The sequence below is a fragment of the Camellia sinensis genome, chromosome 3, assembly GCF_055761805.1.
Source record: "Camellia sinensis isolate YWXY chromosome 3, ASM5576180v1, whole genome shotgun sequence".
In the NCBI taxonomy this organism is placed as follows: Eukaryota; Viridiplantae; Streptophyta; class Magnoliopsida; order Ericales; family Theaceae; genus Camellia; species Camellia sinensis.
Window position 1 is genome coordinate 27591728 of NC_138963.1, and position 63273 is coordinate 27655000.

At 37.4% G+C, this 63273-nt stretch overlaps 3 protein-coding genes and 1 pseudogene across 8 annotated transcripts; 2 read left to right on the top strand and 2 right to left on the bottom strand.

The window, feature by feature from the left end:
- The first annotated feature begins 5486 nt into the window (after positions 1–5486).
- Positions 5487–11636, top strand: LOC114304037 (membrane magnesium transporter). Its single transcript, XM_028249220.2, has 4 exons — positions 5487–5746; positions 5838–5890; positions 6028–6128; positions 11310–11636. Exons 1-4 carry the CDS (start codon positions 5674–5676, stop codon positions 11398–11400), a joined length of 318 nt encoding a protein of 105 aa, XP_028105021.1. The 5' UTR covers positions 5487–5673; the 3' UTR covers positions 11401–11636.
- Positions 11637–14842: 3206 nt separating this feature from the next.
- Positions 14843–22959, bottom strand: LOC114304031 (transcription initiation factor TFIID subunit 8). Of its 6 annotated transcripts, none has more exons than XM_082919378.1 (4): positions 22635–22943; positions 21163–22498; positions 15645–15978; positions 14843–15306 (listed from the first exon to the last, which is right to left on the bottom strand). In XM_082919378.1, the coding sequence occupies exon 2, from the start codon at positions 22432–22434 to the stop codon at positions 21325–21327; it is 1110 nt and encodes a 369-aa protein (XP_082775504.1). In that variant the 5' UTR covers positions 22435–22498; positions 22635–22943; the 3' UTR covers positions 14843–15306; positions 15645–15978; positions 21163–21324. The 6 variants fall into 6 exon arrangements, with proteins under 6 accessions (XP_082775504.1, XP_082775506.1, XP_082775503.1 ...); XM_082919380.1 differs by having other exon boundaries at positions 15645–15743; positions 22635–22942; XM_082919377.1 differs by having other exon boundaries at positions 15645–16031; positions 22635–22942.
- On the top strand, positions 14962–15339 carry LOC114304046 (auxin-induced protein X15). Its single transcript, XM_028249227.2, has one exon. The coding sequence runs from the start codon at positions 14962–14964 to the stop codon at positions 15337–15339; it is 378 nt and encodes a 125-aa protein (XP_028105028.2).
- Positions 22960–45960: 23001 nt separating the features above from the next.
- On the bottom strand, positions 45961–47373 carry LOC114304045 (serine/arginine-rich splicing factor SC35-like; annotated as a pseudogene).
- Positions 47374–63273: the final 15900 nt, after the last annotated feature.

Sequence of the window (63273 nt, forward strand, 5' to 3'; positions counted from 1 at the left end):
TGCGGCAGCCATCCCCATCAACTTTTGAACCTCTTTTACTGAACGAGGGGAGCCGAGCTCCAGGATTGCTGTGATTTGCCTTGGGTTGGCTTCGATTCCTCTGTGGTTGACAATGTAGCCCAAGAATTTGCCAGAGCCGATACCAAACGCACATTTGGAAGCGTTCAACTTCATTCCATATTTGCGTAGAATGCCGAATGTCTCTTCCAGATCGGCTATATGATTCTGCTCTTCTTTGGATTTAACCACCATATCGTCAATGTACACTTCCATAGTTTTGCCGAGTTTCTCCTTGAACATAGTGGTGACCAGTCTCTGGTAAGTTGCCCCTGCATTCTTCAACCCAAAAGGCATTACCTCATAGCAATATGTTCCTCTTGGGGTGAGGAATGCAATTTTCTCTTGATCCTCCGGATGCATAGCAATTTGATGATAACCTCTATAGGCATCAAGGAAGCTCATACGCTGATGGCGCGCCGTAGCATCTACAAGCTGGTCTATTCTGGGAAGAGGAAAACAATCCTTTGGGCAGGCATTGTTTAGGTCCGTGAAGTCGACGCACACTCGCCAAGTCCCATTTTTCTTCTTCACCACCACTGTATTAGAGAGCCATGTAGGGTAGGTCACCTCCCTAACTGCTCCGGCATCAAACAGCCTGTCAACCTCCTTAACAACGGTGGTAGTGTGCTCTGCGGCTGACCGCCGGCTTTTCTGGATGATCGGCTTGTACTTAGGATCGACATTCAAATGGTGCTGTGAAACTGACAGATCTATACTCGGCATCTCGTACGGAGTCCATACAAAGACATCGAGGTTGCTGAGCAGGAAAGATACTAGCTAGTGTTTGTCAGCCTGATTCAAGGAGGCGCTGACCATGAAGAACTTGTCTGGGCTTCCATCAATTTGAACTCGTTCCAAGTCTTCCGTTGCCTTTTTATTTGGGAGTCGCCCGACATCGTTGAGGCTTTCTCGATCCGGCAGCTCAATGGAATTCACCTGTAGTTCCTTTGGCGTTTTCTCAACAAAGAGATAACATGCTTGTGCTGATTTCTGGGAGCCACGAATTTGCTCAATACCGCGTTCTGTAGGGAAGTGGAGCAGCTGATGATAGGTGTTGGGCACGGCTCACATAGTATGCAACCAGGATCGCCCCATGATGAGATTATACGGCGACGGCAGCTTGACGACCAAGAATCCACATCCACTGTTTGGGAGCCTGCTCGAACGGGAAGTCTGATTTTTCCCAACGGGTACTCTGGATTGGCATTAAAGCCGAATAGTGGATAAGGGGCCGGAGAGAGATCTGATTCGGAGAAGCCGAGTTTGATGAATGTCTTGTAGTACATAATCTCCGATGTGCTCCCCGAATCGATGAGTACGCGCTCAACTGTGAATCGGTTTACGCGTAACTCAATTACCAAGGGATCAATGTGGGGCAGTGTTACTCTAGCCAAATCCGAATCATCAAAAGTGATAACCTCGGCTTTATGGGGCCGTTTAGCCAGAATGAGTTGCTCTTGAGGGTTAGACCTCGACTGAATCGCATGCACCGCTGATGACATTGGCAGACTGTATATCATGTAGATCACGCGGAGCGCATATGAATCCTGTGTCAAGGCTATTGCTTTGGTTGGGTTGCCTTTTCGGACGTACCGTTGTAGCCGGCCATCTTGTGCCAATTTACCGTCGTACAAGGTGAATGACGGTGCTTTGAATTTCTTAGGTAGCACTGCCTTTGTAATTCGTCGTACAAAAGGATCGTGTTGATCGTTATCCGAGCTGTTTCTTCTTCGCTTATGCCTTGTACGGGGACTCTCTTCAGAAGAATTGAAAATTTCAGATCGTCCCTTCTTCTTGGGCTCCGAGGATAATGAGTCAGAGTTGCTATCAGTATCTTGTTGTCGGGCTCAAGAACGTCGACTAGCTGCCCTCACGGGTCGTCCCGGGCCTTGGTATGCAGATTGTTTGGACTTCGCCAATCTTTGTTCGTTTTGTTTTGCTTGTTGCAAGATCGCTTGCATTGCTTCGTGCTCCGAAGTCTAGGGTGAGGCAAAATTCAAGGCACGCCTTGCGGCGGTAGTCTTTGTTCCAAGCATGTTTGTTAGAGTGGTTTCATCTTGCGGTATAGGATCGACAGTGACTGTCGGAGGATCTTTTGTCACGCTCGCTATGGATGTGCTTGAGTATTTCCACAGACGGCGCCAATTGTGGAGAAGTGGTTTGGAAATACTCTTCTGATCCTGGAGAACGCTCGTGATCCTCTTCTAGTCACCTGAAAAGAAATAAACACTCCGATTGAGGGTGCCAGAATTAGCACTCCGACAGACAAGTCAGAATCCACACTCAAGAATGCTTGTATTCTAAGTTAAGCACCATAATTCTCACATACCTCTTTCTGGTTGATGTTCTTCTATTTATATTTTTTCTTCCATGGGCCTCGGGATTCGGTCCATTTCCAACTCATATTCGGCGTATTTTTTAATAGATCGACCTTCATTCGGCCCCTTGCCTAATCGGTTATTTGGTCGAATAGGGTTGGATTTGAGCTTGCGAGCGAATTGCCGAGTGCTTCAAATCTCGACTCTCCGAGACTCGGCTATCCGGAATCTCTACGACTCCCTCTTCTCGGCCCCCACAAGTGCAATGTTCCTTTTTTTCTCACACAATCTCTATGTCTCCTATTGTGACACTTTCTTTCCTCTCCATCTATAATGAAACCAAAAATCTATCTACAAACTCCAAAATCTTCAAACGTCTGCCACTATCACCACCATCCAACGTATCCACCTCTCTCATTCATTACACCATTTCTCATCCCCCTCATCCACCACCACTTTACACCTACTTTGTTACCCATTCTAGTAAAAGCAGCCTCTGCCTTTGTCAATATCGTCCAGCTCCACATCCATTGCTTCTCGGTCAGAATGTCACTGTTGATTGGAAAGTCTCTGATATTTCGACTCTCTATTCCATCAATTCTTAGTTAACGCTCAACTACTCGTAATTCATTTAATGTATTGCATATAGATAAATGCATTAATATAGATGTGTACATACGTGTATTTGTATATAATCTCTTCTCATTTCTCTCAACATAGTAACTTATCTTTCCCTTCCCTTTCTTCACTTCGATCCTAAAGGTAATCTGCAATGGTGAAGTGATAGATAATCCTATAAAGGTGTTTATCATGCAAGAAATAATTGATAATCCAAAAGAATTAAAATATTAGTGAACTTGATAATCTAGCATAATGTCATATGATTGCACCTCTGAACAAAGGAGGGTGAGAGAGTGTGACAAGCGGTGATGAGGTTGGGTGAGAGAGGAGTGGTTGGCAATTGAAAAAAGTAGAGAATGGATAATTGACAACTTATGAAAATAGAAAAGGAACGGAATAGAGAAAAATTCATTAAAATTCGTTAGAATGTCACTATTTCATTATTAATATGTTTTAAGGGATTTTTTTAATTTTTAAAATACATTTAAGATTTATTTAATTTATCACAAATGAGTTTTAATTAGCTTGTTTGGTTTTGTTTTCCAGAAAATGCTTTTCAAAAGATTATACTTTTTTTTATTTTTAATAATTTTTTTAATATTTTAAGTAATTTTTTTTAAAAAAATTTAGATACGCCTAACATAAATATATTTAAAAAGTATAATATTTGTGAAAAAAAATTACAAAAATTCACTAAATACCATAAGTACAAAAAAATACAAAAATTCAATATATTTTTCATATTTTTATGTATTTATTAATTTTTAAAAATATTTTTCCACAAATATTTTACTATCTATATATATTTAAGTAAGGTGCATTTAAAAAAATAACTTAAAATTTTAAAATTATTCACTAAAAATTAAAAAAAACGCAAAAAAACAAAAAATCTAATTTTAAAAAAAACTAAATTTGGAAAACTCAAACTAAATTTTTCAAAAAACTTATTTATCCATCTAAAAAGTGCAAGTTATAGCTTATAGGCCCTGTTTGGTAAAACTTAAAACCAGCTTATTTCAGCTTTTAACTTAATTTAAGCTATTTGGTTGTGTTTGGTGCAACTTAATTGATTAAATTATAGCTTAAATGAAGCTATTATTCAACTTATTTGAAAAGTGGCTGAGGGGATGCTTATAGTTTTAGCTTAAGCGGGAAGCTGCACGGTGGGTGGTAAAATGACTTAAATGCCCTTTCAAAAATTGAAAAATGACCAAACTGCCAATATATAAACTTCACAATCAAACACTGTTCACGTCCGCGGAGAGAGAGAGAGAGCGTGAGGCGATTTCCGGCGGCCTGAGAGGCGATTTTCGACGATGATTTCTGGCGATTTTCGATGATTTCTCTCTCTCTCTCTCTCTCTCTATCTTTCTCTCTCTTTCTCCGGCGAAGCTCTGTTATCTCTCTGTCTAAACCATCGCCATCTCTTAATGCCGTCGTCGCCATCGCGATCGCAAAGTTCTGCTTGATGCTCTGTCTGAACCATCGCGAAGCCTTAGTTCATCGTGATCTCTCAACGCCGTCGTCGATCTGAACCATCACGATCTCTCAACGCCGTCGTTGCCATCGCGATCGCGAAGCTCTGCCTGAAGCTCTGTCTGAACCATTGCGAAGCCCATCGCAATCTGTCAACGCCGTCGTCGATCTGTGCTACCGGAGATAGGGTTTTCAAACCCTAGAAAATAAATTGAAAATAAAAGAAAAAAATCAATATTAATGTTAATTAAAAAAGAAAAAATTACTTTTCAGAATTAATATATACTTTTCAAAATAAAATGAAAAACAATTTATTTCAAAAAAAAATTAATTGTAATGATTTTTTTTAATAAAAACAGAATTAATTTAAATTGATATTACAACATTACACAAAATTAATACAAAATTAAACAGAATTAATTGAAATAAAATAATATGTAATGACATCACAACATTAATTGAAATAAATTGATACAACATTACAGAATTAATTGAAATAAATTGATATTACAACATTAATTAAAATAGTATGTAATGACATCACAGATTTAATTGTAATAAAATATAATCACATCACAACATTAATTGAAATAATTGATTCTATTAATGAAAGGATTTGTCAAATGAATAAATGAATTACTAAAAATAAAAAAATGAAATATTACTAAAAATAATTAAAATGAATAATAATAATACGAATAATAATAATAATAATAATAATAATAATAATAATAATAATTAATGAAGAAAAAAATAAAATAAGGTGAAAAAGATAAGAAGAGAAGAAAAAAATTAATAATTTTGATAATGAATATATGAAAGATAATATGTAATGAAATCACAACATTAATATAAATTAAAACATGAATATTAATTTTAATGAATTAATAAATTAAAAAAATTAACAAAGAAAGAAGAGAAGAAAAAAAAAATTAAAAAAAAAAGTGAAAATGAAAAGAAAAGAAAAGAAAAGAAAAAATTATAAATAAAATCACAAATTTTATATCTTATAAAAACAAAAATGATAATTATAAAAAAAAAAAAAAAAAAAATTATTTTACAAACCTTACCAGTTTATCTTCCCAATCTATAATCATTTAGCCACATGGCCAGTAGCAAGTTATAACATCATCATCTCCTTCTTCTTTTCCGCCGTCGATCAAACCGATTCCCGGAGATCTCGCCGGCCGTCTGAGAAATGGGATTGGGCTTCGTCGTCGGCGTCCTCGGAGTCCTGATCCTCTCCCACGCAGCCTACTCTACCATCCAGTGTACCCCCTCACTCTCTAAACCAAAAAAATCAAAATTAGGGTTTCCCTGTCTTGATATCTTCTCAATTTGTCTATTTTGGTTTGATTTCAGATAGATCTCTGCTCAAGATCACCGAGGAGGAGTTCTCCGGCCCACCTATGAACGTAATTTTCAGTATTTAGATAGCTATACACATAATTATATCTAAAGAATTCATATATAATAAAGTTGTGTACTTTGTTGGGTTTGTTTTGATTTTGCATAAGCATATGGTTTTTTTTTTTTTTTTTGGGCAATGCAGGTGGTTGTTGAGTTGATTTTAGGGTTGGGTTTCTGTATGTGGGCGGCGCTCACTGTTCCTGGCAAATTTCGATCGATAGTCCCGTATTCCGATGACAACAGGTAATGTTTATTTGTTTCTTGAATAGGGTATGAAAAATTATAGCTTGTTATTGTTACAAGTGATGATCAAGTATAGAAATAAGGTGGGCTTGTGCTGTTAGAGTAATTGAGGCACTTAGTAGCAATTCTTTTTATGAAACATAAGATTGCTGTTGATTTGAATTCAAAATTATAGCTTGTTATGGGTACAAGTGATGATCAAGTATAGAAATAAGGCGGGCTTGTGCTGTTAGAGTAATTGAGGCACTTAGTAGCAATTCTTTTTATGAAACATAAGATTGCTGTTGATTTTAATTCGATAGATCATATTTTGTTGTTGAGAATGTAATGAACTGGTTGGGAGGTTATTGTGTGCAATAATGATGTATATAAGGTTATAAAAGGAACATAATTTGTATTTTAAGACTAAAGAGAAATATGCTTATATCATTGTCGTTTGCAACTATTTGAATTTGATGGTCATAGAAGCAGTTAATCATTTTAATTTATTTTGGAAATTATCACAATGTTATAGTTGAGTTTCTGAAACTACAGAGAGTGAGGTCTACTACTTGTGCCTGACTTATTTTTATCTATTTTAAAGTTTTTAACTGTTCTACTTAAATTGACAGTTCAAGCTAGCAATCAACATATTCAAACTAATTCGACAGCTACATGGAACTTTTTTTATTGTTCATTTCACTTCATATCCAAGGGCTATTACTTAGTGTAGTAAAACACAGTTTTGAATTTGACTACAGTCACTTTAAGCAAATTATGATAAAAGTAAATGGCAGCGTGTTTTTATTTTATTTTATTTTTTATTTTTTTAAATCAGAAAAACATTATCCAGAATCTGCTCTAGAACACAAATAAATAATCATAAAGGTAAAGATAATGGTCCCTCACCCGGTGATCCAGATGTCTCGCATCCAATGATATTTACCTTGCCTGCTCTATTTTTTTCTGTGAAAATTTTGATGGCAACAATTTGATGTCTCTTGTCTTATATTATATAAGCCTCTCAAAAGCAGGAGTTTGCATGTAGGTGGGATACTAAGGGTCTGTATCTTTTAGTTGTGTGAATCAAATGAACTTATCTTTCTATTTACAAACACACACGCACACATATATATTTTATTCTTTAAATAATTATTTCTTAAATAGATAATTTTAGACTTCCACTAAATGCAATAATGTCCATCAACATATTACAACTAAAACCGACCCCAAGGGGTTGACCTGGTGGCAAGGCCTTAGGTCTTGGGGGTATGCTCCCTTCACGGTTCAGGGATTGAAATCTCTTAAGCGCTAACAATTCCTTGAGGCCATCGGACTGGGGAAAAACTCTTGAATTAACCATGGTGCATTTGCGGGAAACTCTTTGCCGAGGGCCTATGCATCTCTGGGGATTAGTCGGGTTTTGATTCGAACGCTCGGGTGCCAATCAACCAAAAAAAAAAAAAAAAAACACATTGCAACTAAAACCCCCTTAAAGTAGAGAATTACAAGTGAGACCTTTTCTTCCAATTTACATTAATATCCTTCAGCGAAAACTATATTTCACATGAACTTATTGGTATGGATAAATTATTGTAGTCAAATCCCTTGCTCATGTAATAAAAAATTCTTAATTTTCAGTTTTTAATTATACCCTAAAGATAATTTTTGAAAACCTTTAATAGCATACTATATTAATTTTACAAATATAAAACATTTTAAAAAGGTTGCTGGCCGGTTTGCTTTGGGTGTAATATTAATGTGAAAATTACATGAATATACTATCTCTTTCTTAGAAAATAGTGGATTTCATGTTGAGCACCTATATATTTTAATTTCCATACACATAACCCAAGGTATCTGTTTATAGCCTTTAAATTTGTCATCACTAATTGACAATGTCAAAGTTATATGAATAGTGAATTAATTTATTCAAAGTCACTCAAATCTAAGGACAATAAATGAATTGTAATGGAACTAGCCTTCCAAACTAATCGTGATTACTCCATAGGGTGTTCTCAAACTGGATCATATTCAATACACGTACTTATTACATTGCACCTACTTGTTTGCCTAAGGTCACTACCTCCATGATGGTAATCATTCTATCATATAGAAGCAAAACAAGTATAGGCCATAATAGTGTGACGCCCAATCTGCATTCATAGCCTAGAACAGTTTCAAGTATGCCAGGTATTGAAAAATCATAACTCCCAGCCTTAGTTCATTAACCATTGGCATGACTTTTCTATAATGTTACCAAAGGGACCTTATGTTCACATTATATGTGACATCATAAAATATTACCCATAAATAATGATATATAAACTAAAATGCCAAAATAAGCCAAATTATTAAATCCAAGATTTAGGATTTTGAAGGCATAAACCATTCTACTCATAGCACCCTCAATTGTCATAGCCCAATAGTTATCAATGGCCTTTACTCGTGTCATCCCTACTACATAACTTTATGAGTTATTTGCTCTTGTCTTTTGTCATAGTTTCAAGTTCCATACTTTGCACTTTCCTCCAATTTTGTTTCTTAAAATCCTCTACTCATAGCACCCTCAATTGTTATAGCCCAATAGTTATCAATGGCCTTTACTTGTGTCTTCCCTACTATATAACTTTATGAGTTATTTGCGCTTGTCTTTTGTCATAGGCTCGAGTCCCATCCTTTGCACTTTCCTCCTATTTTGTTTCTTAAATTCCTCTAGTCATGATGACTTGATCGTTTTATCCAAAGTTTGACCTTCTATTTCTTGCAATTTTGAAGGCGTATCTTAATTGATGCAAGAATGTTTTAAGAAAAACTTGATTATTTTCGTCACATGTAGGGGATTGTTCTCACTTTTCAGCACCACATCACTATAAAAAAAGTTTGACCACCTATTTCTGGCAATTTTGAAGGCGTATCTTAATTGATGCGAGAATGTTTTATGAAAACTTGATTATTTTCGTCACATGTAAGGGATTGTTCTCACTTATCAGCGCCACATCACTCTAAGAAAAATGTTACTTTGCCAATTGAATGAGGCAACTTTTCCTGTTTTAAGCTCATATTCATCCATTTACTAAAAGTATTTTGCTTAATAGGTTTAATTGAGTTTTACGGCTCCATTACTCTCATATGAGTAGAATTAGTGAGAATTTCAATAAATAAGGTGGTGGTATTCTTATATTCTCCAAATGATATTGTAGATATAGCTGTGTATCGCTTTATATGTGTTGTGAACTTGTGACAAAATTCTCTGGTTTATACAAAAGTTCTGATTTATGTCAATATTAATATCAGAATATCTACTCCAAATTTATTCTGAAATTCATAAGAATGACAAATTTTCCACCCCTTTTAAATGCTCTTTGATTTTCCAATGCCGATTTTTTTGTTTTGTTTTGTTTTTTCTTTTAGCAAATTCACTCACTCTTCCCCAAAAATTTTAATTTTTTCGTCGTGCATAATATGTCTAAATCATTATATGGTCTGATGATTGCATCTTCTTCTTGTTTTTTCATTTATTTTTAAAGAGGTTTACAGATTCATGATAAATTTATGTCAAAGTAGAAAATAACCGTCATTGGCAAACACCTTTGCAATAAGGAAAGTGATGCAGGACGAATAAGGACAGCGCTGTAAGGGATGTTCTAGGGCTGTGAAAGTGTTGAAATTAAGGGAAAAAAAAGAAAAAGAAAGGAGAAGAAGAAGATAGGTCTAGAAATCACTCCTAGAATATCTTAGGCATCACGCCTAAGATTTGGTTGCATCATACAATCCATAAAGAAGCTTCAAAGCTCTCAATTTTATTATAAAATATCAATTCTATTGAATTATAAGTATTACATGGCTTTATGTAAAATCGGGAGACTTCTTAAACCAACTATAACAAAAAAAAAAGAAACTATTATAAGATCTTTGATTTCTAAAACTAATTTAAGACTAAATAAGAAGCATAAATAAAAACTTAATTAAATAACTTGACCTACAAGATGACCCGTGGGCGACCCCTACAATCCATAACAACAATAATGAAAATTACCAAAATACCCTTGACTTAAAAATCCTACAAAACATTAAAATAATCATAAAATAATACTCTAATAATACTAGAAATATAATTATATAAAATTCCTATCAGTTTCTCTATGAAATCATGCTAATGCATCATAAAGTGTCTTGCTGGTTGCCAGAGCACTAACCTACTTCTTAGGGCTGTTTGTGTCAGAAAATGTGTAAAAGGTGAATGAAAATATATAAAAATGTTTTGGGATATGCGAAGAGTGTATTGGACTTATAAATATTTTAGCATTTTGTGGATCTTATTGACAGACCTATGGGCTGTCATTAGCAGGACCCATGGTTGTGTTGAACTATGCTTATTTGCTACAATATTGCTAAAGGTTGGTTTTATAAATGTTGATCACAATGAAATTTTCCTAATAATGAGGCTTCTGATAGTCTTTCTTGTCACCGCAATATCTGAAGTGATGAAAATTCAACAGCACTATCAATATCAGTTCCATTGTGTGTGTGTGTGTGTGTGTGTGTGTGTCTAAGCCACTGAACTGCTTTATGAGATGGTCAAATCATTCTGCATGATAATAAACAACAGTTATAGGCTTACCAATGCTAATGAAATAATTAATGATGGGATTCTACAACAAACAATTGTTTAAGCAGAAAACCATTTAGGAACACCATGGAGAGTTTGGAATTGCTATCCACCCAAAAAAAAGAAGTTTGGAATTGCATCTAACTGCAAATGACTCAATTTTTTTTTTGATTTATTTTTTTCCCATTTTCTTTCTTCTTTTCATGTTTTCTCTTTCTCCTGGCCTCCTTGACACTCTCAAGTTTATTAGCTTTTCTTCTTCTTCTTTTTATTCATTATTAGTATTTAGTTTCTTTCTTTTTCTTACTTTTTTACATGAATAATCTACTCTATTAGAATCCAAAAGTTAAACCAAGCCTTGCTGCATTGTGTAAAAGCTGATGCACAGTCTTTAGATAAGTGGCCAACCTTGTTAAGCTATGTAATATTGAGAAATTGCTTATTCTCAGCCTTACTTTTATATTTTGTTTAATGATTTGACTTTAGAAATAGTTTGTGAAATGGTACCCAACATGACTATATTTGCTTTGCTGTTCATATGTAAATGTTTGGATAATTTATGTCAGCCTTTTCTGTCTTCTTGAGTGCAGGGTAGTCTCTTTACCTGCGAATATGGATTTCATGATCTTCAATCATCGTGGAAAAGCATTTCCTTTAGATGTTGACATGAAGTTGAAGTAAAAGGAAATAGAAGAAGAAAATTGTCTAGTATTTTGAAAGTTTGATATGCTTTTATACATAATCAGATTAATGTTTTGTGTTATTGTAGTTGTTGAATCACCCACAAGGAGCTAAGTAGGGTGCTTGTGGATTTTAATGGACTAGGACAGAAAAAGGACTGGCCCTTTACATTGTGGTTGTTTGACCATGAAATTTTCGTACTTTTTTATGAATCTAATTTAAATTTTGATACGAAAGCCGACATTCACGATAGGTTCGTCTACTTTCTAAGGAAAAAATGGAAGCATGGGAAGGTGATTTTTATGTTTGGGATATTTGTGATTTTCTTTAAATTTACAGCTTCTTATCTTGAATAAAAATTGGCTTTGCCCAAATTCCATCTTCTCAACGGTAAGAACTGAACCTCAGATCTGCGACTGATGCTTCTTATCGCCTCTCTAGAATGGCTATTTTTTTTTGGGGGGGGGGGGGTGGCGGCGGGAAAGAAGTGTCCGAGGTTATAGTAGTGATTTACTTTATTTTGCTTCTGCTGTTTTAATTTCGGAATACTAACGAAATTTCACATGGTTGTTGCTGCTATTTTGCATTACCTTGCCAACATTTTTATTGAAACAGATTTAAAGGATAGCTAATCTGAGTATAGCTTACTTTCCCTTTCATCAAACCCATTCTATCATAGTTTCTTGAGAGAATTTTACAGAATGAAAGTCATTTCGATCACCTCTTCTATTTCGGAACCCTCCCTTCACTTGTTTGAAACTTTTTTGGCTGTTCACGGATTTGCTTTCACTGAAATTGGTTCCAAGATTGTCAAATAGTTCTCTCAATTATTTATATATGTGCGGGTATGATGTGATCAATTTATTTATATATGGGAGAATATGAGAGTTTCTCCCTGACTCGAATTTTATCTGAATTTTAATTAGGAAGTTTTTTTCATTATAGCCTTAGAATATTATGATTTTTTTTTGGTAGTCTCGGTAGCAAGCTACCCTTGAGAGCAATAAATGAATTCAAATTACTCGTATTGACGTTCTATTTGTTTGACTAGAAAATATAATTTTATATTTTTTAAGCATTTGGTATAATAGAAAATAAGTCAATTTGTGTAGATGGAAAACATTTGTACGAATAAGATCTTACCATTGTCATCAAACTACCACCACTGTCACCCCACCACCTCCATCTCTATCTGCTGCCACCATCATTACTAATACAACTATTAGTGCATTGCATTCATTTTGAGAGTACAACTAAATATAATAAACTATTTTCTTTAGAATATTTGTTTGAAAAAGTTCTTCGTCAAAATAAACAGAACGTTAATTTTTTCGTAAATCCATAATGGTGAGCATGATTTGGATAGGTTCGGTTTAGGTGTAAACTACAACCAATCCACTACTTTGGAACCAAACTAATCCAAATTAAACCACTAAATCACAAATGGTTCGGAACCGCGAATTTTAAAAATATTATCATTATTCACAATAAGATCATAAAATATTATTTACAACATAAGAATTGTTTACATAATTGTTTAAAACTAGTTCTATCATTATACAAAAATATACTTATAATAGTAGAGAGTTATAATATATATGTATATGATACTAATAAAATATTTGAGTATTTACATTAAGTAACAAATTTTATATAATCTAAAAGGTTCAGTTCGGTTCCAACTAAATTTGTAGCTATAAAATCACGGATCAAACCATAAAATATGATTCATCTATTTAAAAAATCAGAATCGAACTGTGTATTAAGAAAATCAAACCAAATAGTGCGGTTTGATTTGGATTGAACCGGTTTACGATTTTTTCAGTTTTTATGCTCAGCCCTATAGATCCATAATCGCTCAAATGACCTTTTAATTTTTGGTCATATCTCCCAATCTTTTTGACTTGCTCCCCTCTTTGTCCATCACTGAGTTTCAACTAGGGTTTTGATTGATCAAAAAGAAGATATGTTGCATCATATGTGAAACCCTTAAAAAGCAAAAAATTCAACCTAGAAACAATTTCCACTAGAAAATTAGATTAGGAAACAAAGAAATAGAACATAAATATCAACTAGGATGATTGCAACTTTCCATGAAAATATCTTTCATACAATTCATGCACCATTGCAGCACACTGCTCCTCATACATGCATCTTTCCAACTTCTTGTTTCCACTCAAAAACCTATAAAACCAACCAAAAATTTCCTCCACAGCTCCCTACCAATCAACACTCCTTTTCCCTCTCCTATCCTCGCAGCCAAACTTCTATGGTTGAAGTATTGTACACGAATACCAAACAATGTGAGGTTGTATCGATCGGCAATTCTATACACAAAATTGGGGTACAAGCATGTAGTTTTTTTGTAGGACTTCCTACATTTTGGAAAAATTCAAACAATTGTGGATGAAAAATACTATTTTAGTTTCTCAATATGGATAAGATTGTTCAAACCTGAGCCAACTTTCACTTGTGAAATCCCTTTCAATGCAATGGTGTTTTTCTTAAGGGGCGGGCCAAAGTTTTTGTGTCCCCTTTAAAAAGAACCAGTCATGGTTGACAATAAATGAGAGTTGAGGCTATGAGACAAGCATAGTTATTTAATCAAGGCTTTGGTTAACGAGTGTTTTAAAAGTATTCATTAATAATATTTAATTTGATTGTACATTATTTATTGCACGCATTCTCATGCATCATGTACAAATATTTCAAACTTTTGATCAAATGTCCTAAAAGCACTCATTAACAAAACTCAATTATTAAACCTATGTCACTTTTAAATAAAGGGTATTTACACTGATCTCCTTTAAAATTTTGAGAAAATATAATAAACTTAATAGTTTTAACATAATTACATCAATCTCCCTTTTAGTAAGACCAAAGAGATCAAAACAAATATAAATAGTATAAAAACACAAGGATAAACAAGGAAAAATATGTAATTTATTTGTATAACTATTATGTGAATTAGAATCTTATTAGAGCCCAATATAATTATGCCAAACCTATGGAAGTTGCTATATTTTCTTCAAAAACCTGAAGGGAGGTTAACATAATTTGCCTTTCAATAAAATTTTAAAATATGAATTGTTTTGAACTTACTTTTCAAACTCAAAGTTATTTTTCACTTGTTTTCGAAAAACGACTTTTGGCTGACTAGCTTGGAATTGTCTTTTGAAAACATGACTTCAAAGAACTAACTTCATTAAGAAAATAAGTCAAAAAACAACTTTGCAGTTGGAAAATCTAGTTCAACATGACATGGGTATAGTTACTAAGGGATATTTTGAAAAGTGGATTAAAAGTCATTTTTAGCTTTTAATTCACTTCTTCTCTCACAAAAAAAAAGTCAAAAAGTAAAAAAAAAATCAACTTTTAACCATCTTTCTAAAATACCCCTTAAAGACAACCACATACACCACTTTCAGATATAAATGCACAGTTCAACAACTTCTGTTTCTATATATATATATATATATATCCAGAAACATCTTCCCATTACAAAACATCAAAAAGAGCATAGATTTTGGATTTGGTGATAAAAAAAAACCTTCAAAGCACATGGGTCAGTCTAGATTGCAAAAAAACTTCAAAAGCAGTGGATGCTTTGTTTGGGTTAAGTATGCAGTGAAGCAATTGCAGAAGGGTTTCCACTGCCTTCTAAAACAGGAAACCGGGGACTGCAACATTACCAAGAAGAACATCGATGAAGCGAACCGCATGGAAGGACACTTCCCGGTGCTAGCCATCTGCAATGGTGAAGAAGCAAAGAAGTTCTTGGTTGCATTAAGTTACCTTGCATATCCTCCCTTTGTCAAGTTGTTGGAAGCAGCCGAGCAAGAATTTGGATTTGATCAACCGGGCGTTTTGGTCGTACCATGCAAGGCAAATGAGCTCCAAAGAATTCTGTTGAGAGCGAAAGAAATGAAGAAACCATGAGAAACAAGCTTGAAAATAAGAGTTCAGTCTGGTCTTTCTTCATATTCTGAGGTGAGCAAAATATCTTTAGTGTGTTGAGAGAGAAAAATATGGATATAAACTATATTTGGTCAGCGTTATGTCTCTTTCAAATGTTATTTCTTTTAAAATGCCAATAAAAAGCACACATAAATGCCAAAAAAAAAAAAAAAGAAGAAAAAAGAGAAGAAAAGAAAAAGAAAAAGAAACTTTTATGATCATTCTAATAGTAGTGAGAAACATGAGCTACTGCAAGTATTTAGAGGATGCCACCAAATATGAGCTACCTTCAATTTCCTCCGCATCCCACCAAACATGTTCAGATAAATAACATCATATCCTTAAAGAAAGTCCATCATTTAAGCAAATGTTGCCTTCATTGCTCCCTGCAATGTGAAAGCCCCTTGTTGATAATTCATGCCACCATAATAGCAGACTGACACCTCCAGCCAAACAAACTAAAAGTACAATAACCCCAAAGCTGCCAACAGATCAAATCAAACAAAACAAAGAGGCACTCTCCATTGGAATGAATATGAAGTCCTTGCCTTCGCCTCCTTCAGCTACAATCCAAGGGCAAACAACAGTTTTTCCAAACAAGAACACCAAAATCCAACAAACCTGGAGAAGGATGAAATGCTTCTCAATGGTCTGCTCCTCTGGCCAAAATATCACTAGAAAAGCTTGGGCAATCACATAAAATGGCAGCAGGAAAGACTATTGATGAATGGCATAATTATATAAAAAAGAAGACAAGGAGATTTGATTTGACCCAATCTCTTTGCCCACAAATATAGAGAGGGAGTGTATATGAACTCCACATTTCCGTCAACGAGCAACCACCAGAGTTGACTCCACATTTCTGAGAGAGCAACCACCAGAGTTGACTTTAAGAAAGCCCTGAAAAAGGGAATCGCCCTCGTTTGGGATGAGTTAATTTTAGCCTGGCGAAAAAAATTGTGTTTGAGATAAGTTTTGACCTTTTTTATTTTTATTTTTATATTAGTTGATTTTATGTTTGTAAGAGAAAAAATAAATAATTATAATTTAAATGTGACATTTTGTTTTATTGGCTAAATTAGCCTGTTTTGTCTTTATTGGCTAATTTAGCCAAAATAGCTCATGCCAAATGAGGCCGAAATACAAGTGCCAAAAAAGACTGCTCAACACTAGGTAAATGTGATGTGTACATAGAAAGTTGGAAAAAAACTAACTACTAGCCATTCACTAATGAGGTGGACTAGATGGAAAGACAAACATCATTACTTACATTAAAAGATGGTGAAACTGCTTAGATTTAAATTTGATAAAACTGCACAAAATTCAAATACATCCAATGGCTGCAATCCCAGAAGGAAAAAGTTTGCAACAAGAGTTGAGAAAAAGCATTGGATAGAGTTGCTAGTTGCATTAAGAAGTTCAGAAAAAAGAAAGTTAAGATAAGAAACAAAACTTAAACGGGTGGTAACAACAACCAAGAATTACCACTATTCAAGATGAAACAAAATTTCCCATACATTACTGTAGATCACCATTTCACTTTAATAGAAAACTGTGAATAATCATCCGAAAACTCTCATTTAGGTGCTTCCCATCTTGACCTAGATTATTTTTATTATTCTTTCCGCAAGTATCTTGACCAGATAATTATGTGTTCAGCCTCTTTGGGAAGTCTCCATAACCATTTTGCACAAGGAGATTCCCATAAACGACTTTGCAAACACCTCAACTACTGAGAAATTCATTAAAACAAAGCATCCAACTAAACTATTCTGTCAATTTAACTTTTCAGGGGTATAATGCCATCTCTGAGATTCGCTTTTGAGGTGAGCGCCAAGGCTGTTTCACATGCAATTAGAAGGGAACTCACCAATGACGTACCAATTGCTCCCCATGTTTCTTATCCATACCCTAGCTAATATACCGCATGGATGCTTAGTGCACAAAAAATGATTAATGTAAAGCACATAGAAAAACTTCAAATGATTTGTAGTATCAAACCAACCAAAAATAGAGAAGAATAAGAAGTTATGCTTTCCAACCAAGCACCAAGTCAACATCGATTTTTTACTTTATGAAAATTGTTTGATCAACTCACTGACTATTGGGATCAATTGAATCTGGATTTGGCGTTCATTTTTTAGTAATTAGTACTCAGCACATTAATGTACATTTGTTGCTGTAAGTTGGAATTTATTCCAGAACTTGTGAAAAATTTTAAATCATTTAAACAATTCAATCAACACAATCATGTTCATGCTAAAAATTCTAAAGTTTTGTGTCTTTTATTCTTGCTGTTCTCATACTTTTTTAATAATTAAAATTTTATTAGAACGATTTAGTAGTTTTTTCATAACTGGTGTACTTAATTATACTATTAAAAAGTGAATAATTGTGTTAAAACCTATCACCTACTTCACCCACTTAAACCTACTCCACTAAACCTAACCCACTACACCACTACCACCTCACCTACTCCACTAAACCTAACCAACTACACCACTACCACCTCCACTTCACCTACTCCTTACCTACTACACACTCACCCTCTTCTATATATAGGAATCATGAATCATTGTAATAAATATCAATCAATATTACATCAATAATACAATTCTCTATTTCTCTTTATACATTCAATTTCAACATGGTATCAGAGCAGGTTTAGAACCTAATATTTTCGCTTCACCGGCGGGCGGCAACCTCACCTTAGCCGTGCCCGCCGGACCTCAACCTAGTCTGCTAAAATTTTCTACACGTACCTTGAAATTTCCTTTCTTCAACCTGCTGAGTGCACAAACCACAGACAGCACACCGTATTTTGCTTTTTCTGACTTGGTTGGGTTCAGCGTTTGGTACCTGGTTGAGGAGGGAGGTTGCGCCGCCGTCAATTGGGGGGGACGATGGCGTCCTGTTAGTGTCGCTGTGTGTGTCTAATAGTAATACCAGCTGCAGCTACAAATACGCCTCCGATATTTCCATTGTCGTCGATTCTCGATCTGAGAGGAAGTACAGGAAGAAGAAGAAGATTTTCGGGCATTTCTTCCACAAGCCCTAGCTTTAGCTTCAGGGGAAGACAAAGACAATGCCTCCTCTTCAACAGAAATTCTGAGTCCACTTGTACTACTAGTGGTCCCTTTCATCGATGCAACTCTCAACTGGGCGGAGACCTTGCCCCTGCTACCTCTGCAGCCTACGGAGTGCTTCTCCTTGTTGGTGGTCTTTTTGCCTATACAAGAACAGGAAGCAAAGGATCGCTTCTAGGAGGCCTTACTGGTGGATCTCTAATGGCTGCAGCTTACTTTCTTATGCAAGCATCAGAGATGAAGGAAATAGGGGATGCCCTTGCGTTTGGATCCACCTTCCTCTTTGCGTCTGTATTTGGTATAAGATTGGCAGCTACTCGCAAAATAATGCCCGCAGGGCCTTTGTTAGGTCTTTCCATCTGTGCGTTGGCTGTGTCTCTTAAGGAGCATAAAGAAGAAAAAAGAAAACCAAACAGGGGGGGCTCTCTCTATCTTTCTGATTTTTGGTGAGACCAAACCCACGGTCTCTCTCTCTCAAACAACAAAGTCACACGCTGTTCTTTCTTTTCTTTCTTTATTTATTTCTTTCTTTTCATTCCTTTATTACATCTATACCCATATCCATCATCACACTCTTTCTTTATTTATTTCTTTTAATCACCTTTTGCACCTCCCTCACCGACTCCCTCACCACAAAATAGAATTATTTATTTATTTATCTTATCTTTTTTATGTTCCATTTTTCACAATAAAAATAAAAAATAAAAATAATAATATAGCTTTGCACACCAAACCATATTTTATTCATCTCAGGGATCAACCCCGATAAAAAAAAAAAAAAAAAAAAAAAAAAAACCACACACAATCAATCAAAACAAAACACCCAAAGATTTGTTTTCTTTTCTGCAGCCGGCCACCCATCGACCTCACTTCTTCGCCTATTCCGCCGGTCTTTTCTTCTTGCCTCCGTCCTGGGCGGCCCTTGACGGTGTTGCCTCTATGTTTCCCACTCCACTGGGCACGATCACTCCACCCTGCTCCTCCACTACAGTATATGGCGGACCTCCAAATCGGAACATCACGGTGGCCTTCCGCTTCAGCTCCTTGTTTTCCGCCTTTAGCACACTTATCTCTGCTCGCGCATCCTTATACATGCGCTGGAGCAGAGCCAGTTGGGCGTTTAAATGCTGCACCTCATTTGTCCTACTCTGCAGCTGGTGCGATAGGTTTGTGACCGCAGTCATGGTTTCCACACATGACTTCAATGTATACTGATTGGCTTCAATGTCAGTTTGCACTGCCATTTTTTGCTCCACAGACCGCATAGGAAAGTTCAACGGAGCAAACCTTGGGGCGCTTGGTTGAGGTTCACTGGCCCCCGCACCAGTTATCTCTCTTGTTGACTCGTTAAGGTCTGGAAAAAGAGTGAGCAGACCACGGGAAGACGAAGCCATTTTCTGGACAACAGAGTGTTACAGAGTGTCTCTCTCAGAAATCTCTCTCAGAAAACAGAGTGTTACAGCGTATCTCTCTCAGAAAACAGAGACACCAGAGTGTTACAGAGTATCTCTCTCAGAAATCTCTCTCAGAGAACGAAGAGGTTTCCACTGGTTAGTTATGCTTTCAAGCCTCAGCCTCCGCTTCGGTTTATAAAGACCATGATGAAGAGGCAGACACGCGCATCGCGCGCCACTTGACGCCAGACGACAAAACGGGCGCGCAAGCCAATGTGGTCACGCGTCTCACCATCATGTCCGGCACACCTTTTTATGGAATGGGCGCGCCTTTTGATGGCCCGTCTTTTGATGGCACGTTTTTTGATAGATTGGGCACACCTTTTGAGGGTGCGACTTTTTAAGGGTCCGACAAGACTCTGTAAACTGTCCCGACATTGATTCCGGTTAGCTCCTTTATAGGTCCGACAAGACTCTGTAAACTGTCCCGATATTGATTCCGGTTAGCTCCTTCATGGGTCCGACAAGACTCTGTAAACTGTCCCGACATTGATTTCGGTTAGTTTCTACAAGGGTCCAGCAAGACTCCGTAAACTGTCACAACAACTATCACAACATTGTCTGCTACAACGGTCCGACATGACCCCATAAACTGTCTTCTACATCGGTCTGACACAACCATCCAGTGTCCTCTACAACGTTATGACACCACCATACAGTGTCTTCACCATCGGTCTGACACGACCATACAGTGTCTCCTATCCTCTTTTCTTTTATGTATTCGTCTATTTTCTTGTTTTGTTACTCTCTCCAAACTCAAGTTGGCTAGTTCCTATCCCCCTTGAGTTTGCGGGGGGCTGTTAAAACCTATCACCTACTTCACCCACTTAAACCTACTCCACTAAACCTAACCCACTACACCACTACCACCTCACCTACTCCACTAAACCTAACCAACTACACCACTACCACCTCCACTTCACCTACTCCTTACCTACTACACACTCACCCTCTTCTATATATAGGAATCATGAATCATTGTAATAAATATCAATCAATATTACATCAATAATACAATTCTCTATTTCTCTTTATACATTCAATTTCAACAAATTGTTTAATGTACATAATACTAATACTTGTTTGTACTATCAGTTCAACTGGCTTTGGGCTAAATGTAGAAAAGAAAAGAAAAGAAAAGAAAAGAAAGCATAGTACAACATTAGTTCAATCAAGCATGCATTCAACATCTGAGAGTGGAATAAAAAGGATAAACTTCATTTATCAAAACAATTTCTCCAGAATAAAGCTTTTCATTAGCATACCTTAAAAAATTGTTTTCAGCTGGGACTACAAGGGTCTCCACCTGAATGCTCATAACAAGCACTGCATTACAATATGCTTTTAACATTTCAGCTCCCTTGGTACATTGCTAACTTTCTGAAGAATACAATGACTTCCATCAAGCAAGCCATCCAATAAATTAGTTACAACTGAGTGAGCTCCTGTGAGTTTTCCATAGATTGTCTAAGAATTAACTCAGCTCTCCTTTTCTTGTCATCTTTCTCATCATCCCACTCAATCCAAGAAGCTGTTTTCCCAGAACCTCTACTTTGAAGTCTCAAATCTAGAGATTCACCTAAAATTTTCTTGCCTGTTTTAAAATTCAAATGGACAGCAGGCCTCTTGTCTGGAAGAACCCTATATTCGGAATCACAAAAACCACCCTTCATTGCTTCAATAGCAGGAGCAAACGTGTCTAACAAAGAAACATGGTTTTCAGCAACAGCTTCATCAGAAAGCTTAGCTGGCAGTGGAATTGGAGAAACATCTTTCTCCCCATCTTGCGAAGGCGTAGCAAGAAACGGGCTTTTAGTTTTGGCAATTTGTAAAGCCTTCCCGTCATTACTCTCATTTGTTGAAGTGGAAGCTACTGCAGAACCATTGCATACCAACCGCTGTTGCAAACTCAACAAAGACCTTTCTGCCTTCCTCCTCTGCCTAGCTAGCTCAATTTTATCAGCACGAGGATCATTTTCCCTTTCATTCCATGTGTCTGTGTGTATATACGTATGAGGATCAGGAAACGCAGGCAACCAAGTTGGAATGTGCTTAAATGTCGACGGTTCACCCATTTGCATAAAACTCGGGGTCATAGTCTGATGTCTCATCACCGGAAAGTGTGGGACTGGCTGAGCAAATGGGATTTCCTCAGCAATCCTCACATAATCAACAATCTCCCTCACTGTACCCGAACCAGTGAGACAATGACTAACCTCTGAAGCACCCGAAAACCCCCTAGACGATCCCAAATCTTCCAACCCTTGTATAGCATCAAACACGTTACACTCAGTCCTACCAGCTAAATTAGCATAAAAATTCGCCGTCTTTCCTAAATCACGGAGATATCGAACCGCAATATCTGTGAGAGCCTCCAAAGCAGAGTCTTTGAAGCTCTCAAACCCAACACTCTCACATATCTGAGCCACCGCAATCTGCGACACGGCTCGGCCAAACTCATCGGCACTGGATCGTTTTGGTGGTTCGTTTTCATTCTCAGTCTCTCTCTTGCTCTCCACTTTACCTCCATCGTTCATATTCAAACCCTCGTATCATTTACGGCTTTAAAACGCAAAAATCCCCAAAATTCACCTCACCAACCTTCGCTCACATATCAAAAATTCACAAAAATCAGAACTTTAAACACGTTGTGGTATTCAGGGAAACCCTAGAAATGAATTGCGCTAAAACAACACAATGAATAGTTGGTTTAAATGACAAAAATATGAATGCTTACCAGTGATTTGAAGGAATTTGAAGTGAATCTCAGAACCGTTGGAGAGAAAGAGAAAGAGAAAGAGAGATGATTTATATGGGTTTGAGAGCTCTTACGAGTGTGAAATCGTAGAGAGGTTTAGTGAAGAATTTATGGTTTATGAATTGATACTGATAAACCCTAGAAAGAGAGAAGAGAGCGAAAGAAACAGAGGCTATGCAGAGGAGGAGAGGATCGAGGATCGAGGATCGAGTGGACTTTTTTATACAACTGGTTTTGCGAGCATGAGGGGAAAAAAAGGGGGGGCTTCAATTTACGCAGTACATTTGGTTTCAAGGCATTCTATTACTCAGTTTATATATTTAATAATTTTAAAAAATATACAGTTTGTTTAGTTTTGATTTTTAAAAAATAATTTAAATTTTTTTTTATTTTTTATATGCTAACATTTTGAATGATTTTTTTTAATGTTTTAAATAATTTTTTAAATTTTTTTTTAAACACGCCTGTACGAGCAAGAGGTAATATTCTCGTATAATTCTGTTGATCAAGTCTGTACTCCTCCAAACGTTGTCGCTTTATTTCCTGAAAACACAAACATGAGCTAGCCGGCGGGTGTGTGTCGGATACCTCTCGATGCCTAAGTTAACAAAATAGACAAATAGACAAAAGATCTGTGTATTCGGGAATCAAAGTTGTGTTACCTCTCCATAGGTGACGTTATGAGCTTTTATGTGTTCCGTGTGGCACAATCCTAGTAGGACTCTTACTCCTCCATGTAGAGTCCTCCTAGGAATCACATTCCTGAAAAATAATGCTTATCCTTCCACACCCCTTTCACTGCTTAAACCAAGTGAGATAATTTTACCATGGTTGGATGTCAATACGACCGAGATAACATAGCCACGCTAAAGCCGCAGACTAGACCGAGCTCTAACTAGCTCGGTTCTTCCTTTCACTGCGTGTGTACCTCGGTTGACATATTCTAATTGGGTTGTCTGAACCGTGCTATCCACAATGAGCTTGGACCGAGCTATCTAACAGCAAGGTCCTAAGTAGAAGCCAACAATACCTCGGCTCAAGATGGTTTGACCGAGCTAACTGTTACCGCGCCAACCGCGGTGATCGAGCTAACCATCAAGCTCCTTCGGACTAGACTACCTGCAAGGCTCTTCTGGACCGGACTAATTATAAGGCCCTTTTACTCAGCCCTTCTTACCGTGGTCCACAGAATGCCCATTTACCTAGCTCGGTCCAATTTATATATAAATTACCCTCTCAATTGTCCTTTAATTCCATCTGCGCAGCATGATAGGAATTACCTGTTACCAGCCGAGCTAAAAAAAAAAAAAAATAGCCTTCTAACCGAACTAAAAAACTTTAGCCTTCCAATCGAGCTAAACTCACACTGGGCTACTTTAATATGCTCCGTCAAAAAACGTCAACTCACACCGGGCTACTTTAATATGCCTGGTCAAAAAACGTCTCTTCAATCTTTGTAACTGAATTGCTTCTTATTCCAAGGACACGTGGCACACCCTTATTAGCCCAGTGTAGCTGTCACGCCGCCTTCGTACCTCGCGATATTTGAACAGTCCCGCCCAAAATTTGAGCTTTTCACCAAAACCCTACTTTTTGAATTATTTACTCGTACTATTCACATTCTTCTCTCTCTCTGAGTCTCCATTCCTGCTTGACCCTGCATTTTGCTGAGTTCGTGTTTTCTGCTACCATTACTTTCATCTTTAGTACCCTCGCCTTAAACTGGTATGTTTGCTCAAACTGATTTCCTTTTTGTTGATTTCACACTTGTTTGCAACACATAATATGTGTATTTGTATGTTTTTTTGCAAAACACATATTCCATCTTTGCTTCTATTTTTCTGGGAAAAATCCATGTAGTAGAACCTCGAATAATTTGAGAAACACTGATTTTGATCCAATAGTACATTTCAACCGAACTAAAAATTTGTTTGCCTCGGTTGCATGCCTTGCTGCACCTAACAACCGAACTATAACTCCACACTATACTAGTAGTTTCCATAGGTTAGGTACCTTTAGCTTCATCTAATCGAGCAATCGAACCGTACTAGGTTTGCGTAATACCGTACTTAGAAAGCCTTAACCTCCGACCGAGCTACAACTTGGGGCTAAACCAGCTTTCTTAGTACAAACCGAACTAAGAATGCTGCCCCAAAAGCTCAACCGGGCTAAAAAGCCCCTCGCTCAAACCGAGCTAAAAACTGATAGCATCTTGTGTAGCCGAGCTAGGACTTCATTTATCTTGCCCTTGTTTTTTGTAGCACGGTCCAATGATCAGCGCTTAACACCTTTCTTTTTTATTTTGCAAACTTAGGTTGGCCAGGCACTCCTTTGATTGCTCAACCGAGCTACTAGGCGCATTTTCTTGACCGAGCTAATCCTTCAACTAATTTATTGATAATTTAATAATCAATGGGTAAATATAGGTTTTTAGTAAGCTCACCAGAGGCCATAGCCGAATTCCGTAAGGACTACCAAATTCCGGATGATGTCCACCTTTCACTAGTCAAACTAGACACCGTCCCCTGGTGAAAACAAGGCTTGTCCTTTTTAACGTTATTTCCATTGTAGAGTGCGGTCTGCGATTCCCTGTACAACCCCTTCTTTGTGAATTTCTTAGACAAACCAAGCTTTGCCCTACCCATCTTTCCACCAATTCTTATCGCATAATAAACGGCATTGCCGAGCTAAACCGCCAGGCTGGCCTTAATCTCGGTCTAGCCGAGCTCTTCCATCAATACTCCATACGATTGGCCGAAGATGGCTGGGTTTATTATTTAAGAATAAGGCGCCGATGTGAAAAAATAATACAGAATACCCCAGATAAAGACGTGAATGATGATGATTTCTTCTGGGTATCTGGGAATTTTGAGGACCAACAAGCCCAGATCCCTAGCCACAGAATAAATTGGAACAAGGGTGTAGCAAGTAGGGTTACCTCGGCTTCATTGCATGCTTTTCTTTACTTCGATTTTCATTTCCTGAACCAAACTAACTGTTGTCTTCCTTCATGCAGACTTAAACTTTCTCAAGTCCCAATACAGCTACCCCAACTTGAATGTTCTTCGCGCTGCGCTGCGATATCCAAAACGAAGTTGGACCGAGCTATTGAATTTTGAGCCGACCTACCGATATAGCGGTAAACGAAAGACCAAGGTAACTGACTTTTTGTTGGAAGCCTTTCCTGAACCGGACCCAACCTTGCCCCAAATCAATTTGATCCCTCTAACCGCTGAGCAAGAGATGGCCAAGAAACGAGCTGTAAGGGCCCTCTTGACCGAAACAAACCAGCCCAAGGTACCACTAGCCGATCAGACTCAGGAGACCGTAGTGGCCCTTCCATCCCATTAACCCTCATCATTTCATCCAAACAAGCGTGCTCGGACTTCCACAACCGAGCCACGCCTTATTGATGAAGAAGATACCATCCTTCCGCCAAGCCCTCCTCCGAGCCCATAACCGGAGCGCTCTGACTGAGCTAGCTCTTCCAAGTGGGCTCCAAAGATCACTTTTCAGAACTGTGCTATACGGGATACTGATTCAGTGGTCACTGAAAAAGACCACCTAATGGCATTCAATCTGGCCAAGAGTGTTTGCCTTTCATCCGACATGGAGCACCACAACCATATCACCGAGCTGAAGGCCATTCGCTTGGCCACAAAGTCAATGGTGCTGGTAAGTAACTTCCTTTGCTTATCTTTCTAATTTGCACAACTTTCTGCTCGGTTTTACTACAAGTCTCTTTCCATTTTTTTTGCAGGCCATGCAGAAGAACCACATCGCTCACAAGCGTGTATTAGAACTTCGCAAAACAACAAGGCAGACAATGACAGAGGTAACCGAAAAAATCGTCGAGCTAGAACAAGCCAGGAAGCAGATAGCTGAGCTACAAACCGATAATGGTCGTCTGACCGGTCTTGTTAGCTCGGCTGAAGCAGACAAGCAAAAGGCTGCGGCCGTGATAAAAGATAAATATCTGCGCGAGCTGGCCAAGCTTGAAGAAAAAAAGAATGCTGAAATAACAAAGCTTGAGAAGAAGCTGGAGGATGTGGAAAATCGTGGTTTCAAAGAAGGCGAAGCCCTGTACATCAAGCAATGTGAAGCTGCGAAGGACCTGTTCTTTAAATGCAGGTGGAGGGGGGCTGTGGCGCAGCTCGGTCATGGACCTAAGACCAAGGTCTTCAATCCTCCTCCATATTTCATACCGAGCTCACTAGCGGAGTATGCTGCTACCATTCAGCAACAATTTCTGGAAGAGGAGGATGAAGATGAAGCTCTAGAAGACAACACTCAATCCGGTCGCCAGTTTACCTCCCCAACTCCAGAGGTCTCCATCCCACCTTTGCCAGCTGTGTCTGATGCTGTGCTTCCAACCGAGCTTAACCAGAGTGTGGTTGCCACAACTGAGCTACCCCTGGGTGAAGACCGGGTGGTTTTAGATGCTGACTTAGATGACCTGTTTGCTTGACTATGTACTTTTCTTCTTTTTTGCCTTTTGGAAAGAGAGACTGTAACCGGGCCGAAGTCCCCTTTTTGTACTTTGACTTTGTATAATCAATGAAATCTCTTTTGTTCCAACTGTTATTTCGGTTAATTGCCATGCATGTAACTTTTTAACTGTAATCTGAATAAAGTATAATATTCTCGGGTCGAGATACCTTATCCTGGTCATAACTTTACAATCTGACTGGCCATACCTGCCAACCTCTTTAGCCTTGATCCGTATCTTGGCTGAAGAACAATAAGCGTTGGTTTTTCCAGCTAACCACTCTTCAGCCTAGATCCTTACTTCGGCTGAAGAGTACTAAGTGTTGGTTTTTCCAGCCAACTTCTTCAGCCTAGATCCTTATCTCGGCTGAAGAGCAATAAATGTTGGTTTTTCCAGCCAACCACTCTTCAGCCTAGATCCTTACTTCGGCTGAAGAGTACTAAGTGTTGGTTTTTCCAGCCAACTTCTTCAGCCTAGATTCTTATTTCGGCTGAAGAACAATAAGTGTTGGTTTTTCCAGCCAACCTCTAAGTTGGTTATTTATACCAATCTAGAGTAGAGTGTTTGGTTATTCCGACCAAACATCCTGCAGCCTGGATCCTTATCCTGGGCTTAGGAGGGGTGTTGGTTTTTTCAGCCAACCTTTAAGTTGGTTTTTCCTGCCAACCTAGAGTAAAGTGTTTGGTTATTCCGACCAAACGTCCTGCAGCTTGGATCCTTATCCTGGGCTTAGGAGGGGTGTTGGTTTTTCCAGCCAACCTTTAAGTTGGTTTTTCCTGCCAACCTAAAGTAAAGTGTTTGGTTATTCCGACCAAACGTCCTGCAGCCTGGATCCTTATCCTGGGCTTAGGAGGGGTGTTGGTTATTCTAGCCAACCTCTAAGTTGGTTATTCTAGCCAACTTCTTCAGCACTGATCCTTACTTCGCTGAAAAGAGTGCAAAGTTGGTTATTCCGGCCAACTATGCTTACAGTTTTCCTAACTCACTAAAATAATCTTTTACAGAAGGAAACAACTATACTAAAAAGAAACTACTTGTTTTATTGAGAAAAAAAAATTTACAAATACTTGAAAGAAAAGCTAAAAATAAAATCGTTTGAGATTGACAGTGTTCCATGGCCTGGGAATGGCTTTGCCGTCCTCGTCTTCTAAGAGGTATGCCCCTTTCCCAGCTAATCCAACCACTTTGTAAGGTCCTTCCCAATTGGGCCCTAACTTGCCATCTCTGGGTACCAGGGTGTTTTCCATTACTTTGCGTAGTACCCAATCTCCGATTTTGAATTGCCTTGGATGTACGGTCTTGTTGTATTTCCTGGATAACTCCTGTTGGTATGAGGTGATGTGAACCAGTGCTCTTTCTCTTCTTTCTTCTGCAAGGTTGAGCTCTAATGTGATGGCTTCTCATTTAAGTCTGGATCAAAATTTTCGCTTCGAATGGTGGGGAGGCCAACTTTCAGTGGGATTGCTGCTTCCATGCTGTAGGCTAAGGAGAATGGTGTTTCTCCCGTTGATCGTCGAGGTGTGGTACGGTAAGCCCATAAAATATGAGGAAGCTCCTCAGCCCACTTTCCTTTTGCTTTCTCTAACCTTTTCTTCAATCTATCCAAGACAACTTTGTTTGATGCTTCTACCTGGCCATTTGCTTGGGGGTATGTCGGTGTAGAGTTGTAGAATTCTATCTTGTACTCTTCACAAAAGCCTCTAAAGATTTTACAGTCGAACTGAGTGCCGTTGTCTGATATTAGCGCCTTAGGTATGCCGAACCGAATGATGATATTTTGCCAGACGAACTTCTTCACATCTTTCTCCTTTATTGATGCTAGTGCTTCTGCTTCCACCCACTTTGTGAAGTAGTCTGTTGCTGCGAGGAAGAACTTTCTGTTGCCGGGTGTTGTCGAAAGTGGTCCTACTATGTCCAAGCTCTACATTGCGAAGGGCCATGGACTAGTTAAAGGTAGAAGCTCTCTGGCTGACTAGTATTTGGTGTACGAACTTCTGACATTTCTTGCACTTCTTGACATACTTCTCCGAATCTGCTTGCATGTAAGGCCACCAATATCCCTGCGAAATTGCTCTGTAAGCCAATGATCTCCCCTCTTGGTGGCTTCCGCGTACGCCTTCGTGAATTTTGAACAAGAATGCTTTCACTTTGCTGGGGTGGACACACTTTAGGTAAGGTCCTGTGAAGGATTTCTTGTACAATGCCATTGATGGGGAGAGCTAAAAGCGCTGTGACTTTGCTCTTATTTTGTTGGCCTTTTTCTTTTCTTCCAGTAAGACGCCGTCTTTTAGGAACAGTATCATGGGATCCATCCACAAAGGGCTTAGTTCGGCACAACATATCTTTTCTACTTCGGGTTCTTCAATGCTTGGTCATGGTAGGTAGTCAATCAGCAATGGATGAGGGATGGAGGTATTTGCCATTGAAGCAAAGCCTGCTAGTTCGTCCGCTCTACTGTTTTTTTCCCTGCCGATCTGCTCTATCCGCACTACTTTAAATTTCTTGATCTCTTTTCTGACTAACTCTTGGTACTTAGCCATCCTGTCATCCTTTGCCTCGTAGTCACTTGAAATTTGGTTTACCACCAACTGTGAGTCACTGTAAACCATTAGCTCGGTGGCCTTTATGTAGGATGCTGATTTTAAGCCTGCCAGAAGCGCTTCATATTTCGCTTCGTTGTTTGATGCTGGGAAGCCAAGGTTGACTGCTTGCTCCACCACTAGGCCATCTGGTGAGATGAGGACTATGCCTAGTCCTGCATCGTGCTTGTTGGACGCTCCATCCACGAAGAGCTTCCACATCTCTCCAACGAACAATTTCCAGCAAGTGGAGGGATCAGATGATGCCTTGGGATCAAGAGTGTTGCTGGTGTTTTCTTCAAGGTCCATGTTTGCTGTTTGCCCCTCGCTATCTGATTGTACCTAGTCTTTATTTGTTGGTGAGTTTTGGCTTGGTGTAGCATGGTTTGCTTCTTCATCCCTTACTTTACTCTGGTCTGCCTTAAGGTCTGACTGGGTATCCTGCACCAGGGGTTGCGCTATTCCGGCGTCAACTTCTAACCCTAGTTTGGTTGTATCAGTCAGGTCGACTAGGAAGATATGATGACTTCCTGGGGTGAATTCTGCGACAAATTCTGCCAAGGCTTAGGCTTTTATCGCGGTTCTGGGTTGGAACTTGATGTTGAACTATCCCAACTCGACTGCCCACTTCAAGACTCGTCCAGAAAAGTTTGCCTTCTCAAACAAAGCTTTTAATAAAAAAGCTGCGAGGACGATTATTGTATGGGCGTAGAAGTAATGCGCGACAATTTCCTTGATTGCCATCATCAAGGCTAAGGCCAATTTTTCCAACAGTAAGTACTTGGTTTCCGCGCCCAGCAATGTCTTGCTGACATAGAAGATGGGCAGATGTTGGATTCCTTCCGCTCAGACCAACACTGTGCTGATTGCGTGCTACGAAACTACCAGGTACAAAAATAGTTCTTCTCCAGGTATTGGGGTCACTAGCAGTGGTGGAGAAGACATGTATTCTTTTAAACTTTCTAGGGCGCGGTCACATTCTTCATCTTACTCAAACTTGGCCTTCAATGCTTGAAAAAATGGTCGACATCTGTCTGACGACCGATTGATGAACCGGTTGAGTGCGGCTGCCATACTGGTGAGATGCTGTATGTCTTTTATTGAGTTGGGCCTCTCTAGATCTTGAATTGCTTTGATCTGAGAAGGGTCTGCCTCTATACCTCGGTTGGCCACCAGAAAGCCTAGGAACTTGCCAGATCCTACGCCGAACGCACACTTGGATGCATTAAGGCTTAACTTGTGCCTCTTTAGGATCTAAAACATCTCACTTAGGTCCCTGAGATGGTCATTCTTATCTTTGCTCTTGACCACCATGTCGTCGATGTAGGCTTCCATTGTTCTGCCTAACAATGGTTCGAACATCTTGGTGATCATCCGTTGGAATGTTGCCCCTGCGTTCTTAAGGCCAAAGGGCATGACCTTGTAACAATATAGTCCTCTTGGCGTCGTAAAAGATGTAACCTCCTGGTCTGGCTCATACATGGCGATCTGATGGTACCCTCTATACGCATCCAGAAAGCTAAGACGGTTGTGTCCTGCCATCAGATCTACCAGTTGGTCTATCCGTGGAAGAGGAAAGCTGTCTTTTGGGCATGCCTTGTTGTCCGTTTTGTAGTCCACACAGACACGCCATTTTCCATTCTTCTTAGGTACCACTACTGTATTGGTGATCCAACTAGGGTAGTGCACCTCTCTGATAGCTCCTGCTTCTAGCAGGTTTTCTACTTCTTCCGCCACTATCTCGGCATGGTGGAGTGCCGATCTATGAGTGCGCTGTATAATTGGTCTGGCAATTGGGTGGACATTCAATTGGTGACAGATGAAGCTTGGGTCAATGCCAGGCATGTTATATGGCGTCCAGGCAAACACTTCAATGTTAGAGGTCAAGAATTCCATGACCTCTATTCTCTCAGTGCTGGACATAGATGAGCCAAGTAAAAAGAACTTATCCGGGTTCTTTCCATTTATTCTTACCTGTACCAAGTCTTCCACTGCCTTCTGTTCAGCGGCTTTGCCAACATTCACAAACAATTCATTACTCTCGGGTTCTTCCACCATCTGAACAAACCCCTTGGCAGCTCGGCTGCCATTTACTGTGATGAAGCATTGCTTGGACATAATTTGGTCTCCATAGACCTCTTCAATTACCCCGGCTTCGTTGGGAAATCGCATTACTTGATGGTAGGTTGATGCTACTGCTCTCATGGCATGCAGCCATGTCTTTCCCAAGATCATGTTGTAAGTGGAGGGCATTTTCAATACCTAGAATTCCATTTGTTTAGTCATGCTTTCTGCTCTGACTGGGAGGATTATCTTGTCGACTGGCCACTCTGGCATTGAGTTGAACCCGATCAGGGGAGATACGGCAGGTGCCAAGTCTTTGTCCTTCAGTTTCAGTTGTTTAAAGGTTTCGTAATGCATTATCTCGCACGAGCTTCCTTGGTCGATCAAAATCCGTTTGATGTCGTAATCCATGACGCGGAGTGTGACGACCAATGCGTCATTGTGAGGGCAATATATCCTTGCCAAGTCTCTGTCTGAGAAGGATATGACGTTCGTGGCCTCTGTTCTCCCCTTTTTGATGGTAGGTTGCGCACTTAATACCTCCCTTAAGTGCTCAGCCTTCTTGATCGTACCCTTGATCGTACCTCTGAGCTCATATACCCGCTTAGGTTCGAATACCCCATGTATTACGTTAATCACTCCTTGAGGTGGTGTGTCGATCGGCATACCGTTTAGGTAGTCGTGGTTCTGGGGGGTTGGCTGTGTCCCTCCTTCTATGTACTTGTCCAGATGCCCAGCTGCCACTAACTCCTCCAAGTGTTGCCTTAATGGCATGCAATTTTCAGTGCGGTGCCCCTTTTCCTTATGGAAGGTGCACTTGGATCTTTCGTTGTAGTCCTTTTGTGCTTCTCCCAGCTTAGCTGGCCATCTGACAAAAGGTTCATCACGTATCTCACTGAGAATTCGGTAGATTGGTTTCTTGAATACCGTGGTAATGGCAGTGCGGACTCGCAACCATCTTTTATCTTGGTCTTCTCTGTTGTCTCGCCTGCCTCGCCCGTTCTTGCTTGGACATTCGACCGCGTTGACTTTTGCCGAAGTCTTTTTATCAGGTATTGCGGCTGTACCAGACTTTGTTTTGGCACGCGCGCCATCCTCTTCTATCCGAATGTGCTGGTGTACCCTCTCCATTAAGGCTTCCATTGTGAGGGGAGGTGTCATGGTAATTGAGTCCCTCAGCTTGTTTCCAACTGGAAGTCCTCTTTTGTATTGCGCGATGGCGAGATTTGTGGAACAATTTCTTATTTGGTTGAAGGTCTCCCAATAACGACTGTTGTAGGATCTCAACGTCTCCTTGTCACCCATGTCAATGGAGAGTAGCTGATCAATCTCTACTTGCGTCTTGGTGTTCGTTCTGAACCTTGTCACAAACGCCTCCGCTAACTGCGCCCAAGAGGCTATGCTGCCTTCGGGTAGCCTTTTGAACCAGGTTAAACCTAGGTCGCCAAGGCTGGATGGGAATAGGATGCACATCAAAGCCTCATTCCGTCTGTATACTGCCATGACCTGGCGAAAGTGGCTTAGGTGAATGTAAGGGTCTGTCTTCCCCTCGTAAGTTGTAAATTTAAGCTGGATAAAGGCTGAAGGTAATAGTGCGTTCTCAATTGCCGGAACGAACGGCGAGCTATGTAGCCTTGCCAATACTTTATCTGTTGGTTCGTAGGCAAGGTGCGGTATTGGCATTCTAACCTCGATGCTTCCATGCGTCCGAGGAGCCAACCGCTGAAGGGTTGAAACTCTGTGCGGGTCGCGTGCCCTGGCATTCTCCTTCCGTCGTGTCCTTTCTTCAAGCACAGTCCATAGGTCAGACGATCTAGGCAACTCTGTTTGCCTGGATGATGTCTGGTGCGTATGTGAGGGCCGATAGGTGCTTCCCTCAGTATAAGACCTCAATGATCTCGTTCTCTCAGACCTGGAGTAACGAGTTCTAGAAGTCCTTAATTGAGTGTTGCCTGTTCTGAGGCTCCTACTCTCTGCTTGCGATGGCGTGGTATGCCTACCACGATCTTCTGAGTGGCGAGGAGGCGTATTGCTCTTGTGCCCCGCTCCTGTTACCACCCCCTTCCCTTTTATCTGGCGCTTCATCAATTCCATGTCCGCCGCCATCTTCCTGATTAACTCGTCCTGCTCCTTTACCCGATCCTCCAAAACTTGAGGGTCGATCTTCCGCCTTTGTGTAGACGTCCCCGAATGCCCCAGGAGAAATCCCGTTTTGTTCATTTGGGCTCACTACAGTTCGGACTCAAATGTCACGGTTCTTAATCTGATCTCGCAAAGTGCAATGCAAGATTGATAAATCACCAAAGAGTCCAACTCTGGCAAATCGTTTTGGAAAACAGAATTTTAGAAAAAAATGCCAAACATGGACTGCTTTGCCAGATACAGAGTCGCCACCTAAATGTTTTATTTTTGGGAAATTTAGGAAACCCTGACTCGTTGCCTAAGATCACATGTCTGTCATCACCAAAGTTGCCTTGGCTCGGGAACTTGGTACGATTGGAGAAGGTCAGCTATGAGCACCCCTGCTCGCCCGATCAAAAATCGGCCACTACTAAACATGATATCTCGTTTTTGAAAACACATGCGTTCTTATTCCGATTAATTAGCTAGAATTACTATGTGATGCGCGTAGCAAAATAAGTATAGACTAGATCGCCTAATTTGGAACAAAGCATCGCATATCCGTTTGTTTAGAAAATGATTTGAAGTTTGCTACTCGTAAGTAGGCTAAAACACGAATTTCAATGAATTATCCCAATTCAAGCAATCCAACCTTTACCTACAGGCATTCAGGCAGTTATATCACCTAAGCAATTAGCCTCATGGAAAGCATGCTGTCATGTTAACATTCACACTCATGCGAGATGCTAAAGCATAAATACTTATAGTGTATTCCGAGCCAAAATAAGAGACTAGTTAGTAATCATACATGATCCTAGTTCATGTTAAAATGGCTAATGCATCGAATACAAAATGCAACTAAGATAGGTTCGGCTATCCTAAGAATGGCATATGAGGTGCGACAATCCAATACATGTATTCAACTTGGAATTGAAATACAATGCAGTTAGCATGATGCGCCGAGCCCGGTGCATGCAATACAGATGAATGATGCAAACATGCTATCATAAGTATGCTAATTGAAACGTGCCCTAGAACTAACCATCATAAGCGGTTAAGTAAAAGGGAGAAAGAAATGGTAGTTGGAAGACATGCATCCACTCACGCACACTTATTACAACATTGCCCTCCCTCGGAGGGTTCGCATAAATAATACAAACCAAATAATTAACTACTCTAGCTAATTAAATATTACAAAATTCTAATTAATTAACAAATTAATCACAAAAGGAGGTGGCCGCAGTCTTACCTCGGAATGATGGGATGATGCATGCTCGATTCGCCTCGCTCGAAAACCCGTTGCCATGCCTCGGTTGCCTCTGTTTGCACTGTTCTGCACCTCTGATAATTGTGAAAATTCTTGGGATGCTTCTGAATTACTCCCTGATCATTATGGGATATCACCGGCCAAGATATCTGACCACCGGCTATGGAAATATGGTAACCGACCAGAAGTTGGTCCACCGGCTGAACTTTTGTGGTCGGCTGACACTGAAGATTGCTGACCGGCCATTTCTTCCTGCAAAATACTAGTTTTGCTGCAATAGAGGACAAACAGTGCATGGCAAGGTATTTTCAAGGCAATGTGTGCATAGCCACTTTCCCTATCATGCAATGAACTCAAGGGAGCATGGCTCTCGGTCCTCGGGCCACCAATCACACATTTCGATGCATGATGGCCAAAGGTGCCAAGTTTGCAAATCAATGTAAAATGAATGCAACGAAACCAAATGAATGCTACACACTCTATCATGTTGGGATCAAGAGTGTCAGAGACCGAAGATTGAGGCGTATTTCGTCACTTTAAGTACGAACACACCTCATACCTCATGTTTGATTTGACACCCCAAACCAAACACAATACACTGCATGTATGCAATATGGCTCAAATATGCAAAATGGTTCGAGTATGCAATATGGGGCTAAGTCAGCAAAGCATGCCAAATGCGATGCAACCTAAACATGCAAATGTATAATGTGCTAAGCATGCAAGAAGCAATGCAATGCGATCTAACATGTAAGCTAAGCTAATGTAACAAGAACATGCAAACATGATATAATGCAAGCATATAACGAGATGCAACATGATGCAACATACCAAACATGCAACTATGTACAACGATGGACTTAAACCGAAATGGAAGGACCTCAGCCAAACCCAAAATAGTGGCCAAAATACCAAAAATAAGGCACCAAAATGCGAGATAAACATGCACACATGTTGGTCCATCGATTAGGCCACAATGCACAACCTTCAAACATGAGCGAGATGTGATAAATATGAGGATATGACATTACAATAAATTCTGAAATCACATGAAGAATGATGCCAAATCGATCACACAATGCAAACATGGCATGTTAATGGAGTTAAAGCTCAAAGCTAGCTACGAGACTTGAACCATGACTATGTCAACCAAGCCCCAAATGGTCAAAGTGACTCAAAACAGTCCCAAGGCAGACCAAAATGAAGCTAAAACTCATATGGAACAAAGCCAAAACATGCTGTAAAGAAGGGCACAAAACAAGACGCATACAAGGCCCAAAAGGGCAAGTGCACTACACCTCTTACAACCGAACATGACATGACTTGGGCAAATAAAATCAGAGTTATAATACACTAAAACAAACCCCAAAACCCAATGAGAAGGTCTTCCAAAGACCAAATCATGGAGGCACATGCAATGGTCCAAATAAGGAGCATGAAACAACAACTCTCCAAAGCATATAGGTGATAACTGCAAGTGTGTGGCCACAAAACATGGACTGAAATATGATGACAAGTGATGCCAAATCACTGAAATAGCTCAAATGAAGCATGCTAATGACTCACACATCCGAAGCCAACAAGCTAGAATGCAAAGAGGCTATATAAAGCATGACCAAATTGACACCAAACAGAACTTAAATACGTTAAAACATGACTAAAAACTTCACAAAGCTAAGTCAAAATATGCAAGCATGGTGGTCTAAATGCATGATGCATTTCTAAGCAAAATAGAGAAATGCAAGGCAAGTGTATGGTGCATGCAAGGGGTCAAAAAACCAACCTAAAATAGAGGTAAACCATGACCAAATTTCACTAAATACCCACTGAGATGGAGCCACAATCGACTAAGCATACATGCTACCCTTATGAGCCAAAAACACAAGCATATGAGACACAAAGGGAGAGGGGTGTCCCTCCCCTATACAAGACCTCAAAACCACTTCACCACCACTGAAAATCCTCTAGATTTCAGTGGTGAGAAGGCCAATACACGAAAGTTCCAAATCTCAACAAAAAAGGCACAAAAAGAGGCCAAACAAGGCCTAAGAGGGGGAGGACGACCCCCAACACCAAAATGACCTTAAACAAACATCTTAAGCATGAAAATACAGAATTTTTTATCAATTATACACCAAGCTCAAAACAACATGCAAGATAGGCTAAAAGCTAGTGCAAAAATGGAGAATATAAAGCAATAGTGCTCACCCTTGAAGAACACTTCAAGAACAGCAACTCCAGCCCCCTCCTTCTGATCAAAACCAACTCAAAACTCCAAGAACAACCTCTCAACACCTCAATAACCAAGGTATAGTGTAACACTAGGTGCTTTAGTGCAAAAATAAGAACAAAACACACTTTTGAACACTAATACACACACAATCTAGAGAGAGGGGGAGATATAGAGAGAGAGTGGTATGTGTGATATATATCTATATATCTCTGATTTTTGTTCAACCCCTCTAAAGGAGGAGGCCCTCTTTTATAGAACAAAAAGGGCCTAAGCTTCTTGGAGAAGCCAAGACAAAGGGGTCAAGCTTCCTCAAGAAGATAGAACAAAGGTTCAAGCTGCTTGGGAAGCTAAGGCAAAGGTCCAAGCTTCTTGGGGAAGCTAAGGCAAAGGGTTTAAGCTTCCTCAAGAAGCTAGAGCAAAAGGGTGCAAAGGGTGCAAATCCTCCATACACGTGTATGGAGGATAGGTATGTGTGCTCCAGCTGGCACAACTGGCATGAAAAATGCCTAAAAAAGGCAAAAAAGAAGCCCCGGCTAGGAAATATGGCCGATTGACCAAACAAACGGCCGGCCGACCAAAAACAATGCCTACCGGCCTCACCAATGGCCGGTAGCAACAAAACAGGGCCGGTGGCCTCAAGCCAAGGCCGGTGAGGTGTGGGGATGACCAACAAGCCATTCTTTGCCCTCAGAAGCAAAAACAAACAGGTTCTTGGTCCACGACCAAGCACAAAACAGGCAAGTTAAGAGATCCTGAGGCAAGGTGCGCGGCCGAGACCTTCAGGAACTCAAAACGAACACGAACATGGATGATCATCGAGTGTTCAAACGATGACATCCAAGTTTTGAGGACGGTCAAAAATGGGGTGTCTACACTTTGCCTTTCAGGACTTTGTGAGCGAGAGCGACGGGGGCTGTTTTTCCGCCTCCCTCTTGTATCCCTCCAGGGATTTTGTCGCTGGGGCTCTAAGTCCGCCATAGAAGGGATAGAGGGCAAACCTTCGTGCCTCCCACCCCCCTCTGGGGTTTGTCCGTCGATGGCGGACTGTGGCAAATCTTCGTTGTGCGCCATTCAACTAGCGAGGGAAACTTGATCAAGAGGTTTTGTTCTTTGTCTGATATTCCCACAGACGGCGCCAATTGTATGAGCAAGAGGTAATCTTCTCGTATAATCCTATTGATCAAGTTCGCGCTCCTCCAAACGTCATCGCTTTACTCCCTGAAAACACAAACGTGAGCTAGTCGGCGGGTGTGTGCTAGATACCTCTCCGATGCCTATGTCAGCAAAATAGACAAATAGACAAAAGCTCTGTGTATTCGGGAATCAAAGTTGTGTTACCTCTCCATAGGTGATGTTATGAGCTTTTATAGGTTCCGTGTGGCATAATCCTAGTAGGACTCTTACTCCTCCATGTAGAGTCCTCATAGGAATCACATTCCTGAAATATAATGCTTATCCTTCCACACCCCTCTCACTGCTTAAACCAAGTGAGATGGTTTTACCATGGTTGGATGTCCATACAACCGAGATAACATGGCCACGCTAAAGCCGCAGACTAGACCGAGCTCCAACTAGCTCGGTTCTTCCTTTCACTGTGCGTGTACCTCGGTTGACATATTCCAACTGGGTTGTCTGAAACCGTGCTATCCACAATGAGCTTGGACCAAGCCATCTAACAGCAAGGTCCTAAGCAGAAGCCAACAATACCTCGGCACAAGATGGTTTGACCGAGCTAACTGTTACTGCGCCAACCGCGATGACCAAGCTAACCATCAAGCTCCTTCGGACCAGACTGCGAACAAGGCTCTTCTGGACCGGACTAATTACAAGGCCCTTTTACTCAGCCCTTCTTACCGTGGCCCACAAAATGGCCCATTTACCCAGCTCAGCCCAATTTATATATAAATTACCCTCTCAATGCCTAACATAAATATACTTAAAAAATAAAATATTTATGAAAAAAATCTTTAAAAAATACATTAATATCAAAAAATCTTTAAAAAATACATTAATATTTATGAAAACTCAGTATAATTTTTGTATTTTTGTGTATCTTTTAATTTTTAAAAATATTTTTCACAAATATTATACTTTTAAAATGTATTTATGTTAGATGTGTTTAAAAATTAAAAAAAAAATGCTTAAAACATTAAAAAAATTCATTGAAAAGATTAAAATATGAAAAAATAAAAAGTAGAATTTTTTAAAAACCAAAATCAAACAAGTTGTATGTTTTTTCAAATTATTAAAGGTATGAACTGAGTGGTAGTGTGCCTTGAAACTAAATATATTGTGTAAATAAAGGGACCCAGAAAAAAGTACCCGTACATGCGCTTGCATTTTTGGACTTGGATTTTTTTTATTTTTTATTTTATTTTATTTTATTTAAAAAAAAACATTTGATTGTGCCTTTGTTCGGAATGTAAGTTGACTTTTTAATTTTTTGATTATTTTAATTTTGGGCTAAAAAATCTCGTTTGAGATGATTTTTTTTGATTTTTTTTATACTTGTGTGAGAGAAAAAATAAAATAATTATGATTTAGATATGATATTTTATCTTATTAATTTTTTAATTTTTTTTGATTAAAATAACCCAAAAAAAAAAAAAAAACCTTATGCCAAACCAAACCTGTGTGAAACTCCCCATAAAATTGGCTTATTTTATTTGAACAAAATTTTGTCTTTTCTTTTTTTTTTTTGGGTTGAAATTTTTAAAATTTTTCATTAGGTGTTGTCAAGTAAAATTTAAAATTTTATATTTTTTTTTATAAAAAAAAATGGACACTCAGCTTGAAATTCTTGAGTCAATAGACTTAAATTCAAATATTTTTAAACCAAAACAACATTATTTATCCAAATATATATATATATATATATATTCAAACCATACTTATATATCTATTTATTTAAAAAAAATGTTTGGGACTCTATTTTTTTGAGAATCCTACAATTCTCTTTAAATCTCAACCATTAATGTATGTATGGATCCACACCATCAATGGTTGAGATCCAAAGGGGTTGTGGAGTCCCTAAAAAAAGGGTCTTAATCATTGTTGTCTATTTAATTTCGCTTATCTGTCTACCTTATTGTCATTGACGGACCGCAACGACTTTTCAAATGACTTTTGAACTTCTTTTTTTTTTAGATGAAATAATCAATAAAGATAAAAAATGTTAAAATAGTTAATGAAACAAAATATTACATTCTACGCCAATCAATTTTTTTTCTTCCACAATTATTTATTTAATTACAAAAAAAAATTCTCTAATCACCCAAAAACACAACTTTTTTTCATATCATAAAATAACCAAAAAATTCCTTTAAAATAGCCAAATTTTCAAACAAGACCTAAATCTTGAACTAAATCACACAGGACTGATAACATGAATTTTTTTTATAAAAAAAATGTACTATAAAAAAAGCAAAAAAATAAAAATAAATCAAACACCCACTCCAATTGGCGCGGAAAATCTGAAAATCCCAATTCGCTGCCAACCAACCCCTAATTTCACGTCCTTGCATAAAAAAAAGAAGGAAGAGTGCAAAAGCGAGCTATCCAGAGCAGAGCAGAGCAGAGTGGAACAGAGAAGAGAAGAGAAGAGAGAGAGAGAGAGAGAGAGAGAGAGAGAGAGCGAGAAGCAATGAAGAGATACTTGGGGAGCATTAGGGAATGCACATGTAAATCATTCGAACATACATAAAATATATTATAAGTTTAAATAAAATAATTTGAAAGATACAATAATAAAACAAACATAATGTATATTTATATCAATTAACATATTCTCTTCACATATATGATGACATATAATAAAGATATTAAACTATATATTTTTTGCATGTCCAAACTTGTATGTCTTGCAATTTTTGAAAATTTTGTGATGGCATATCTGTTCATATTTGTTTTGTCACTACTAAAATTTCAGTTTTTTGCGACGTCAAATGACTTTTTGCGATGGCAAGAGGGGGGTCGCAATTGCGGGCGTTGCAAAAGAGTTTTTGCGACGGCACAGTACCGTCACTAATGTTTTGCGACAGCATTTTTGCCTTTTACGACGACACTTTACAGTCGCTAATAATGTTTGAAATTTCTTGACTTTTTATGACGACAGTATTTTACCGTCGCTAAAAATGTTATTTGAGATGGCAAAAAATGCCGTCGCTAATAATCTTTTTTTTAATGGCAAGAACACTATTTTTGCGACGGTGTGGTGCCGTCGCAAAAAGTATTAAAAATATGAAAATTTCTATTTTTTGTAACAGTGTACTGCCGTTGCAAAAAGTATTAAAAAAATAATAAAATTTCTATTTTTTGCAACAGTTTAGTATCGTCGTAAAAAGTAAAACCTATAACAAAATCAATAAAAATATTAAAATTTTCTGTTTTTTACGACGGTGTAGTGCCGTCACAAAAAAGAAAAAAACATCCTGCGATAAAATTATTAAAAATATTACAATTTCTCCATAATAATTGCATAATAATATAAAAATTTCTGTATAAAAATAACAATTTCTTCATAATAAAATATTCTTCCATTCATAATTACACATCAACAAAATTATCACACTACATAATGTTCCATAATACATATATAATGTTTAAATACGTGATTTTGTTCATAATGCAAAATAACATAAACCAAAATTAAATGTTTTTCTCATCATTCTTCGTAGATAACAAAAACAAAAGTTAGCCACATTCTCAACAGGCATGCATTCCACAAGAAGCACACTCCAACATGGGAAATATCTGAAAAATAAAAATAAAAATAATTAATGACAATATAATTATGTGTTAATGTTAATTACAAAAAAATATAAAAATTTAACTACTATAGTATCAAATACAACATTTTTTTTGTTAGTCATCAAATCCCACCTGGATAATTAAACATCTCAATCAAATACAAAAATAAAAATTTAACTACTATAGCATCAAATACATAAAAAAATTATAAATTTTAATACTATAACAAAAACTAATCACCCTGTTTGATTCTTAAATTCTGACTTCAATTTTTAAAACTTTTATTTGGTTATCTAAAAAAAAAAAAAATCAAAATTCAATTTTTTGGATGAAGTTGGGAAATGAATAAATATTCTCTATTTGACATAAAGTGAATAGATGGACAGAATAAATACTAACGATTCTATTTGTCTTAACAGATTGTCAATTGTTTTGTTTATTACATCTTCATCAAACCAAACTTCTTTCCATTTGGTTGTTATGATAAGATTCTGTACTACTTTTGATGTGAGATTTTTTTTTTTTGGATTAAACTTCATCATTTACATTGCCCAAAATCCAATATAAAAGAAATTTTGAATTTCACTTGCAAAATTCAAAAAAGTAAAATTAAACGATAGTAACCTCTCAAAAAATACTTGTTTTTTATTTTCCAAGCTAAACAAAGTTGAATGGAAAAATGAATTGAATGTGCAATGAGATGGAAGGATTATGTTTCAGCAAAAATCAAATAGTTTAATTTTGGAACTGAAAGCTTCGTTGAGGACGAGAAACAAAGTGACAATCTCCCAACTCTTAGCATAAGATGTGTTTTATTTGGTGAACCAGTAAAGCTAGAAACAAAACTACAAAAAAATAAAAGTAAAATTTGGAGCATGCAAAGCGAGCGCATACCATTTGAGCTACATCCCCACTTGCCAATATGCTATCTTTCTTTGGTAATCTGAAAGTTTCCAAAACATCTCAGCACCAAGTAATAATCTCATCTTCCAAAAATACCATAGTGAAAACATGTCCAATTAACAACAAAGGTTCTATATCCTCAAATAAATGAATAATTTGATTGAATACACAACTATATATTATTTTATAAAAGAATTAATTTCTTTAAAAATGTTGATCAATTAACATACCATTCAGAGACAGTCATTAAATTTGTGCAGACATAAAATTTACAATAATACAAATTTTATTGATCATGAATTCCAAATTTATGCATATCTCAAATCAACAATACTAGAAATCCAAAATTTACCTAAAAAATTAATAACTCAAATTTATTTTATATATAAACCTTACACTTCATCAATTCAATTTATACCACACAAACACATTCAAAATAAATTCAAAATCCAATCACAACCAAATACCAAGATAATGTAGAAAATGTCAAGTCACAACCAAATCCTACTTGGGTCGTCTTTCAAGTCACAATAAAAAATACCCAAAATGATGATTCTTTGGAACAATTTTGTATCTGCCTTGGTTCCTTGCCCATATGATTTGATTAAAAAAAAGTATACCAAACAACACATTTTTTACCCCTTTTGTTTAGAATAAAAAAATTGCAAATCTGGTAGACCTTAATCCGGATGGTTGTTGTCTTGTAAAACCCTCTCTTAATCAAACATTATAAAATTTGAAATATGATTATTATGAAAGCAATAATAATAATAATAATAACAATAATAATAATAATAATAATAATAATAATAATAATAATAATAATAATAATAATAATAATAATGCAACATTTTATATGTCTGTAGAACGCGAGCTCGGGTTGAATCAAAATTTAATTCCATGTACTTGTAATTAATTTTATGGGACGAAATTTTCCTTATTCAAATTTTTCTATCATTTTGTCTCAATATACTACCAACTACGAAGCAGACTCATTAATTTGGACTGAAGAGTCTAGTTCTCATGGTTGCTGACTCACCTCAAATCCGTCTTAATGATTTGAAATATGGACTAAACACAAGCTTGTTTTTTCAACTACCATTCTCAAAAAGAGATTGTTGAGTCAAGAGTTTCTCAAGTGTCTTCATTTTGTCTTTCATCATCATCATCATCATCATATATATATATACACACGTGTTTGTTAGGTATATAAATTGAAACAAATTCATATGAGATTGTTCGATTTTTTATTTAAACTTGAATTTTTCCCCCCAACCTAATTTAAATAATTATTGGATTTGATTTGTCAACAACCTAGTAGTGCATTGAGTGAACTATACACCGCCCTAATTAGTCTTCCAAGGCATAGTATGGCTCTAATCTATATCCATTTTTTTCTTTCATGGCAGGTACTTATTACAGCTCTATATATAGAGCAGATGTGGCTCATTATGTGTAACGCCCTCAAAATAATAACATTAAACCCATCTAAACAGGAAATAAATGCACAAATGGATAATATATCAACATTCCAATTAGGTGAGCAACAAATGATTTGTCTACACTCTTTAATCCCATACATTCCCAATTTCAACATTCTCAATTCAATTCCTCGCTTTCTTCAATTAATTATATGCATTAATTAATTAAACCAATTAGGGCAAATTACCATAATTTACAAAACAACCCTAAGGTTCCATTTCCATCAATGTCCCAACATTAATCTCATTTCTCTATGCCTAACATGCATATAGGTTTATATATTTAAAACCCCAACTTTTGTAAAATTATACAAAGGCCCAAACTTTCTCAAAAATTACCCAACAACCACCAACATAACAAAATGCTAAAATTTAAAGACAATGCTCATAAGATGGAGTAGGTTATCCCTACCTCGAATGATGGGGCTCAACGAAGGAGACAAAGAAACGAAAATGCTCCAAATCCTGAAATTTTCAGATTAGAAGATAGCCCTCGACGATCAACACAACTTTTGTAAAGGCCCAAGGTGAGAAAATAACTCCTACTAGATCAATCCTAAGAGAGAAGTTAGGATTTTAGTGAGAGGAGCTCTCAAAATACCTTTTTGGAAAAGTAAGAGAGAGAAAAGATGTTGAAAAGTGAACAAAAAGGTCGGATCTCGGCTATATATAAAAGTCGCCCCACTCGAGCGTCGAACTCCCCGCTCGAGCGTCACTCACAGATCCCCGCTCGATCGTCCAATCCCCCGCTCAAGCGGCGGATGCACGCTCCCAGAACTTTTACAGACATGATGCCCGCTCGAGCGTCAAACTCCCCGCTCGAGTGTCAGACACATACACCCGCTCGAGCGTCCAATCCCCTGCTCGAGCGGATACCACTGCAGACGAAATACTGGATGGGTGATTTCCCCGCTCGAGCGCCAACACCCCCGCTCGAGCGGACAAGCAACAACAGAGTCCCGCTCGAGCGTCAAAATCGCCGCTCGAGCGGAAAGACCAAAAACTGGGCAAAGACTTTACGTTTTAAAACGCAATCAACTTATTCCCAACTTGCCCAACACAACTCCAAGCTCGAACACAAAGAGAAAGGGATAGAAAGAGGATAAGACAACAGCACCCTTACGAAATCGAATCTGGATTACAGTTAAGCACGAAAAGGAAAACCGGGATCGCTATATTATGTGCCTTGTTTGTTTTCTCCTACATATTACATATATATGGTTGAAATTGAAATTTGGTACACTGTAACTATTAGATTTAAAATAGTATGCAAAATACAATCAGTTGCCATACCTACACCCTCAATAATGCAGATGTAAAATAGTGGAGGTGGTAAGTTACCATAAATAAGCAGACGCAGGGGTGTTATAGTGGCTCAAAAGACAAATATTCCAACAAAATAAAATCATGTATACTAAATCAGATGTAGCTACATAAATGAGAATAATCAATTTCCACATCTCCCAAATGTTTGCCAACTTCTTTGACCTAAATGCCATATAAAATTCCACATGGGACAATTTTTGAAAAGGACCACTTCATTTCCTATATCATTCTCAAAAAGAAAAGAAAAGAAAAGAAAAAGTATGCATACCTTGGTTGAGGACTCCGGCTTCTGGAGCTGCCTTTTGACCTTGATTCTGATTCTACTATCCTCCATTTCTGACTGAAAACCCAAACCATGTAACTTGGTCAAACAGTTTCAACAGAGAAAACATATGTACTCCAATAAAACATACCATTTCAATAAAATCTAAGCTAAAGAACTAAAGTATAATAGAAGAAACTTCGCCATATTTCGTAACATATAGGGCTAGAATAAATAGTGCCAAGTAGCATGGTCCTCTGTGGACCTGTTAATGAAGGTAACCTATCCAATTGAAATTCATCACTACCATAACCAAATTGAAACACACATTTATTCTAAATTCAAAACGCTTAAACCTTGAAGTAACAAAGGCACAACATTTGCATATCAATTCAGCCCATGATGACTCATAAATCAATAAGCAACAAATTGACGGTCAATTAACCATTCCACTACATACATAAAATGAAACATAACACTAATCACAATAGATGACTCACATTTTCTCAGCATTCGGCTCATACTTAGCAAACTGAACCATTATCTCTCTGCCATCAACAACTCGTCCTGATAAAATAAAGCAAATATAAAAACAATCCCCATCAACACTTGTCTAAACACATATACACATACAAGCAAAACATCTCTGATTACAGAAATTACTTGGGACATTTAGATTACAAGTTATTACATAGTATTAAGAACATACCATCGAGCTTGTCAACCGCCTTCTGGGCTTCATCAGCATACTTGTATCAAACAAACGCAAATCCTCGTGAATCACCAGTCCTAAACTTGTTGAATTACACAATAGCTAACTAGTCAGAACAATTACAACAAACCCATTAAAGAAAATTTAAAATTAAAACAACCGATGAATATATATATATATATATATGTACGAAACCTTCGGTCTCTGGGGATGAAGACATCAACGACCTTGCCGTACTTCTCGAAGAGAGGGAATAAATCGTCTGCACTGGTTCCTACAGAAGATAAATAAAAGAATAATAAGTATTTACAGAAATCAAACAAAATCAATGAAAACAAGAAATGAATAGAAAATTGGCGAAAGAGATTGGGGTTAGTTACGGAAGGTGATGTTGAGGACGAGGAGAGAGTAGGTGTCCTTGATGTCTGGAGGCCCAGATCTTCCAAAGTGCAACATCTTTTTCTTCTTCACAGAGAGAGAGAGAGAGAGAGAGAGATGAGTAAAGAGTAAAGAAAGAAAGACATACGAGATGTTGAGGTCGTACACCAGACTTCGGCATATCATCCCTATCACCGCCTTCCCTCCTCCTCCTCTGCGGCTGCTGCTCTTGCACTCCGAAGCCCTTTCTATTCACACAGCAGCCTCGTTTGCTGCCGCTGCTCGCCCTCCTCTGCCGCTCTCCGTTGTCTTCAGCCGCTCGCCGTCGATCGAGAGAGAGAGGGGTAAGAAGAGATTAGGGATTTTTGGTTTTGGGCGGGGGGGTTTGAGATTGGGGAGTTTTTTGTTTGGGTTGGGGGGGTACAGAACGGGAATGGAAAAAAAAGGGGGGGAATGGAAAAAAAAAAGGGGCGGAAACAAAGCGGGAATGAAAAAAAAAATAAAAATTCGGTCACAAATGAAATTTAAACAACAAAGGTGGTGTTAGGGAACTTGGGTTTGGGATTTTTTTTTGATTTTTCTACTAAAAGACAAACTTTTGGCAAAACTAAAAAAACCACATCCAACCACAAAAAGCCCGACTACCTTCCCAAACACAAAAAAATTTCTCCAATAATATCCTGCAACTAAAAAAACCTACATAAAAACTCACTTCCCAAACACCCACAAAATAACATGGTTTAACATTTTTTTTTTCCGACGGGGGTTGCCGTCGCCAAAAAAAATTATTTTTTGTTAAAATATATATATATTTTTTTGTAGTTAATGAATTTTTTTTAAAAAAAAATCATTTTTTTTTAGTTATTAAGATTGAAAATTTATTTGTTTTATTTTTATTTTAATGAAAAAAAAATTATTATTATTTTTTATTTGGTAGAAATAGAGGTAATATTTTGTGGTAGAGGAGAGGGAGCGGCAGTAGTGGTGAAGGTGGTGGATAAGAGATGATGGTGGTGGTGGTGGTGGTGGTGGTGGTGATGGCGAAGGAGATTAGTGGTGAAGTGGTAGTGGTAGAGTAAATGGAGTGGCATGGGTGAAGGAGAGGTAATAGTAGTAGTAGTAGTGGCAATAGTAGTAGTGGTGGTAGTGGAGTGGTGGCGATGGTAGTAGTAATGGTAGTCGTAGAGGTGAAGTGGCGACAGTGGTAGTAGTGGTGGTAGTGAAATGGCGTTTGTAGTAGTGGTGAATGTGGTAGAGGAGATGGGTGGTGAGAGAGAGAGAGATTAGAGAGAGACAGATAGAGAAGAGAGAGAGAGAGAGAGAGAGAGAGAGAGAGAGAGAGAGTGGTGAGCGAGAGAGAGACAAAGTGGTCACTAAAATTGCATTTTCTTATAGTGGATAAATAAATCGAGAGGGAGCTCAGTAAATAGAGACGACGGAAGGGAGAGAGTGAGCAACGCGAACATAATGGGGAAGAGAGAGAGAGAGAGAGAGAGAAAGAAGAGAGATGAATGAGAGAGACACAGAGAGAGATAAAGAGAAGAGAGATGGGCAAGAGAGACGTAGAGAGAAAAGAGATGAACGAGAGAGACAGAGAGAAGGGAGATGGGCGAGAGAGAGGTGAGAGAGATAGAGAGAAGAGAGATGAGCGAAAGAGACAAAGAGAGAAAAGAGATGAGAGAAGAGATAGATGAATGAGAGACATAGGGAGAGAGAGAGAGACAAATAGACAGACAGAGAGAGAAGAGTGATGAGTGAGAGAGAGAAAGAAAAGAGAGAGAGGAAGATGAAAAAATTGGTGAAAAGATATAGACAAAGAGAGAGAGGGAGAGAGAGCGAAAAGAGATAAATGAGAGAGAGATAGAAAGAGATGAGCGAGAGAGCGAGAGAAAAAAAAAGAAGAGAGAGAGAAGAGAGACAGAGAGAGAAGATATGTAAAAGAGATAAAAGAAGATAGATGGACGAGAGACATAGAGAAAAAGAGAGAGAGAGACAGATAGACAGACAGAGAAGAGTGATGAATGAGAGAGAGAAAGAGAAGAGACACAGAGAGAAAGAGAGAGACGGACAGACAGAGAAGAGTGATGAGTGAGAGAGAGAGAAGAGAAACAGAGACACATAGAGAAAGGGAGAGACAGACAGACAGAGAAAGAGTGATGAGTAAGAGAGAGAAAGAGAAGAGAGACAGACACAGAGAGATAGAAAGATGAAAAAATGGGTGAAAAGAGAAATGTTCAAAAGAGTAAGACGTCGTTTTTTTTTTTAAATTTTTTTTTGTGATAGAAAAATACCATTGCATTTATTTAAACCATTTTGTGACTATATATATATGAAGTAGTCTCAAAGCCACAATATATATATATATATATATTTATTTATTTTTTGCAACGGTACCTAATACAGTCGCAAATTTTTTTTTTTTTTTGCGACTGCAGCTTGTATCGTCGCAAAAACTCTATTTTTTTTGCGACAGCAATCTCTACCGTCGCAAATACTCTATTTTTTTTGCGACAACAATTTCTGCCGTCGCAAATACTCTCTTTTTTCACAACAGCATTTTATGCCGTCGCAAATACTCTATTTTTTGCGACGACAAGTTGTGTCATCTCAAAAAGTCACATTTTTTGTGACGGCAAATGTGCCATCGCAAAAAGTTCCGTCTCTTAAACCCAGTTTTCTTGTAGTGTGTGTTGTACTCAGGGTTCGTTTGGAAAGTGGATTGGCTTTTTAACTTTTTAGCTACTTTATTCTGGGATTAAAAAGTCTCGTTTGGGAAAGGCTTTTTGACTTTTTAAACATTTTGTGAGAGAAAAAATGTAATGATTATGAGTTAGATATATTGTTTTGTCTTATTAGGCTAAAAAATCTATTTTATCTTTTTGTGTCTAAAATAGCCTCCAAACCCAACCCAACCCAACCCTTCTTTCCAAACAGAGGCTGAAAGTATCTTGGGTTATTTCTCAGTTTGCTTTTTTCTTCGTAGTTGGCATGACAAAGCTATTATCCGAGCAGTAGCACTGGAAGAAAGCACTGAAGAAGAAAGATCCATATGAATTCAAGGTACAATGTTCATTTTCATGTGAATCATTAGGCGTAAAACCGCATCGCTTATCTTTCTGTGTTTTAATTGAACCTTTTGTTTTTGTAGTGGAACCAGTACATGGACAAGGAGACTCGAGACTTGTACTATTTCAACTGGCCTGTTTACTTCCCTTAGAATTTTCTATGTTGCCTTGGATTTTTCTATGTTGCCTATCTAATTCGTTTGGATTGTTCTTGTAGGAACAATCTTCTGTGTAAATAAAATAAATTGAAACTAAATCGAACAAAATAAAATAAAAACTTACAGAAATTTATTTTTCGAACCAAATGAAAAATAAAATACCAAGTCGAGTGTTAGACACTCTGTCCTTAAGACAGATTCGCCCCGCTACGGTACTTACGGTTGAGTGGCGTCTATCTCCTAGGATACAATGATCTTCACAAATTTGTAGTAGCACTCTAAACAAATTTGTCCGGTGAACTAGAACCTTGTGTTCTATTACTCTCTTTAATTTTTCCCTAAAATAATATATGAAGAATATATACAATATAGCAAAGTTGGACAGCATGAAAATGAAATTTTTTGTCTATTTTCAACATCCAAAAGATTGCAGAAATGGCCTCTATAAATAGGCAAAAGAGCAGACCCGAATATGTACAAAAAAGGAAGTGAACAGGTGTTAATTCAAACTGGACAAATTCTGTTTGAAATTCAAACAGATCTGTTTGTAACTGCTGCACTGTTTCGGACAGATTTGAACCTATAACTAACAGATATAGTTACTGTTTCGAATCTGTAACTGTCTGGGCAGTTTATGAAATTGAATCTGTCCAACAGAGTGAAAACCTGTTTGAATTTTGGACTAGAAATGGACAGAACTCTAGAATTTAAATTTTGAATTAATTTCCCGCAATAATTTTTGGAAAAAATTCAAATAAATTTTGTCCAAAAAATTAATACAAGACCCGACCCACAATCCACAACCCATACGGCTCGGCTAAGCTGGACGGACGGACAGACGGCGGCGGTGGCGCGCGCGTGTATGGTGGTTTGGGCTAAGGTTCACTTTATCCATAACTTCTCCCTTCTACAAACTTGGGGTGCCCCTTGGGGCCCAACCCAAGTGTTGTAGTCTAGAGCTTGTAAACGCAACAAAGCTCTCTTAAAGTTTCAATGTGGGACAAGTTTCACAAGGAAACCCACATTTTAAACTTTAAATGTCCAATTCCACGAACCCGAAAACGATGTCAACTTTCCATTCACTCATAAATGGTTTTGACGAACCGTCTTCACCTTGTGACTTGCCATGCGGCAAGGAACACGTCACCTTTGGACCCACCCCAAAAGACATTTGGGGCCCACTCTATTTTGGGCTCAAAGATGGCCCAAAATAAGTCTGTATAAAACTATTTTTCCAACAATTCCCTACATGAATGGAATTTGACAGAGAAAAAATGCAACAACATGATCTAATTACAGAGAGTACAGAAATTAGAAATATTCTGCAAAGGATAGGTAGCTTTTGGCTTTGAACCTTTCCTTGTGAGACACTATCGGATTTACTAGCTAACCAGTGAACATGATGTCTTGAACTGTTCAGCTGTTTGTGTAAACCAAGACAATAGAACTCATATAGTATATTCCCAAACATAGTTTAGTTCTCACTTTTGTGTTCATTTTGGCCCTGAACAACTTGGTCTTTCATGAATGCTCTAGAGAATTGTAGCCCTTCACAAATCTCATAGAACCGGCCCAGTTCACACTCACATAGGTGATTCTTATGAAGAGTATCCTGTCATACTCCACTAGGTTTATCTAGATATAAGAATCATTAAAATTTTACTTAACCTAAAACGCTGCAGACATCACTATTTCATCCTAGAAATGGGTAGGAGTTGGACTCCCCAATGATCCTTCTGAGTTATTCACAACTCGGTTGCCCTTTTGAACCTAGATCTTGGGATCTCCAGTCAACTAGGTTGGGTTGACATTGTGATAACTTTTATTTAATAAGCTTTAGTCCCATTCCCCTCGATGAATTCTCAACTAACTCTCTTGCTAACCCTTTGGTTAGTGGATCCGCTATGTTGTCTTTGGATTTCACATATTCAATGGAAATAATTCCATTAGAGAGTAGTTGTCTTACGGTATTATATCGACGACAAATGAGTCGAGACTTACCTTATACATATGACTCTGTGCTTTACCTATTGCTGATTGACTATCACAATGTATGCATAAAGCAGGCATCGGTTTTGGCCACATTGGAATATCTTCAAAGAAGTGACGAAGCCATTCTGCCTCTTCCCCTGTTTTGTCTAAAGCTATAAATTCTGATTCCATAGTAGACCTAGCAATGCAAGTCAGTTTGGAAGATTTCCAAGATACAGCCGCCCCACCAAGAGTAAAAACATACCCACTGGTGCACTTTGAGTCTCTAATATCCGATATCCAATTTGAATCACAGTATCCTTCAAATACTGCTAGATATCTAGTATAATTAAGTCCAATGTTATGAGTAAATCAGAGATATCTTAGAACCCTTATAATTGCTTTCCAGTGTTCTACTCCCGGATTACTCGTATATCTACTTAATTTACTTACTGCATAAGCTATATCTGGGCGAGGGCAGTTCATCAAGTACATTGAGCTTCCAATAATTTGGGCATACTCTAATTGAGAAATACTTTCTTGTACATTCTTAGATAGAAACAAATTAACATCTACAGGTGTTCTAGCAAGATGGTCATCATCTTTGCTGAATTTGTCAAGTATTTTCTCAATGTAATGAGATTGTGACAAAGCATAACCTTTTGATGTTTTCGTAATTTTCATACCAGGAATAACATCAACAATGCCCATGTACTTCATGTCAAAATGTTTATTCAACATTTTCTTGGTTGTTTTAATCATATCATTATTACTACCTATGATGAGCATATCATCTACATAAAGACATACAATGACATAACCTTTGTCTGTGTTTTTAATATAAACACATTTGTCATACTCATTAATTTTGAATCCATTTGACATCATTGCCTTGTCAAATTTCTCATGCCATTGCTTTGGAGCTTATTTTAAACCATATAATGATTTAACCAATTTACACACTTTCTTTTCTTTTCCTAGAACAGAAAATCCTTCTGGTTGTTCCATGTAAATTTCTTCATCTAACTCACCATTTAAGAAAGCGGTTTTCACATCCATATGATGAATTTCTAGATTGTACAAAGATACAATAGCAATTAGCATTCTAATGGATGCTATTCTAGTAACTGGTGAGTATGTGTCAAAGTAATCAAGACCTTCTTTTTGTCTATACCCTTTGACCACAGGTTTTGCCTTGTATTTGTCAATTGATCCATCCGCTTTCATTTTTCTTTTGAAAATCCACTTATACCCAAGAGGTTTACAGCCTGGTGGTAAGTCTACTAATTCCCAAGTGTGATTTTGCAAGATGAATTTAACTTCACTATTGACAGCTTTTTTTCCATAAAGGAGCTTCAGGACTGAACATAGCCTCTTTAAAAGTTAAAGGCTCATTTTCTAACAAAAATGTTAGAAAATCTGGACCAAAAGATTTTGAGGTTCTAGCACGTTTACTACGCCTAAGTTCCTCTTCTTCATTTTGATCTAGCTCTTGCTCTTGATCATGTTTATGTTCTTGATCCTGACTAGTAATAGCATCAAAAGATCTTTTCTTATTACTAGTCTCTTGTCCAATCTTATTCGGAAACACATGTTCAAAGAAAGATGCATTTTGAGATTCAATAATAGTATTTGCATGCATTTCGAAACGTTTTGATTTATGAATCAAAAACTGATATGCACTACTATTTTTGGCATAACCAATGAAACTGCAATCAATAGTCTTAGGACCTATCTTAGTCTTTTTAGGATTAGGAATAGCCACTTTAGCCAAACACCCCCACATTTTTAAGTATATATAGGATAGTAATCTTCTATGCCACATTTCATAAGGTGTTTGATTCACTTTCTTTCGGGGCACTTTATTTAAAATATAGTTTGCAGAAAGTATTGCTTCCCCCCACAAGTTCTGAGGTAATCCGGAACTTATTAACATGACATTCATCATTTCTTTTAAAGTTCTATTTTTCCTTTCAGCAATTCCATTTTGCTGAGATGAGTAAAGAGCGGTGGTTTGATGAATTATTCTACGTTCTTTACAAAACTCACCAAAAGGTGATTCATATTCACCACCTCTATCACTTCTTAGTTTTTTGATTTTCTTACCAAGTTGATTTTCAACTTCATTCTTATATTGAATGAAAGTTTCTAAAACTTCATCCTTGGTCTGAATTAAATAAACATAACTATATCTAGTATAGTCATCTATAAAATTGATAAAATATTTTTTCTCACTTCTAGTTTGAATTGATTTAAAATCACAAATGTCACTATGAATTAATTTAAGTAGTTCCGTACTTCTTTCAATTGAATGAAAAGGAGTTTTAGATAATTTTGCCTCAACGCAAATTTCGCATTTATGATTTGAATCAATGTCAAATTTAGGTAAACATTCCATATTAATTAATCTACGTAAAGATCCATAATTAACATGTCCTAGTCTACCATGCCATAAATTTGAAGATTCAAGCAAGTAAGAAGAAGATGTATGTTTATTAATAACTGAGGGTACAACGGTCATCAGACATGTAACATTTTCCTACATACATCCCATTCTTAGTAAGTACAAATTTATCACTCTCAAACACTAGCCTAAACCCATTCTTACTCAACAAAGATCCGGAAACAAGATTCTTGCGAATGTCCGGTACATGCAGCACATTGTTGAGAGTGAGTTCCTTTCCAGATGTCATCTTCAGAACAATCTTCCCTTGTCCTTCAACTTTGGAAGTTGAGGAGTTGCCCATAAAAAGTTGTTTACCGTTGTCCACTGTAGAATAAGATATGAACATCTTTTTGTCGGCACAGATATGGCGAGTTGCACCAGTGTCCACCCACCATTCTTTAGGATTTCCGACAAGATTTGCCTCGGAAACAACCACAGAAAGATTGATGTCATCTACACCATTGGAAATATTGTCCACTTCGGTTATATGGGCTTGAGCAGGCTTCTTGCTTGTTCTTCTTTTGCTTTTGCCTTTGCTACGACAATCTTTGGTCCGATGTCCCTCTTTGTCACAGATGTAACACTTGCCATTAAACTTGTATTTTTTAATTTTCCCTTTTTTAGAGCCTTGTGATAAACTTTCTCCAAAAAACTTCTGTTTCTTTGCTTTTGGAGCATGTTCCACCACATTTGCCTTAGACTCCATAGGATGCTTACCAGCCCGTTTTTCAGAATTGCGGTTGTCCTCCTCAATCCTCAAATGCACAATTAATTCTTCCAAAAACATTTCTTTGCGTTTGTATTTGAGGTAGTTCTTGAATTCCTTCCAGCCTTGTGGTAATTTCTCAATTAAGGCTGTAACATGGAAGAATTCACTGAGAGACATGCCCTCTGCATGAATGTCATGCAGAATGAGCTGGAGATCTTGAAATTGGCTGATCACAGTCTTAGAATCGACCATCACAAAATCCAGGAATTTGCTAACTACAAATTTCTTTGAGCCGGCATCTTCCATTTTGTATTTTTTCTCCAAAGACTCTCAAAGTTCCTTTGCTGTCTTGATAGGACTGTAGACGTTGTATATTGTGTTGTCAAGTCCGTTCAAGATGTAGTTTCGGCAAAGGAAATCAGCATGTTTCCAGGCATCGACCACAGTAACCACTTGTCGGTTGGTTTCATCCTCTATCAAAATAGGAGCATGCTCACGGAGAAAACGAGTCAGGTTCAGAGTTGTAAGATAGAACAAGATTTTCTGTTGCCATCTTTTGAAATCAATTCTAGAGAACTTTTCTGGCTTCTCACCGTGATTTATCGGTACCGTCACAACAGGAGAGGGGGTTAGCGTAATTGCAACCATCACACTAGTACTTGTTTGAGCATTAGTTTCAGTAGCCATGAATTCTAAATTATAAAACAAAATTATAATTAAAATTTATACTACACAGAAAATTAAACCAAATTCACAGAATTAAATTCTGTAAAAATAAAAGAAACACGAAATGTAACTTTTATTTTTCAACTAATTTGGAAATAAAATAAAATTTTATTTAACCAAATTAATTCCACACAGAAAATTAAATTTCTGTAATACTTCAATAATCAAAAAACTGAAACATAATTTTAATTAATGAACACTCAGAAAATAATTTCTAAAAACCAAAATTAATTTCTAACAAAATTCCACAAATAAATATTCTGAATTGTTATTGACACCAGTATATTATTACTAGTTGTCAAAGAAAATAGACAGTATATTACTACTATCTGTCAAATAGCATATAATCACTATTTGTTTTTCCAACCAGAATATTATTTTTTAAATTTATAGAAAATAATTTTTGTAAAAGAAGAAAGAGAAAAGAAAACAAACGAAAAATTCTATAAACAGAATAATTCGAATCTGTCTTAAGATTGTAAGAACAATCTTCTGTGTAAATAAAATAAATTGAAACTAAATCGAACAAAATAAAATAAAAACTTACAGAAATTTATTTGTCGAACCAAATGAAAAATAAAATACCAAGTCGAGTGTTGGACACTCTGTCCTTAAGACAGATTCGCCCCGTTACGGTACTTACGGTTGAGTGGCGTCTATCTCCTAGGATACAATGATCTTCACAAATTTGTAGTAGCACTCTAAACAAATTTGTCCGGCGAACTAGAACCTTGTGTTCTATTACTCTCTTTAATTTTTCCCTAAAATAATATATGAAGAATATATACAATATAGCAAAGTTGGACAGCATGAAAATGAAATTTTTTGTCTATTTTCAACATCCAAAAGATTGCAGAAATGGCCTCTATAAATAGGCAAAAGAGTAGACCCGAATACGTATAAAAAAGGAAGTGAACAGGTGTTAATTCAAACTGGACAAATTCTGTTTGAAATTCAAACAGATCTGTTTGTAACTGCTGCACTGTTTCGGACAGATTTGAACCTATAACTAACAGATATAGTTACTGTTACTGTTTCGAATTTGTAACTGTCTGGGTAGTTTATGAAATTGAATCTGTCCAACAGATTGAAAACCTGTTTGAATTTCGGACTAGAAATGGATAGAATTCAAATTTTGAATTAATTTCCCGCAATAATTTTTGAAAAAAATTCAAATGAATTTTGTCCAAAAAATTAATATAAGAACCGACCCGACTCACAACCCACACCCGGCACGGCTCGGCTGGACGGCGGCACGCGTGTGTGTGTAAATTAATTGAAACTAAATCAAACAAAATAAAATAAATAACTTACAGAATTTATTTTGTCAAACCGAATGGAAAAATAAAAGAGCAAGTCAAGTGTGTGACACTTTGTCCTTAAGACAGATTCGCCTCGCTACGGTGCTTACGGTTAAATGGCGTCTATCTTCCAGGATACAATGATCTTCACAAATTTGTAGTAGCACTCCAAACAAATTTGTACGGCGAACTAGAACCTTGTGTTCTTATACTCTCTTTATTTTTCTCTAAATAACTAATATGAAGAATAATGTAAATAAATAAAATCTAGACAGCAAGAACAATATTTCAGACTGATTTTTTTTGGATCTAGAGACTGCTAGAACAAATCTGTATTTATAGGAAAATTTTTTTGATTCGAACAGGTGCTATTTTGAATACAACAGGTGTGAAACTCAGACTGTCAAATAGTTTGAATCTGTTTGAACAAACTGAATCTGTCCGTTGCTTCTTGGAGCAGTTTGAAAATATATCCATTGCTGGAACAATGTTTTAAACTGTTGAAACAGTTTTTTTTTTTAAAACTGTTGGAATAGTGTTGGAAGAGGAACAACTTTAGGAAAACAAAAATTTGAATTTAAATTTGAATTTGAAATTGGAAAAATTCAAATAAATTTTTGTCCAAAAAATTAATATTAGAACCGACCTGACCCACAACCGGCTCGGCTTAGACGGTGGTGGCGGCAGCGGCGGCGGTGCCGCGCGCGTGTGTGGTGGTTTAGGCTAAGGTTCACTTTGTCCATAACTCCTCCTTTCTACAAACTTGGGGTGCCCCTTGGGCCCAACCCAAGTGTTATATTCTAGAGCTTATAAACTCAACAAAGCTCTCTTAAAGTTTCAATGTGGGACAAGTTTCACAAGAAAACCCACATTTTAAATTTTAAATGTCCAATTCCACGAACCCGAAAACAACGTCAACTTCCCATTCACTCATAAATGGTTTTGATGAACCGTCTTTATTGTGTGACTTGCCATGCGGCAATGAACACGTCACCTCTTCGGACCCATCCCAAAAGACGTTTGGGGCCCATCCCATTTTGGGCTCAAAGATGGCCCAAAATAAGCCTATATAAAACCATTTTTCCAACAGGTCTTTCACACAAGAATGCTTTTTTTTTTTAATAGGAAATTCGACAGTATGAGAAAATGTACTTGAACCTCTCTTTTGCTTTTTTAATATCCATGGATATTGACTTTATATAAAATTAGTAATTTTCACTTTATTATCTTCTTTGATTCCATTGATCTTGAAGAGACGTTACATGAAATGATGATGAATGGATGATTTGGGCTTGCTTTTGTTTGAATGTTATAATATTTGATTTAAGCAATTGGGATTCCAAATGGTGGGGGGATATATGTGTTCCTTGTAAGGTTTAACAAGAGTTACACGACATTCCCCATTTTAAGAGAATGAATTTATAGACTTATGAGTGATGTGGAGTTGTGTGTCATTACTTACTGTATCCAATTGTTAACTGTTTAAAGCATGGGCAGGGGAACAAATCAAATGAGTGAGTGAATATGGTAACTTGAAAGCTAGGTGTGGTGACCCGAGTGATGGCTGTTTGAGCTTAAGCTCTGATATATCTTGTTTATGATTGTTTTCTCAGAATTCCCCTTCAATTTAATGAAAGCTTTAGGATTGAGACCTCAAACTAGGGATTGTATTAGAGTAGCTGTATTTTGTTGTACTCGGGTATGGATAGACATCATTGGGTTAGGGTTCCATTGTATTGTATAGTTACTCCTGTTGAAAAAAATATGATTTTTATAGGCTTATTTTGGGCTAACTTTGAGCCCAAATTTGAGTGGGTCCTAAACACCTTTTGAAGTGGGTTCAAAGAGGTGACGTATTCATTGTCGCATGACAAGTCACACGGTGAAGACGGTTCGTCAAACCCATTTATGAGTGAATGAGAAGTTAATATCGTTTTCGGGTTCGTGGAATAGAAAATTGAAGAAGTAAAATGTGGATTTTCTTAAAATGGCTATCCAACATTGGAAACTTAAGAGAACTTTTGTGAGTATATAATTTCTAAGTGGCAACACTTGGGTTGGGTCCCAAGGGCACCCAAAATTTGTAGAGAGGAGAAGTTATGGACAAAATGGGTCTTAGCCCAAACCACCACACACGTACGCGCGTTGCCACCGCCGCACATCCAACCGGCCTAGCCGGGTGTAGGTCGGGTCAATTCTAACATTAATTTTTTGGATAAAAATTTATTTGAATTTTTTTCAAAAAATCTTATGGGAAAAATTAATTTTCCTAAACGAAATTTTCTGTCCAAAACAATTCCTCCTTCAGTCTAGGCTCAAACAGACCAAACATATTTGGTTTTTCCAGGACAGGTTTTAAACTGCCAGTAGTTTCCAACAGATTGAAACTGCCAGCAGTTATCTGTTCAAATAGTTATTGCACCTGCTCATTTCAAAACAAATCTGTTTGGATTTGAATTTCATACCTGTTCGGCCCTATATAGACCAGGCCATTTCTAGTAGTCAAGACATTTTGAAAATTATCTTCTTGCCTTCTTTTTGTTCTCTTGCATAGATATATTCTTCATATTATTTTAGAAAAAAATTTAGAGAGCATAGAACACAAGTTTGGTTCGCCGTACAAATTGTTTAGAGTGCTATTATAATTTGTGAAGATTATTGTATCCTGAGAGATAGACGCCATTTATCCGTAAGCATTGTAGCAAGGTGAATCTGTCTTAAGGATAGAGTGTCACACACTCGACTTGATCTTTTAAATTTATTCGGTTTGGTAAATAAATTCTGTAAGTAATTTATTTTATTTGTTTGATTTGGTTTCAACTTATTTGTTTTACACAGAAGATTGTTCCAACAATCTTAAGACAGATTCAAATTATTCTATTTATACAGAATTTTTCTTTTGCTTTTTTTCTTTTTCTTACAAAAATTATTTTTTGCGGTTTTACAAAATAATATTCTGATTGAAAAAATAAATAGTAAAAATATACTGTTTATTTTCTTTTTGCAACTAGTAGTAATATACTTGTAGTCATTAACAATTCAGAATATTTATTTTTGAAGTTGGTCAGAAATTAATTTTGGTTTTCAGAAATAATTTATGAGTGTTCATTAATTAAAATTCTGTTTTCAGTATTTTAATTTTTGAAATGTTACAAAAATATTTTTCTGTGTAGAATTAATTTGTTTAAATAAAATTTTATTTTACTTTAAAATTAATTGGAAATAAAAGTTACAATTCTTGTTTTTTTTATTTTTACAGAATTTAATTCTGTGGTTTTGGTTTAAATTTTTTTGTATAGTATAGAATTCTAATTCTAATTTTATTTTATAATTTAGAATTCATGGCTATAGAAACTGGTTAAACTAATGCTCAAACAAGTACTAGTATGGTGGCTGCAATTGCGCCAACCTTTCCTCCTATTGTGACTGTGCCAGTCAATCATGGTGAGAAGCCAGAGATGTTCTCAAGAATTGATTTTAAAAGATGGTAGCAAAAAAAAATATTCTATCTTACTACTCTAAACCTGGCGTGTTTCCTCCGTAAAAATGCTCTACTCTGAATGAGGACAAAATCGACCGGCAAGTAGTTACTGCGGCTGATGCCTGGAAACATACTGATTTCCTTTGTCGGAACTACATCTTGAACGGACTTGACAACACATTATATAACGTCTACAATCCTATCAAAATGGCAAAGGAACTTTGGGAGTCTCTAGAAAAAAAAGTACAAAATGGAAGATGGTGGCTCGAAGAAATTCGTGGTAGGCAAATTTTTGGACTTTGTAATAGTTGATTCTAAGACTGTGATCAGCTAAGTTCAAGATCTCCAACTCATTCTGCAGGACATTCATGCAAAAGGCATGTCTTTTAGTGAATCCTTCTAAGTTGCTGCCTTAATTGAAAAATTATCACAAGGTTTGAAGGAATTTAAGAACTACCTCAAACACAAGCGCAAAGAAATGACTTTAAGGGAATTGATTGGAGGACAACCGCAATTCAGAGAAGCGGACTGGTAAGCATCCAATGGAGTCGTAGGCAAATGTGGTGGAACATGCTCCAAAAGCAAAGAAACGGAAGTATTCTGGAGAAAGTTCCTCACAAGGCTCTAAAGGAGGAAAACAAAGAAATACAAGTTCAATAGTAAATGTTACATTTGTGACAAAAATGGACATCGGTCCAAAGATTGCCATAGCAAACACAAAGGCACAGGAAAATCAAGCAATAAGCCTACTCAAGCCAATATGACCGAAATGAACAAAATTTTCAATGGTGTTGAGAATATAAATCTTTCTACAGTTGTTTTCGAGGCAAACCTTGTCGGAAATCCTAAAGAATGATGAGTGGACACTGGTGCTACTCGCCACATCTGTGCCGACAAAGAGATGTTCACTTCTTATTCTATGGTTGACAATGGTGAACAACTCTTTATGGGCAACTCTTCGACTTCAGAAGTTGAAGGACAATGAAAGATTATTCTGAAGGTGATATCTGGAAAGGAAGTCACTCTCAACAATGTACTGCATATATCGGACATTCGCAAGAATCTTGTTTCTGGATTTTTGTTAAGTAATGGGTTTAGGCTAGTTTTTGAAAGTGACAAATTTGTACTTACCAAAAACGGGATGTATGTAGAAAAATATTACATATTTGATGGCCTTTCAAAATGAATGGAATGACTGTTGTACTCTCTGTTATTAATAATTATACATCTTCTTCTTACTTACTTGAGTCTTCACATTTGTGGCATGGTAGACTAGGACATGTTAATTATGGATCTTTGTGTAGATTAATTAATATGGATTGTTGACCTAAATTTGACATTGATTTAAATCATAAATGTGAAATCTGCGTTGAGGCAAAATTAACTAAAGCTCCTTTTTCATTCAATTGAATGAAGTACGGAGCCACTTGAATTAATTCATAGTGACATTTGTGATTTTAAATCAATTCAAACTAGAGGTGAGAAAAAATATTTTATCACTTTTATAGATGATTATACTAGATATAGTTATGTTTATTTAATTCGAACAAGGATGAAGTTTTGGAAACTTTCATTCTATTTAACAATGAAGTTGAAAATCAACTTGGTAAGAAAATTAAAAAAACTAAGAAGTGATAGAGATGGTGAATATGAATCACCTTTTGGTAAGTTTTGTAGAGAATATGGAACAATTCATCAAACCACAGCTCCTTACTCACCTCAGCAAAATGGAATTGCTGAAAGAAAAAATAGGACTTTATAAGAAATGATGAATGCCATGTTAATAAGTTCTAAATTACCTCAGAGTTTGTGGGGGGAAGCAATACTTTCTTCTAATTATATACTTAACAAAGTACTCCGGAAGAAAGTAAATCAAACACCTTATGAAATGTGGCATGAGAGAGTACCATCCTATAAATACTTAAAAGTGTGGGGCTGTTTGGCTAAAGTGACTATTCATAGTCCTAAAAAGACTAAGATATGTCTTAAAACTGTTGATTGCATTTTCATTGGTTATGCCATAAATAGTAATGCATATCGATTTTTGTCAGAACATTCCGAAATGCATGTGAATACTATTATTGAATCTTGGAATGCGTATTTCTTTGAACATGTGTTTCCAAATAAAACTAGACAAGAGACTAGTATTAACAAAAGATCTTATGGCGTTATTACTAGTCAGGATCAAGAACATGAT

What these genes read in the sequence shown, in the direction of transcription:
- LOC114304037 (XM_028249220.2), top strand. Translation starts at nt 5,674, where the DNA reads ATGGGATTGGGCTTCGTCGTCGGCGTCCTCGGAGTCCTGATCCTCTCC. An exon ending in AGCCTACTCTACCATCCAGT is followed by an intron (nt 5,747 to 5,837) that starts GTACCCCCTCAC and finishes GTTTGATTTCAG; the next exon opens with ATAGATCTCTGCTCAAGATC. An exon ending in TCTCCGGCCCACCTATGAAC is followed by an intron (nt 5,891 to 6,027) that starts GTAATTTTCAGT and finishes TGGGCAATGCAG; the next exon opens with GTGGTTGTTGAGTTGATTTT.
- LOC114304046 (XM_028249227.2), top strand. Translation starts at nt 14,962, where the DNA reads ATGGGTCAGTCTAGATTGCAAAAAAACTTCAAAAGCAGTGGATGCTTT.
- LOC114304031 (XM_082919379.1), bottom strand. Translation starts at nt 22,434, where the DNA reads ATGAACGATGGAGGTAAAGTGGAGAGCAAGAGAGAGACTGAGAATGAA.